General features: G+C 37.0%; 1 protein-coding gene across 1 annotated transcript; it reads left to right on the forward strand.

Annotated features, from left to right (window-relative positions):
• The first annotated feature begins 15554 nt into the window (after nucleotides 1–15554).
• Nucleotides 15555–52077, forward strand: APOB (apolipoprotein B). The gene is made up of 29 exons (XM_048935056.1): nucleotides 15555–15697; nucleotides 17351–17389; nucleotides 20151–20266; nucleotides 21062–21207; nucleotides 22237–22390; nucleotides 22575–22730; nucleotides 24057–24181; nucleotides 24367–24452; nucleotides 25156–25375; nucleotides 26384–26611; nucleotides 26800–26917; nucleotides 27021–27167; nucleotides 28123–28334; nucleotides 28716–28953; nucleotides 29510–29686; nucleotides 29975–30166; nucleotides 30768–30935; nucleotides 32105–32316; nucleotides 32860–33042; nucleotides 33267–33388; nucleotides 33907–34117; nucleotides 35397–35572; nucleotides 35722–35909; nucleotides 36170–36315; nucleotides 37378–37754; nucleotides 38684–46264; nucleotides 47043–47157; nucleotides 48069–48252; nucleotides 49341–52077. The coding sequence occupies exons 1-29, from the start codon at nucleotides 15640–15642 to the stop codon at nucleotides 51159–51161; spliced, it is 13896 nt and encodes a 4631-aa protein (XP_048791013.1). The 5' UTR covers nucleotides 15555–15639; the 3' UTR covers nucleotides 51162–52077.
• Nucleotides 52078–72089: the final 20012 nt, after the last annotated feature.

Below are 72089 nucleotides of genomic sequence, written 5' to 3' on the forward strand. Positions count from 1 at the left end.
TGATACAAGTGCAATTTCCCTTACACTGCTTTCTTTAAGGCATGGGTAAAGGATCCTGTTTCAGATTATAAAGGGCAGGTTTTACACATGTTTGTATATTATTCAATCCCCTAAGTAGTAAAATGTTTTATATTGGTTTAAAAAGAACTGAATTGTGATATAAAGATAGAAAGCATATATAAAAATAACTGAGATACCTATGGAACAGCACTTTAATCTCATCTTCCTTTCTTATAAGGAAGCAGAGTGATAAAACATGAGAGCATTTAACACCTACATGGTGAAATTCAGCTCAACTTACATAACCATAATCACATAATCACAGGAGTCAATTTTAAGTGACTTGTCAAAGTTAGGCCAGGATAGATGCACAAAGTTGGATTCAATAATTTGTAGGTAATTAAGGCATTTATAATCTTGTTTAACTTCATGAAGACTTAAGACTCCTAGAGGACATACTGTAAAAATTCTTAGACCCTAAAATGAGAAAACAAGCACCTTCAGAGATTTTATAAAATCTTTTTATTCTTTGGAATTTAGGAACATTCATCTAATAGGTATATAGTTTTTAGCATTAAAATTTGAATCAGCTGTCTAAGCTATCTTTATATTCAGTGTGAAGTATCTTGTTTAGCCCAACTCACTTCCTCAGGTTTGGATTTATCTGTAGGAGGAGATGAATACATCTCCTGGAGATGTGTTTTTCTCCCATTAGGTATTGGAGGAACCTAGGTTGTAACTAAAATACAGGTGTTTGTATTAGAGATGTTTGGTCAGCTGAATCTACATAGCCAGTTTAAGATTATGGATACCCAAAGTTACTAATCCCACTTTAAGTCCATACCTTCAGGTGACTGTCTTTAAAATGTTGCCTGAGGAGTAAATCAAGAGAAGAAATTCTTCACTTGCACATTTGGTTTCTATTTGTTCTATTCTGTGTGCTCATCTCAAGGGAGTTAATTGAAAATGGAGATCTTTGTTTTCTTCTGTATAAACTTCTAATAATTCAACATTTTTTATGGGCATAAGGTGCATAATGGGACTCCTGTGCTAGTAGTAACTGGTTATCTGTGGTTGAACTCTGACTATATTTGGTACTTTGGGGAGATATATTTTCACTCTGACCAGAAATCTGTGAGGACACATGACATTGAGGAAACAAAATGTTAAAAGTCAGAGAAGAATTACTTGTAATTCAAAAAAAAAAAAAAAGAAAAGAAAATTTGATGTAATGTAACTTACAAGTCTTACCCTAATAGAAGAGGCTTGCTAAGAAAATCTTCCATGGGATTTACTGAAGTGAATGAGTAAGAATTCTTTGTCTCCTTGCCAAGTTATTTTACTGTGTACCCAGTGCAGCCCTCCGAGTCACACTTAGTTCTGAAAAAAAGTCTGTATTCTTGAGGGAATTTTGTCTTGTTTGCTTGTTTGTTTTTGTTTACCTATCTTTGTTTTTCAATATGCAACTATTTGCTCATTCCTCAGCTCTGGAAACAAATCTGTATGCTTTGTTCAGCTGGGCTCCCAACCATAGAATCATCATGGAAGCAGCGGTCACATTTGTTGGCTTTGTTTTGTCCATGTCCACAGCTTATGCTTTTGTCTCATGACAGCGTTGCAATTCAGAAGAACAACAGTGTCCAGAGACTTAAGTAATTCTTGCAGTGCATGTGTACAGTGACAGAAATGTGTACAAAATGAACCATAATAAGACATTTAGTTAACCATTCTTTTTGAGATCACAAAGCATCCTTAACTGCTTTAATGAAAAGCACTGGTCCTGCCGTAAAATGCAGGAGGTGATTGAGACCGTGATACCTGTGATAGAGACTGTTGTGATATCACTTGAATTTTTTCCATCAAGTCTGGCTCTTTTTTATCTAGTAAAATAGATTCTGTCAATCACCATGTTCTGGCAGACTCCCTCATGTCAAAGTATTACTTGGTTTATTCTTTTTTGATACCTTCTTTATCTGTTAGGTTAACAGGTTTATGCTAAGTTTCTTTGCTTTGATCTTCTTTTTATCCCAGGTACTTTGCTCTTTGACCCCCTTCCTGAGTTGCAATGAGTTTAACTTGGCATATATCTATATATTAAGGACTGCAGAGCAACTCTGAACTTGGTAACAGGGATTCTGCTTGCAAGCAGAGCTTTCTGCTGTCTTACTGACCAACATTTCATCTAGTTTCTTTAGGGGGGTTTTGCTGCTTTCTGTCAGTTTTATTTTCATGACTGTACAAACTCGTTGGCCAGCTTCACCCTGTTTATTATTATGTATTGAATCTGTAGGCACAACTTTGAATGAGAATAATTCATCTCATAACGAAGCTAAAATTGCCTTTCTCTTTACCTATCATTAAAAAGCCAAATTGGTACTACAGTTATAAACAGTTGCTACAAATTTATTATTTTAAGCACTTCACTGAGGCAGAAATGATTGATGGAGTACATTTTCTTAATGTCTGTAATTGCAGAAATATATTGTACTAAAATAAATGTATCCTTCAAGACCAAGTATTTATGATGGTACTGATTACTTTCATGGTATTCCATGGTAGCAGCTACTGTTCTATCCCAGAAACTGTTGTTCTGAGCCTGTGCCTCTCCAGGGTTTCACAGGAATTCCCAGTCATGCTGAAGTCTGCTATGTAGTAGTAAACCAAGAATTACCTTTAAACAATTTCGGATACTTGAATAAATTTCAATAATGTGGCCAAGAACTCTGAGAACTAGTTTACAGAGAAGTTTTTCAAATGTAAGAGTGAACACAAATATGAGTGGGCACAAAGCGTCTCATTATTGCCTTTAAAAATCCACAGGAAAATAAAATATAAAAAGAATAAGTGTATCATTGAGTTTATGATTTGGCAGCAAGTTAGTAGTCTAACAATGCCAAACGATTTAAAAAATTTAGGCTCCCAAGTTTGTATTTAGTATCTGAAACAAGTAGCTTGATTTTATAGCAACTAACTAATGAACTTGTTAAACATTATGGAGACTTTGTTAAACATAATGGAGACTACTAGATTTTGGAAAAAAAAAAAAAATTACCCTGATGTTCATTTTAATTGGTTTAATATGCAGTCAGAATTAGCATAGTTAGCAAGTCCATCTTAATTACCATCATATTTAAAATTTGGCTCAGACCTTTCTTTTTCATTATTAACTTTTATTACTTTATATACAACTACAATAAATATGTAACTAGGAACCTCTCTCATTTAACTGTGCCCATGACATCACAAGTTTTGCACTTGAATTTATGCTTGTGGTAAGAAACACAAGGTATATATGGTCTACCTCCATCACTTGGAAATCATTCCTTGCCTGCTATAAGTAGGTAGCTGTAAACCAATGAAAATAAATTTTGAAATTATTTGGAAGAATTGTCATGGCTAATAACAGCATAAATGCAGTTTCCTGGATTCCCCTCACAAATATGAAAACAGTTGGCATGTTCTGTTAAGAAGGAAAGTTGGTTTACAGAGTAACTGCTTTATGAAGGTCTTTGCATGGCCACTACATTGCCAAAGTTATAACAGTAAATTAAAATTCTTGAAGAGCTTGATGTGTTCTACTCTCAGTCAGCAGTTTATTGAAATGCCTCCTATTCTTAGTAATTCTTTTCTTGTCACAGAATGGCAAATGTTCTATGATTAAATAGATCTAAAGTTCGCATATTTTTAATAAATAGCCCCAAACATTTTGGGAGAAAGGCCTATATTATGCAAAGTGAGACCTGACAGGAGGGTGTGGTGTAGATGTGTCTGTCCTTAGTGCTAAATTAAGATGGAATGATCCACACATGGCTTCTTGTGGTGTTACAGTGGAACACCATGGAACCATCCATGGAAAAGACAGCCCTTAAAGCCTACCCACCACTCCAGACATTATTGCGTAGTTTAGAGAAATTATTTTAAACTTAATTCCTCTACATTAGTTAATACTACATGTTTTTTAATAAGATTTGTGTTTTATGTAGACAGAGTTCTTGGAATCAGGCTGAGTAGCTTCTGTATAAGATAGGTCAGAAGAATAACTTTCACACTGAACTAGCCTCATTGTAAACCAGTGATTTCAACCAGTCATACAGGTAATACTTAATGTTTGATTGTTTATTTCATTATATCTATTTTTCAAATACGGTGTTTTGTTTTATTTTTTTTTAAATCTGAAGTGCAGCAAGGTCAACTTCTTAATTAGGCCAACATTTGAGTCTAAAGACTCACAGGGAAAGACTAGCCGAAGGTGGAGGGCATGAGTCAGCAATGTGCCCACGCCTCTAAGAAGGCTATCAGTATTCTTGGCTGCCTTAGATCAAGGGAGTGCTCTACTCAGCACTGATGTGGCCACACCTGGGTACTGTGTGCAGTATGAGAGAGACATGGACCATGTCCAATAAAGTGCCATGAAGATGATTAAGGGCCTGGTGCTCCTTTCCTATGAGGAAAGGCTAAGACAGCTGGGATTTGGCCTACAGAAGAGATCTCATCAGTATATATCAGTGCCTCAAAGGAGGGCGAAAAGAAAACAGAGCCAGGGTCTCTCTATTCAGCATTGCCAAACACCAGGACGGGAGGCAGTGACACGAACTGGAGCACAGTAGTTTTCCTTTGATCATCAGAAAGCACTTCTGTGCTGTGCACATGACAGAGCACTGTCACAGGTGGCCCAGAGAGGTTGTATGGAGTCTCCTTTTCTGCAGATCTTCAAAAATTACACAGAGATGGTCTTGGGCTGCTTGAGCAGAGGAGTGGGTTGGTCCTAATGGCCTCCAGAGGTCCCTTCCTGCTTCAACCATTCTATCATTCAGTAAAGGACACACCTAATTGTACAGCAGTTGTTCTGGCAGAACTCATAGTTTATTACTACGATTGCCTACAATTTTGAATATACTGATGAATTTATGTATGTCATTAATTACAGAAATTATGGAATAATATCCCTTACACCTAATTTACATTGATGAGCTGTTCTTGTTGCCTTTCAAAAATCTTGCTTTTGTCTTCCTCTCTGTGTATACATTCTCTGACATACTCACATTTAATAAGAAAACATTAAAAAGTGCAATACTGCACCTGAGTATTTCAGTGTCATAACATTTAAATAGTCTGTATTTTTCTGTGAAGTTGTCAGCCTTTGACACTAGACACAGTTCTTTTCTTATAAAAAACATTCCTGAAATTTTAAGGTGTTTCTTTAGTTTTTGTCTTTGTGCCTTTAAAAAACCCATTAGTGTTTGAGGAAAAATACCATCTGATGTTGCAATGAGGGGCTTCACCTTTCAGGATAATGTTTAACTTGAGGTGTAAATGTCCAAATTCAGAAAGGTCTTTCTGTAAGAGCTCTGCAGATTTAGGCTACTGATCTTGTCCAAGAAGTAACCACTGTATATTTTCATCATTCTCTTAATTCATTTCTGCTTAGTCAGTTTCTGCGCAGCTGCCCAAACTTCTGGAGCATGAAACTGGAAAGAGCTACTGAAGTCTGTAGGACCAGATTTCTGCCTGCTACCACAAGGAACTGTGTTTTGTTAGCCTAGTCATAAATGTATTAAACTAGGCTCTAAATGTGTTTGCTTTTGACCCATAGGATATTACTGTTCCTCTGCAAATGCTTGTATCCTGATACATAATTTCCAGTCTTTAGCCTGGATGTGCCTTTGACAGCTTTATTTTCGGGCCTATGAAAACACCAACCAGCTTAACTCTTCCAATAGATTTACGCCCATCATTCAAATTTATTTGGGATACACCAGTGTATGTCCCAAACTTTGTTACTGGTCGATGTCAGTTCAGCTTTAAAACTTAAGTTGAGCAGCATCTACTAGTTCCTTTCTTTCTAGCTTTTCTTTGTTTTCTTTCTTTTACAGCAGTCATACTTTCCCTCTACACATCCAACAGTTCTCCTGTAACCTGTATAAGATCTAACAGTTTTGCTGATCTACTCTTTTTTTTTTTTAATTCATCTTTAATGCTCTGCTTATTTTACTAGTATTTTCTGACATGATTATTAATTGAGTTAGGCTTGCAGTTCTCCCTTCCAATTTTTTTCCCCTTGTTTAATATGTAAGTTTCAAAGTGGTATTTCAGTAAAGAAGTTACATTCTTCCTCCACATACTTGAGATCATTCTCTTTGGTTGATTTTTTCCCCAAGAGCAGTTCTTTTTTCATAGATGCTTGTCACTAGCTGAATATTTCTCATTTTCCTAGACATATTAATTAGCAATCTACCTACTTTCCTTCCCTTGACAAATCTTTATCTTTCTCCTTTGGAAAAAAAAATAAATCTGAAATTCCTCTATGGAAATAAGTTCCTTTTCTTGAATGTTTTAATCTAGACCTGTTTTAGTATGAAGCCAGCAGAATAATTAGTCTCCAAGCATACCTAACAATAAATAGAGTTTTTACAATTCCTGAAACTGACATCTCATAGCCTTTCTTTTGGCAAATATCACATTCTGGTGTTCTCTGGATACAATATGATGACAAAATGCAATGGTCTTTGATGGCTTATAAAGTATTACTTAGTAAGACTCTTGCCAGGCATTTAGACCTGATCTCTTCTGGTTTTGAGAAGAATCTCAAAGCTTTTATTTCCTGCTTTTCTTCTGTCCTTGGGATATGGCATACCTTGTAATCATGCAGTTCTTCATTTGTTATCTTCATGTCTCCTTGGACTCTACTCTCTGAGGCTATACCTACACTACTAAGCCATAGAAAACCATGGCAATTAGACCTTACTTTTTCTTACAGCTAATAAGCACAGTCCATGACCCATTTTTACCCCAGCCACTTTCACAAGCATCACTTCAGTCAATAACCATTGCCAACATGTGTATTACATGTGAATACCTGGTTTGGTGATGTGAGAGTGTTTAATTTAATGAAAAAAAAAAACAAACTGTACCATGCCCCTTTGCCCTAAAGCCAGAAAGTGCTCCTTTGTCCATTTCATTTTTTTGTATGAACAAATAAAGTTTTCTCATCACCCCTTTCTCCTGGAGCTATTTCCTTCCTGTTTTTATAAAGGGTATCTTTTGTTCTCTCTTCATGGCGCTTGTTATCTGCAGTTCCGGGCATTTTGTTTAGGCACATAAATACTTGAGCAGGCCAATCACTTTCTTAACTTGTCAGTTCCATCCCAATCTCCTGTACACCTTTCCTTTCCTTAGATATATATTTCCCCTATATTCTTTTTTTTTTCTTTTTTTTTTTCTTTTTCAGTTAAATTATGCCTTCATTCTGGGATCTTCCAAAGACTATGCATTCTAGCTATTTGGACTTACTCTCTTCTAATCATCATTGTCTTCTTCCTCTGGACACTAATTTTAAAGAAATAGGGAAAAAATCCTAACCAAAATAGCTAATTTGCTGTCTATTTGACTGCTAACTATTTGTTGCTTCAGTCTAAATCTACCTGTTTCAAACTCTACCATCCATCACCAAGGAACACAAACCCACAAACTGTATCCTTCTTTACTCTGCATTCTACACTTTCACCTGGGTACATCAGAAGTCATTTTACTTAAGACACTGGGAAACGAATGTGTTAATGCTAAAAGTCCAGTGAGGGCAAATGTTATGTGAGAACATAATCGAATCATTGAAGTTCATTTTCTAACTCCAGTACAGTCATGCCCCATCAACTCATATTCAGAAGATGGATAATATAAAGTAGGCACACAGAAACAGCTACAAGCTTTCCCCGTCCATTCAAGGTTATTCACTTGAAATGCTATGATCTATCAGAAGGATTCTTAGCTTCTATCCTTTAATATGAGAATTTGGATCATTTCAAAATTATGCTTTAGGTGTCTGCACATAATCTGAATATCTGAGTTCCCATTACAGTCAGTAGAGAGCTACATGTTTAATCAGATCTTAATCACAGGCATGTGGTATGGTTTTCAGTTTTCTTATGCTACTGAAGTAATGACATCAATACTGCAGTATCTACAAGAAGTTCTTGCCCGCTTATAGAAGGAGGTGAAGACCAAACAAGCTAATGTAGATGATGAGTTAAGATGTCTAATTCATAAATTACATCTTTCTGTATCCTCACACTATTTCATTTGCAAGCTTCAGTTTCACTTGTTAGTATTAAGATCAGCAGATATAAGAAATATTCTTGTTTGCTGTTGTAAAACACTACTGTGATATGATCCTAGTACAGCTAGAATACGGTGTGCAGGATGTATGTTAAAGCAGGAGATACATGAATGAACAGACTTAAAACAGAAGTCCCCAAAGTTACGTGTGGATTGAATTTAATTCTTATTTTTATTTGTTTATTCATTTTAGGTTTTAAGCAAGATTAAATAGATGTAGGCATGTAGACAGTAGGTTGAAAATCTCTTGTAAGATCCTATCTCCAAGCTCCATGCAAGTATTCCTGATAGGCTAAAATCAAAATTCGATGGCTTTAGCAACTGGTTCCACACACGTGCATGCCTCAAATGTTTTCTTGCACGAGAAGAGGACACAGTGCTTTTCCTCTTTCTTTGTATTTCTAATTGTTTTGTGTGCATTTATCTTATCTCTTTTTATCTCTTATTCAAAGCAAACAATGACAGTCTCCTCAGACTGTTGGAATATTTTCCAAGGCTCTGACCTGCCTTTCTGATCCTTCTCAGTTTCCACTATGTGCTCTTTAAACTGGAACCACAGAAACTGAATAATAACTTTGTTTTCTTCTATCATTTTTGTTCCTGTTGAGAACATACCATTGCTTGTGTTACTCTAACATTGTTGTAACATTTGGGCACCATTCTCCGCTCTCCACTTCCGTTACATTACAGATTTACTTTTTTATTCACCTCTGTACATTGGCTACAATCCCAAAGTGCTTACAGCTTCATGGATATTATTTCCCACCCCCAAATCTTTACCAAATCTTTATATGTTCAGACATATCTCATTTGAACTCACCGTCTGCACTCTGCAGTCCTAACTTCTACACTGAATCTCAAAATGGTTCTAGAATAGAAAACAGTCTAAATATCTGCAGGGTGTAATGCCATTGCACAAATGTTGCATCATGAGCTTGGGAAATGGGCAGCGTGGCAATGCAGAAAGCCATGCAGTCAGCTACTCTGAGATTTAATGCAGCAGAAGTGGCTTTTTTGATGAGCAGAAGTAGTGTGTGATGAGAATTTGCCAGGTTGTTCTTGTGGAGGAATTCTGGATAGCATCGTGGATTACAAAGGCTTAGTGAACAGGAAGATAAAGAGATTTCTGTGATCTAACGTCAAAGCAAGGCTTAGCAAATTGCTAACTATGAGGAAATAAAAAGGTAACTGCTATAGTGTGGGGAATAAATGATGTGCTGAAACAGATAAAAATAATAGGAATTTAAAATGGAAGAGTAACACTGGTAAATTAATTTAAACTTAATTGTAGGAATGAAAAATGGAGAAACCAGATAGGAGGAGAAGCATGGTGAAAAGTCAAGGGATAGAAGGACAAATTCGTTAAACAAAGGCTGGTCTCATGTGAGTGATCAGTGTAAGAATCACAACATTGTTGACAGAAGAGAGAACTGATTACGTCATGCACATAAAGAACTGCATCTTCACCCAATCCCTAACATGAAGGAGTTTTATACAGGAGGTTGCTTTGTAAAACAGCAACCAATTATAACCAATCATTATCCAGAAAGAGACAAGTTTATCAAAGATGTCATGGACTGATTTTCAGGCCATGAAACCTCAATACAGATGCTGGATAAGGAAAGTAATTTATTCCCAATGAAGGAATCTGACCACATCCTTTGATGCTTAAGATTGGAATTACGATATGATGTCACTGTAGACCCTGGGACATCCTCTGTGTAGGCAGAGCCAGTAAGGATTAACATGCTGATTTCCATTGTCATTCTTTCTAGCTGTATGGTGGAGCTAATGAAAAAAGCAAGATTTTACTAAAGAAAAGGTACAAAATAGATTTTCACCAAGAATTTTGTTTATCACCGATAGAACTGTGCTGTTAAGCAGCAAAATATCAGGTGTATGGTTAATCTTAAACCATTGCAGTGATACACCACACATGCAAAGCCCCTTCTGAAATCCCTTGATCTATCTTAGAATTTAAAATCACAATCACTACAATAATGTTTCTAATTTTTAAAACATTTTTACCCTATGAAAGAAACAGAACCTACTTCTCATTAAGACTGTATTTATGAAGGTGATCAGAAAGTGAAAAGCCTTTGATGTCAGTCCCAATAACCTGAGTGACATGTCTCCTTCCTTTCTAACTTTTCAGAGCCTCAAGACTAACAGGTGTAGTTCATCATTCAGTAATGAAATTTATAACTCAGTCCGTATATGGATTAAAGTTCAGTCCCCACCTGACAGCCATATCTTCTATCACTCTTGTGGCCTCATATATTTTGCTATCATTTTTGGCAATGTCATGCAAATGGTACTGACTAATTTTTTTTTCTTCCTTGTATGGCATCAGCACTTTAGTAAAAAGGAAAAACAAAAAAAGATGTTCTTTCTCCTCAGATGAGGCATTAGGCAAACCTGAATGTTCCCTTTGCTATCACATGCAAGCTTAGTCCACAGAGCATCAAAGGATGCATATTCTACAGTATTAGCTTATCTAACCTTGGGAGGAAGGTTAGATGTGAGGGCTTCCTACACTATGTAGGGAGTGCTAGTGTGTTCTTTTGTGCTTCTGATCTCCCATTTTCCATCCCTGGAGGCACTCAAGGCCAGGCTGGATGTGGCTCTGGGCAGCCTGGTCTGGTGGTTGGTGACCCTGCACATAGCAGAGGGGGTTGATTATTATGGTCCTTTTCAACCCAGGCCTTTCTGTGATTCTATGATTCTATAGATAATGTGAAGACAGATTTTTTCCCTACCTGAGGGGAACTGTGCCTTGAAAATGCTCTGAAATGATCTAGTGAAATCACTGATGATTGAAATGAGATGTTCTGTAGCAATTCATGTTGTACAATACCACTCAGTTAAAATCACTGAATTGATGGATCAGTTCTGACACTGAGAGAAGCCAATCTGTCAGACTCTTTGACTTTGAGTTATTATTGAACAGCAAAAAGAAAAATGAACTGCTCAGAGTGGTGGAAAAATGAACTCTCAAAACAACTGGAAAAGATTTAAACATTACTCCTTGGTGTATTTTGTGAGCAGCAGAAGCCAGAAAGAAAGAAAAACAGTGGGAAAAACAGTAGTTCTGTAGCTGATAATTCTTACATTCAAAGCTTTCATTTAACTGAAGTGCAGAAGACTAAGTGTTGAACCATAGTGTGTATGTTTAAGGAACATGGTATTCTCTAGAAAATTAGCACACATGTTGGCTAAATATTTGAAAAGAAAGAATAAAAAAAGGAAAAAAGATGTTTCTAAGTTAATGAACCCAGCTTGTATGTCTGGAAAACAAATAGACTCTCTGAGAGGTGCCCAACTACAGAGGTGAGGAACAGTTTCATTGAAATCACAGAGGTAGTGTGAATTAATTTTGGAAAAGTGGAATTTTGTAAGCAGAGGTGGCATCATATGTATGGGAATGTCTATGGAGACAGCGTGAGGTCTGATGGACACAAGGGAAGGTTGAAGTGGTGAGAGAGCTAAAGGAAGAAATTGCAGAGAACTTTGAACTTTCTGCAGTTCTCAGAAAACCACGGTTCACTGAACCACTCATGTCATGCTGCTCTGGTGGAATATAATCTTTTGGTGGGACTGGCAACACTGGAACCTGGACAAAAGGATGAAAAAACCTGCCACTCGTTCACGAGCAGTTACTGGAACAGCAGCATGTAATTTTGCTACAGGAAATCCCTGGATTATCATTATGAAAGTAAATGTGTCTTAACTTTTTTGCAGATGCACTGAACAAGTTGTACCAGTAACACTTTTATTGCTGCTAAGAGAGACGGTAGGTGATCAAGCATGCGGTGGTGAGCTTAGAAGGGAACATCTGAATGGAGAGTGTAGATAGCGGAAACTGGGGGACAAAATGAAGGAAAGAAGTGGCAAAAGTGCTATTTTAGAAATACATTCAGCACTTCACCATGTCCCTTTGCTGGTGAGAGAGAATAAAGTCAAGGTTTGCAGGACTCTTTTGGCAGAATCAAAACTGAACTTGGAGAGCCCAACTTACCACAATTCAAAAATACATTTCTTTACCTTGGTACCACAAAAAATGAAGTAACGAAGGAGATTTAATACTTTGAAAGGAAAGTGTGAATAAAAGCTTCAACAGAATTGGTACATTTTCTTGTTAGTGCAGAAAAAAAGGCAGACCCTTTGCCCAGGAATATACTCAAAATAACTAAATAAATATGTAAAAAGGAAACATTTTCCACTACCTACAAGGAGAGAAATTCTGGAGCAGATGACTTATGCCAAATATTTTTCTACTCTTGATGCCTCAGCAGGCTTCTGGCATCTGTTCTTAGACAAACAGAGTGTATGTTTATGCACCTCCAACACCTCCTTTGGGAGACACGGTTTCCTCCTAGTGCCATTGGGTTATAGTTAGCACCATAGGTGTTTCGCCAGAAAATACAACCATTTTTCTCTGATGAAGGACATGCTAAGACCTAAACAGATGACACTGATCTGGGAAACACAGTAGAAGACTAAGACCAATGTTTCCAAAGAGCTCCCAAAGAACCTGAAGTGCTGGCCTTGACCTGAATGAATAACAATAAAGAAATGTGCACACCATCTAGTGGGTATATTTGTTAGAAAAGAGAAAAGGAAAAAGAAGGAAAAAAGGAAGAAAAAATGGAGAAAGGATGCAAAAAAGAGAAGAGAAGGGAGAGGGGGAGGAAAAGGAAGGTTCACAAGAATTCTTTGGAACTAAGAAACTTAGTACCTTGGTGCAATTGCTTCTATCAGCTGTCTGCATTTCTGCCTTGGAAGAATCACTGAGTGAAAATAAGATTTAAAACTTCATGAAGAATCTATGTGAGTTGACTAAAGTGGCCCCTGTCTTATAGCAGTGCAGTGATAAACACAAGATGAAATTGATAGCGGATGTATCCAGTCAGTGTATTACCACATCCCTCTCTGTCAGAGCATTTGATCAATCTGTGACATAAAAAGGAAATGTCAGTATCATCAAGCAGAATAAAAGGCTGTGGTCATTATCTGTCTGTTCATTATCAGTATATTAAAAGCACTGTCATTCTTCTACAATTCGTAAGACCATCAGCTATATACACAGTGAGGCTGATGAATGTATGAGTGTATGACCTGATTCATCCATGTCCGTGTGATTTGCTCAGTCTGTCACATGTTCTTTACATTCACAGACTTTTTTGTTATTCCATCAGCATTAATAAATGCCCTACATTTTCTTAAATTAACTATAAAATTTCATCTATTTCAAAATTTCATTTGATCATTAATTAGCAGACACCGATATTTTTTTTAACCTCGTTTCGGCACCAGTCCTTTTGTAGGGTCTCCTAGGAAAAATGAAATGAAAAACAAAGAATTAGTTTCTTTCTAAATATAATTTTATCCATTTTTAATCATTTTTAATTTTAGTATTAATTTTTTTTTTGAAGGGAATGCTAAACAAACTTGCTGGTCTCTGGCGTTACCTTGTGCTTCAGCAACACAGCCTCACCATGGTGACCTCCAACACCAAAACTGCCTCTTTCTAAGTAACATAAAATAACATAAAAATAACAACTCTTAGGGGAAAACAACCAGTGAACACAGCATTCACCACAGACGGCTTGATCCAAGGACAGCTGGAGAAAGACCATTGAGGTAACTGTCTTTTAGATTGGAGGTGTACAACATATACTGAAGATTGGAGCTACTGCCAGTCTGTAACAGTTGGGAATAAATAATTTCACAGAAGTGGCTTTGTGTTTACTTCCATTTGAATGCTGATTTCTTCCAATGATGATTCCTTGGTGACTAGAAGCATTGTGTGACATTTTGTGCTATCAGCTGTGAAAAAAACCACTGCTCCTTGCCTAGGTAATACAGGAATATAAACCTGTCACGGTAGAATGGGGTTACCTACACATTTGTCATGCTATGAGATGAGTCATGACTTCTGTAATCTATTACATCCAGTGTCTTGCTAATTCAATCAGTCAGCCTCAGTTTGAGCCCAAAGAAATGCTGGAAGGCAGTGAGGAGGCACAGGAAAATACAGATACAGCTAACAAACCAGAACACTGGGCACTCCAGAGCTCTATCAGTTTGCAGTGCTGAAGTGAATAAATACACAGATTTGAAATAATAGTGAAGATCTCTTAATATTTGGATGCAGAAAAAGGATCAAATGATAAAATCATGTTACAAAGTAAAATCACTGTCATGTATCACAACACATACAGAGACATCTGTGGACATTAAAGTGAACAAAAAACCTCTGTTGCTGGTGTTCACAGACAAAATTTTAACTATGTCTTCTTTATTGAATAGGATGCCTCATGCTTACCATTTGGTTGAACTGATGCTAGGACCTATGTGCTCATAGTGCATCCTGGGAAAGGTAACTTAACCATGAAGGCCAAGAGAGAAAGGGTATGAGGAAATAAGAGGCTTTGAAGATAACTGCTGTGTTGGTAACATTTCAAGGGAAAAGAAATTACTAAACTTTAATTGTTGATTCAGTAAGCTAAGAGGAAGTATTTTGATTTGGGAATGTCAAAACATTTCATTTTCATAAGAGATCTGAAAATTAGATTTACTGAACAAAATGGCCTCAACTATTTCCATAGTGTTTGTACTATTGCAGTTAGCTTCAATAGATATGAATTGAGTGAGAATTCAAATGAGTGGGATTTCTCATGACAGAAAACCAAACTTTTTACCAATGTGCATATTCATAAACAATCTTTTCATTTCTCTGAATTTAGTTTTTCTTCAGAGTTTTATCTTCTTCATTCAAATGAATGTTATCAACTCATCCTCATATCTTCGCTACATTAACGAATGAAAGAAATGGAATCTAAAAACAAGAAAGGAAAAGAATTATGCAGAGCTCACTTTCAACAGGAACACATTCTGATTGCCAGAATACTGCAAGGAAATTCAACTTTGTTTTTAGAAAAGCATATTAAAAATTATGTAGAAAAAAGAAAAAAAAATTGTAGAAAAAAGAAGAAGCTTTTCATTCTTCTGCCTGTAAAGGGAAGATGCCTAAATCATACAATCATCTCTGATGTTCTGAAGTACTCTCAACATCTATGCCGAAAACATGCTGCAGGGATCCTCATTTCTTCCAGCTCTGATTTATGCATTTTAAGCCTTCCCGTGTAAACACGGGAAATGTCTTTGAAAATGCTTCAAAATGCTGCAGCTTGTGATGTTGTTTTCCAAATTCTGTGAAAAAAAAACTAACCCAACAACTGGGATAGTAACTTATTTCTAGTATATACTCGGTCTTCTGCCTTCAGGGACTCCCAGCAACCAATGCAGAGCAGTGTTTGGAACACAGTGAGGATCTAGATCTCTCACCTTTGGACCTTTGGCAATTTGCTCTGAGCTTTCTAAACCGTTTGCCTCAGCTGCTTGCTACAGATTATATAAATGAAGGTCCAAGTCAGAAGGCTCATTCTCCCTCTGAGGTGGTGGTGAAGAGGTGAAGAGGGAGGGAAGGAAAAGAAAGAGGACCAAGAGCATCCAGGGCTCACCATGGGCCCTGTGCAGCTCTTGCTGCTCTTGCTGCTGCTCAGCAGTGGTGTTTTCACACGTAAGTACCATCTTTTATGTCAGCATTTTTTGCTGCTTTATTTGTGAACTTGTTAAAATAAGAAGAAAGTGAAAATCCACAGGACTGTGGCTTATAGAATTAGAGATGGAAAGAGTGATAAAGAGATCATCTCTTCCCCTTCTTGGGCTGGGCAACAAGAGGATCCCAATGCAGGAAAAGTCGCAAATGTTGTCTTTTGACTGTTTTTTGATCAAATTCAATGGATTTTTTTTTTTTTTTTTTTTTTTTTTTTTTTTTTTTTTTTTTTCAATTTATGAGAAGTTGATACAGTTTACTTTGTCCTGATTGTTTTTCTGTAATGTTGTTCCGTACTCACCTCCATGGAAGTGCTGTCACTTACAATATAGACTTACTCCAGCTGTTGCTAGCCCTTTTTGTGTGTGTATGTGAAAAAACTGGAAGTGATAAAGTAGAATGTATTTGGCAGGTAGCACTTACATTTGAAATACAGTTTTCTATTGAAGGAAGACAGCCATCAGTAGTAGTAATAAGAGAACTAGGTTAGTGAAGTTCTCTTTCTAAATCAGAAAAGACAGCTAGGGTCAATACGATGCTGCATATTGTGAGCAACCTCTTTGCTTCCCATGAAATGGCTTTTTAGAATATGACTATGTAGTGTTAAGATTTCAGGAATCTTAGGGAAGAGGGTGAGTCTGGCACCAGGGTTTATATGCAGATTCAGGGTTTATATGCAGATACAATTCAGCATCACATTCTGATGCTGACTGGAGTTTTGAAGGATGCTTATTATTAATGTAATTACTATAACTGCTATACTACTGTACAGCAATCAACCTTCTGTTATGGAAGCTTGGAAAGTCCACAGGGACTATTCTGAAAAGTTCTGGCATTCATATGTGAAAGTCCAAAGAATGATATATCAACACAGGAGTGCAGCAAACGTAACTACAGTACGCTTTATTCTATTTAAAATAGAGTGATATGGGATGTATCTAAGATATATTGGAGAAAATAATCCTTCTTAAATTGAATGGACTTCCAGTAAGTGTTCTTTTCCTCCAAATTATGAACTCTGAATATTCACCTATATTTTCTACACACACACACACACACACACACACACACACAAATTGTTGGAAAAGTTTTGGTTATAGAAAATTACAGTGTTACTATCAAAGTTGGCATTTTTTCAGTGTACAAAATGCAAATTACAGCATTCATCCATTCTGCAGTTTGTCTGTACTCCAAATTGACTAAAATTTTACAGTAAGCAAACTGCATTACGTGTGTTGCATTTCATCTGTCTGCCTATAAATTTTGTGCCCACTTTTAAAAAATTTCAAATAACACAGAGCCTTTAAAAATACTGGTCAACCTAGAAGATGATCCTGAGGTTTAAATCAAAGCAATTCAATGTAGTGAACTGAAGATCCTACTTTCAGCTCATCGTTCACAATGTCAGACAATTCATGTAATACTCTTTAAACTTGACTCTGTGTCATCAATGTTAAGCATATTTGTTATTTATGTCAGTGCAAAACTACAGCAATTTTGATATTCATTAGAAAGATCTTGCAATGAAAACTATTTCCATTTTTGTTTGCATAAGCCTTGCTCTAAGGCTACAAAACTGCTTGTGCACTTTTAATTCTTGTTTTTTACTATTTACAGAGGAAGAAACACCTGAAAACGGAAACCCAGGATGTTCAAGTAAATGATTTCTTGCATCTGCTTTTGCTGTCTTACATTGCTGTATTAGCTGAATACAATCTTCAGAGTTTTTCCTATTCTGTAAATTTCTTCCTCTGAAATAACTAAAACAAAACTGATGATATTCCAAAGTATTTATTGTCATTTATTTTAGGTAATTAATTATCCATAAAGCTTAGCCCTAAGAATATCAGAAGTTTCATAAGATCATAGAAGATGAGGTGGTGTTTCTAAACTTTTTAAAGTCCCCTTTTAAGAAACTTTACTTTGTTCATTGTTTTGTTGATTTCTTAATTGTCACATGCAAATTTCTTACTCTGGAAATCTGTTTTTATCAAATCTTAAGCTTTATTAATGAGGTTATGTACGTTACAATTACATGGGCTGAATCTCACTTCTTACATACCCATCACATTGTCTGCTTAGCCCACAGAATTGCACTTGGATATCTAACTAAATACCTGTAGAATAAATCATCAACTCTATCAGCAGGAACAGCAATTCCTAAAAACAAGTCCAGACTCAGGAAATGCTGACTTTATGCCCTATCTAACCTGGCCCTGACTGCCTGGTTAGACACGTAATGTTCCACTGAAGGGTCAAAGTATCAAATGGGTTGTTTTCTTCATTGTCCCTTTTAATCTTCAGGCTTTTTTTCTCTGCTTGGATACTTCAGCACCATCTCCAGGCAACTGAAGTTTTTTTCAGATGCCCCAAACGAAGACTTTTCTGGGCTTCATCGCCAATTTCTTGTGTATTTTTTATATAATAAATTCTTTGTTGTTTCCATTTCTCATCTTGTCATTTCCACATTCCTTTTCCATTTATTGCTGTTTAAAACAGGAAATGAATCAATAATTGTCCTTTTGGCTTCAGTGTAGTACATAGTGACATTGCGAAAATTTCTGAGCATGTACAGTTAAGCAGTGGTAAAGTCCAGGACTGCAGAAAGTAACAGGGATAGTGGTAAATTTAAGGTTAATTAGATTACTTAATTGACTTTTCAAATGTTTGCAAGATGCTGAGTGCTAGATGATACTTATTTTTAATTACATTATTTCTTTGTAGCAATTTCATTAAATTCAGTTAAAGCTTATAAAAATGGTACCCCAAGGAGGAAATACAAAGTGTCATAGTAATATATTATTCTCTTTTCTAAGTATGCGAATCTGTGACATAAATAGCAAGATCTCATTGCTATTGCCTTGTGACATAATAAATATTTTATAACAGAGGAGGACTATGCTACATTCATGGCAAGTGCTGGAAAGTAAAGCCATAGAGATTTGATGGTGGGTGTGTGGGTTTACAGCAAGATAACTTTACCTTTTGCTTCTGTAAAAATAGATCAAATACATTTTGATAGTCACAAATGACCACATAGGAGCAATTTAGGAAACTGCTTTTCACTCAGCATCACAGTAACATCACAACCCTGTGAGATGCTCAGTCCAAACCGAGGGAATGATAAGGTTCTGCTTCAGGTACAACTAAATTGCTTTGACGCTGTCACCTAACATGCCCAATCATATGGTTAGTTTAAAATGATAGCTGTAAATATGGTGGGGATTAACTGTACCTGAGGACATTATGTGGCCTGCATTCCACATTCCAAACATCAAAAGCACATTATATCCCCGAATTTGACAGTGAACAATTTTTTTTTTTTTTTTTAGTGTCTGTTACAATATTCATAGAATCATAAAATCACCAAGGTTGGAAAAAACCTCTAAGGTCATCCAGTCCAACCGTCCACGTATCACCAATATTTCCCACTAAACCATGTCCCTCTGTACAACATCCGAATGTTGGTGCCTCCACCACCTCTCTGGGCAGCCCATTCCAGCGCCTGACCACTCTCTCAGGGAAGCATCCCCTAACATTCAATCATTCCTGCCTGTGGGATTCAAAATTATAGACAAATTGCCTCTGAAAACAACAGGCACATGTTTAATGCTGATTAAATCCATTCCTTTGAGGAAGCACATTATGTTTTGTGGTTTCCTTTGGTATTAAGAGAAACACCTTCATAAATCCTTCCTCCTGCCTCATCCTCACTCAAAAACTTGGTGGTTTTGTCTTGCACTGAATGATCTTTACATAGCTAAAATCTAATTACAAGAAAAATAGTCTGCTCTAAGGAAATTCCTTGACTTAATATGTGAATTGATTACAGCGGATCAGTGGTTTTAGGAAGATGTTCTGTAGACTCAGGTGAAATGGTAATGAGGAATGCTAGATTTGGTGTCCTATTCTTTTCCATGTTTATTTACTTTCAGTCCTTTTCATGTTATATGGAGCTTCTTGCATCTTCTTTGAACTATTATGTGGAAATCTTAGGTGAAATAAATCATTGTATCAGCAATTTTAAAACTTCCATTTTATTAGTTTAAATAGAACAAATTGAGTCATTTTTAAAACAGTTCTACATCTTAAGTTTTCTGGTGGTTCTGTCATTATCTTTAATGGAATGTGATCTCATGGCCAGATGGGGTCATATTGTCAGCACTCATAATATAGAGCTGTGGAACCAAAAACTTAAAATTTCCAACTAAAAAAAATTGTCTAAGCTATAGTTTCTTTAGAACTTATCAAGCTATTCTTTGTCTATGAACTCCTCTATAGCAAATGTACAAGAAAGTAGTGGGACAGTTTGCATGTTTCCTTCATGAGTGCTATACATTTTAGTTACACATTGATATGGATCTAGATATGTATATCCTACCAAGTGATGAAAACACTTTTGTTTTCCTAATTGCAGAAGATGCAGCCCGATTTAAAAGCCTTAGAAAATATGTTTACTTATACGAAGCGGAAACATCAAGTGGGATCATGGGAACAACAGATTCTCGAAGCGGTTCAAAGATCACCTGTAAAGTAAGGAAACAGGAGTAAACACAACTCACTGGACTGTGTATCAACTAATATACTTGACAGCTGGGTAAAATTATTATTTTGAAAGGCACTCATTGAGAGTCCTGAAGAGTAACTCTCCCTATTCTAGGCAGAATATTCCTTCATACCACTGTATCAGAGCTTTTTGTCCTGTATTTTTAAGGGAGAGGATGAAGACCTGGTAACTGAGCTTTCCTTGGCTACCAGGTTGAGTGTACATCAAATAATTCTACAAGTCAAACTAAAACAACTCACTGATGCCATCATAACCAATTGGTGGTAACCATCAAGCCAGGATCCATACTGTAGGGATAAAAGGCCCCACTGGGCATTAAACTAATGTCTGTCCCAAACCCCCTTCTAGCTTCTCCAAAACATTCCTTTCACTAGTTGTTTTTTTTCCTGCAATTAAATAATTGATTTTTATTTTTGGCTTACAGTATTCTGACGTGCAACAGTAATCATTACAATGACACAAGTTTTCAAACAATTATTCTAGTACTGTAAATTTTCAACACCTAAAGTTGCTTTTTTAATATGCGTATAGGACACTTTGTGCCATTAGTCAAACCGATACTTGTTCTCAAGTCTTCTTCCTCAAGCTACCTTAAGCTGTTGAGAGCACTTTGACATCTTTCACAAGAGCAGCTGTCAGCATGATTCTGACACTTTGCCCAACGCAAGGAACACTGTGTTTTCAAGACTGGAGCTAGGTGATAGGGGAACTTGTAATGAAAAAAAAAACCAAACAGATAAACACATAGTTTGTATTTTCAGGTTGAGCTGGAGGTACCACAGCTGTGCCAGTTCATCCTGAGGACAATGCATTGCTCCCTAAGGGAGACATTCGGTGTTGACAGTGAAAGAAGAGCCATGCTGAAGAAGTCAAAGAACTCTGAAGACTTTGCAAATGCCATGTCCAAGTAAGAAATATCAGTTATCAGTAACTAATTCATCAATACCTCTAGTTTTAGCACTGAATGGCTGGTAACGTAACAGCCCTGACTATACTTTTCCAGGTTTAGGACATGCTGATGATAATATGGCAGGTTTATATTCTGGTTCCATAGCAATTCTCTCCCCATTATGTTTGAGGCCAATGCAGTTCTACCAGGGAAGCTTTTTTTTCTAACTAGAATTTTCACCTAGAATGTCTTTGTAATTTTTTATATCATTTACATCATGAAACTGTTGGTTAGTTCCCTAAAAGATTGTTGTAAGTGGAATATTTGTTCTCGTACACAAATTCTCACATGACTGTCTGCAGCCATTTTCCATTGCTGATACGGTACAAAGACTGTGCAATAGAAAGGCATTTGAGACTGAAGTCCGGATTTCCTACCATGATCTTTACTGACCTATGCAACTTATCTTTTCCTTGCTTATCTACTTTTGAAGCTTACTATTACTCCCTCCACCCAATTAGTGCCCAGTGCCTGGTAGTGTATGCATTATTTGTACTTCTTTTTGCTTATTGCAGTGTCTCACACTACACTCCCTCGTGTCTCCCAACCCATAGATCTTAAAAAACTTGGGAGAGTGTTAAAATATATTTTTCACAGTGGAGTTTTTATTTAAAAGCCACAAGTAGTGGCTTTTAGTCTTTCCCATCATTCTGTAGATAACTGCAGTAGTTAATAATTAGCTCAGTCTAAAAATTTGCTCATCTACTATCTGAATTGTTGCAATTCCAACTTCCAGCCATTGCTCCTGATATTTACTTGTCCTTACATGACGTAGTCTGGTGATACCAGAATGTCCTTGGTTAGAATTTTGCTGGGAAGGACCTACTTTAATAATATATATTTTTTAATAGTAGTAATAACAAATATTAAATAACAATAGACCAAGAGAAAACATGCTGCTTTAGGTATAGCCTGTTAGTTTAAAACCACGCCTTCCTGGGTGGTTTTAACATGATTTCATACTAATGTCGGGGATTTTTTTGGCAGACATGAGCTAAAATTCAGCACTCAGGATGGAACAAAAGTCAAACTGTATCCAGAGAAGGATGAACCTCTGAATGTCCTCAATCTCAAGAGAGGAATCATCTCAGCTCTCCTTGCACCAACGGAAACAGAGGAAAACATAAAAACAATTTCCATGGTAAGAGTTTTGAAAAGCATTCACTTTGTTTTCTTAATAAGTGGAATAAATCTCACCTAGTAGAGTTATTCTTGATATAATTTTCGGAAGACCTGGAAATTCAGATAACAGTGTGTGCATTTCTGCCAGAATAGAAAGTGTCTGATGACATCCTTAAAGACACTGATTCCTTTCCTCCTTCTAGGATACCGTTTATGGAAAGTGTGACAGTGAGGTTGAGTTCAAATCCAGAAGAGGAAGTGTTGCAGAAGATATTTCAATTAACAGGAACCTGAAAGCCTGTGACAACTTCAGTCCAATCAGAGATTATGTCAGCCCTGTTGCCATTGTTAAAGGACTAGTAAGTATACCACTAAAAAGTCTGTAATATAACATTCTTCTACATCGCTTAAAAAGATAAGCAACTACTAATTTTGTATTGACCTTATAAAAGGTTTTCTGAGCCCCAATGTAAGAGCAGCCTGTGGGTTTGTTGGCAGTTAGTAATGAAGAACAGATGCAGAGAAAAATAATGTAACTATCTTTGATGTTTCTCTCATGAATTCTTGGAGGAAACCTTGTAATAGTTGGAGTTGGTACTGTTGACTGCACAATGATCTATCAGATTATATACAAAATTTTTATTTTGTGGGTCAATATTCTCAACATTCCCACTTCATGTAAACCATATAATCCTTCAACACTCAGATATGTCTGTGATATGCAGGAGAGAGCTCTAAATCTCCTGAAATGGGAGATTCATGATGGGAGCCCTTCAAAAGGGCTGACGACAGCAGGACTAGGGGAAATGGTTTTAAGTTGAAGGAGGGAAGATTTAGGTTAGATGTTAGGGGGAAGTTCTTTACTAGGAGAGTGGTTAGGCCCTGGAACGGGCTGCCCAGGGAGGTTGTGGATGCCCCGTCCTTGGACGTGTTTAAGGCCAGGTTGGACGGGGTCCTGGGCAACCTGATCTGAATATGTATGTTGGTGGCCCTGCTAGGCAGGGGGGTTGGAACTACATGATCCTTGGGGTCCCTTCCAACCCGGGTGATTCTGTGATTCTGTGATTCTGTGATTCTGTGATTCTGTGAAATGAATGTTTTGACATGCTGTTCAGGCTACTTACAAATCCCTTACAATCAGATGCAGTTGCTTGCATGAATATTTGCAGATTTCTTCCTGATACCACGGCATCTGTGCTATTCAGTGTTTTTCCTAAGAAAAAAAAATAAAAAGAAGAATTCATATCATTCTGAAAAGCACATTTTATAACTTCTGCTACTTCTACACCTAGCTATAGAAAACTTCAAAATGTGTGTAAGAGTGAAATTAGAAGGAACATCAGTTGTGGTGAGGGTCCTGAACTACTCTAAAAATTACAAGCTAGTTTATATGAACTAGTCCTATATTCTATATAATAATATATATATTACATATAAGAATATCATGAAATAACTACTATGCCAAACAGCACAGTGATGCCTGAGGAAAAATATCTGTGGGATTTTTGCTTGTAGAGAGACTTACGTTTGCTAGTGGCACAATTTCCTTTTTGCATGAGAATGATTACAAGTTATGCACCATCCAATACACTATAAGATTTAAGGTTTCAGGAAAACTAGCAAACTATGAAACTGTTTCCTATACTATTCAATAAAATAACTGCCAATTTTTTTTCATTTTACAGAACATCCCACTATCTACCCTTCTTAGTAGCACTCAATCCTGTCACTACAATATTGATGCAAAGAAAAAACATATAAGAGATGTTGTCTGCAGTGAAAAACACCTGTTTCTGCCTTCCTCATACAAGTATGTTGATCACTATTTATAATTACCATTTTAAAATAAATATTCATTTTAGATGCTAATATATCAAATTCTGCCTTGACTTTATCCCTAAATCTGCACTTTGTTTGCAAGGATGCAAGAAGTGTAGGAAGATCCCTCAAAGAATTTTACTCAACTAAAGCACTGAATTTTTGTTTGTTTGCTAGAAATCAGTATGGTATGATGACAGAAGTCAACCAGACACTGAAGCTTGAAGATAATCAGAGGATGAGTAACAGAAATTTTGATGGAGGTACAGCTGCAATTCTAAATAAATGTCAAATAGATGAACTAATTTTTTTTTTTTTTTCAAACACTGAATTTGTTGAAAATGTATTTGGGAACACAAATGATAATTTTGAATGAATCTCCATTGACTTAGACAGAAAAAAGATTTGGAGACAAATGTGAAAAAAAAAGTTTAAAAATACCTTGTAATTCTACACAATCTTTGTCTTTTTAATTTTGAAATTAATCTTTATGATTAAAACATTCTGTATAATCTAAATAATGGAAAGTAATTCTAATCTTTTTGAACATGACTTTAACAAGACTTTTTAAATTAAGCGTAATTTCTTTTGTAGCTTCAGTTGCATCAATTAATATACGTTCGGTTCTGAAATGCCCTTCTTTACTATGCAATTGTTATTGCATTTTCAGAGCATGATTTTTCCTAAGATATACTCACTCATTAAAAGTTAGAAAGGTGAACTCTGCTAGTATACAAGGTGCCAAGGAAATGTCTTAATAAAATTTTCAGATGCTTTATGCAAATAAGTATCATTATTCTACTTTGGGGAGAATTGCATTTAAATTCCATTTATTTTTACAAAATGTTCAGTTGTTGAACTTCAACAATTGCAGTATAAGGCAATCTAAGCAGTTGATATTAATTATATTCAGTGTAGAGAGCTCCTTGATCAAGTAACGAAGAGTGTTATTGCTTTAATTCCTAGATGAACTGGAAGAGAAAGGGCTTGCACTGGAAAGCACAGATGCTAAATTTTCCAGGCAGGGTGATGCTGTTTTGAAAATTCTTCAGGAACTGCAGAAACTCACCGCCTCCCAGCAGAACCAGCAGAGAGCAAAACTCTTTTACAGATTTGTTTCTGGACTTAGAAGTTTACACAACAGCACTCTTGGCTCTCTTGTACCAAAGATGATGGAAACTTCAAGGTATGTTGCAGCAGTTCCAGCATGTGTCGATGCCATACCAAAATAATTCCAAGGTTGATGATTCACTGCACATTCTCTCAAAATGTAGTTTAAATAGATATCAAGATTGTCCCTCGGAAAGATAGGTTTCATATTAATAATCTAGAGAGAGAAGTAAGAGAGCAAGACCTATGAATATTTTTCCATCAGAAGTGCTCAGATGCTAATAACTTGAATATTGAATAAATGAAAACAGTTTAAGAATTTAAATAGACGTGAAAGTTCCAGACATCTATGAAGTACTAATATTGCTTGATCATTACCTGATCAAATCTTCTCATTTTAATGAAGAAGCGGAACTATAAATTAAATTGAGTTGAATATAAGAGTGTAGGGTTTTCCTCCCCACCACCAAGCCAAGTGTATATGCCTGATGCAATCCAGTAAACATGTTATTATGGCCAAATATCTTTGATCTAGTTTTGCTTAAGGACAATGAATTCCAAGAACACAGTTTTGAAAATGAGATTTTTAGAGCCACGTAAGGTCACAAACCTTTGGTTTGACATTGACCTCCACTCCCAAATCCTACTATTCCTGTCTTGGCTGGATTTCAGGGAGTTTATGCATACTTTATGTCCTCAGTCTCTAGAGACAGAGATTCAATGTATTGAATTTGTATCAATAAATCAATGATTTATAATTCATTGAATTGAATTCAATGTATTATAATACTGAAAGCATGGAAAATCTCAAAGTCATGAAAAAAAATAGATATGTCTGTGTAATTGTAGTACTGTTAATATTTTTCATATTGTTTTTATCTAGTCATGTATTGTCATAATTTGCAAAATTAAGCATCTTCTTCCTGATTAGCAATTGTGTGTTTTACTTCTGGCCATACATTTACCAGACATTTATATTAACAGACCTAAGCAAACATGTCAAATGTTTCTTTCAATCATGAAGCATACAGGAATAACTGCAAACAAAAAATTCATTAATTAAAGCCATTGCTTTTCCTTTCAGTTCCATCACGATTCAGGCCCTGATTCAGTGTGGGACTCCAGAGTGTTACAGTGCAGTCCTTCAGATACTGAGAACTGGGAACGTGAATCCACTTGTGGTTGACCTGGTCACGTATACCCTGGGACTCTTGCCTTCTCCAACTCCAAAGAGAATCCGGGAAATGCTTAACATGGCCCAGTATCAGCCAAGTAGAGCTTCCTTTTATGGCTTGAGTCATGCTGTTACCAAGTAAGTAATGGCAGCATGTGATTTTACAAAATAGCATCAAGAGAACATTGCGGTGTGTAAACTATAAGACTAGTCCTCCTGGAGAGCTTTTTTTTTGCTATTCTCTTGAATTTGTTCTGCTGAAATAAGAGAATAAATAGACATTTCCCATTTTAACCATTTGTTTCTAATGCATTTTTTTGCTTCAGGTTTTATAATGAGAAGATGATTGTGACAGAGGAAATAACAGATGTTGCTGACTTCATGGTATCACTGCTTGGCACTGAGTGTTCTGGAGATGCTGAACTCACATATCTCACACTTCGGGTATTTTTATTTGCTTCTTTCCTTACCATAGCACATATATTACCTTGCTTCTGTTGGTGGAGAAAAGAAATTAATCATCTTTCTTTGTTTTCATCACTGACAGGCTATTGGAAACATGGGTGCAGTAATGGAGAAAGCTAAACCCAGCCTGAAGGCTTCTCTTAAAACATGTATCAGAAATCAAGCTGCATCACTTTCGGTTCAAAAAGCAGCCATACAGGCATTCCGGAAGATGACCATTACAGAAGAGGTAACGCACAAGAACTAGCATAGCATGTGTTCAGTTCACCTTCACTGTTCACAGAAATAATTGAATAAAATAGGACACTCCTATCAATTCACAATTTTGCTACCTTCCTTTTAGCTTCCTGCTCTAATAGAACTTCTTTAGTTAGTTTACCTCTTATCCAGATGTCTGAGAAATTTGTCTGATTCAGTGAATGTTACTTCTTTGAGGAGAAGCTGCTTTACATGGACACTTTGAGTTTAAATGGGAAATTTCCTGCAAGTGATTTAAATGGAATTCTGCTTATTTGAAGCTGGGTTTAAATAAGGAATTAATTCAAATCTAAATTAATTTACTATGAAAAATCAGGTTGCTATTTCATACTGGCACATTGTTATCGTTGTTGTTCACAGTGTTGCTTAGATTTATGTTTACATTACAATGGCATGACAATTTCAACATCAATAAGTTCATCTCACCTAAAAGGTTAGATCTTGTTAAGACGAGGCTTAAGGAGCCTGGGAACCCAAAACTGTGTGAAGCCCACATCCTCAGACTTACTTCCATTTAAGGCATTCAATTTTTTATTATTGTTACTATTTATTTTCAACCTATGTTTTCAGTTTTCCTACAGCTGGGCATTTGATCACCTTCTTTTCCTAAACTGAATGACAAAAATTTTAAGTTTTTTCTGCAGACCAGAACACTTCAGATTCCCCTGCAAGAAAATCATTTTTAGAAAAAAACAAATTAATCTGCCAGATACAGAGTAAGAAAATCTATTTTAATAAAAACATAATTTCTGTGAAAAGATCTAAGAAACTGTATCAGAATATTATCAATGACAAGACTTTGACAAGTTTTAGAAAAAAAAAAAAGATACTATGTAATTATGCACTCTTAAAGAAATTACATACTTGAAATGATCTCATGCTGTCTATTCCCAAAGGAGTATGACAACCTTGTTATGTTTATGTAGGATCGTTCAGCACTTATGAAAGAATTCCAGGAAGGAGATGCACCTACAGATAAACGTCTAGCAACCTATCTGCTACTGATGAAGAATCCTTCCCCAAGTGATCTCACAAAGATTATGAGAATCCTCACAAGGGAAAGGAACGAGCAAGTGAAAAGCTTTGTCGCTTCACACATTGCCAACATCCTAGACTCTGACGAAGTAGGCATTGAAGAGTAAGTAAAATTTTGTTATCTACTGGTCTCCAAAGAAGAACGAAGTTTTTCCATAACTTCTACTTCATAACTTCCATAATAATTAGTTTGATTTAGTTTAGTAGTGTGAGTTTTGTATGGGTTTTCTCTTATGATTGATTGTTTGTTTGCTGGTTTGTTTTCTTTGTTTGAAGAACATCAACTGAGTAGATCTGCAGCTTTTTTAGGGCAAAGCTGCTCTTGCCCTTAGACTTACTGTCAGTGTGTGCAGAGAGCTAGCCATCTATTCAATCACCTCAGTTGTATGAACGTCTGCAAATGACTCAAGATATCTCTCACTTAGGGATAAAGATTTTTTGCAATTCATGCTGATCATATTTGCATTGCTGTCCTTTTTCCTAGTCTAAAAAGCCACGTTGAAGAAGCACTGAAAGGAAACGAGGTTCCAACAGCCAAAGATTTCAGAAAATTCTCACAAAATTATCAAGTTTCCAAAAGAGTTTCTGTACCTGGCCTCGATCCCATCTCTGCCAAAGTAGAAGGAAATGTGATATTTGATCCAAACAGATATGTTCCTAAAGAAACTATGCTGAAAACCACCCTGAATGTGTACGGTTTTGGCCCAAGTGATATCTTTGAGGTACAATTATCAAAAGCCTTTGCTAGCATTCATCTGTTTTCTTTCTCACTTCTGTTTGCTTATAACAACTTTCCATGAATAATGTATTGTTTTTACAAGCTTTGAGAGAAACCTAAAGATCACTGTGCTTACAAGGAGACTTTCATTTGATCTCAATGGGCTTTAGAGCAAGCCATCCGTTATGTGATGTCACTTGCCATTGCCTGGATGGACGACCCTGTTGGAGTTATTAAAGGCCACAGCTAGGGTAAAATGAACCCATCTGTAACAAATGGACTTCACGCTAATGAGTCATTACTGGCACACTGAAGTACTCATAGTAGATTCTAAGCGAGATGCAGCCTATGTGTAGGTTTTATGTTGGATGTGTCGCCGACGAGAGAAAATTAATCATAGTATCTAGTATTCTCTTAGCTTGCATATTTTCCCTTAAGAATCATAGACTTGTAGGATATACTGTAAATGCATTTTTTGTTCCCCAGAAAGTCTGTTGGTTGTAAAGGTACAAAGAAGTGGAGAACGTCTCTTAGTTATGGCATTGTTCTGTTCGTTTCAGCTTGGCTTGGATGGAAAGGGATTTGAACCAACACTGGAAGCTTTGTTCGGAGAGAAGGGATTTTTCCCAGATACAGCAAGCAAGGCCCTGTACTGGGTTGATGGCAAAGTGCCAGAGCAGGTTTCCAAGGCTCTCTTTGACTACTTTGGTTACTCCCACGATGGCAAGCAGGATCAGGTATAGTTTGAAAGCATTCTCTGTGCAGCACAGCAATCCTATATTTACATAGTAATTACAGCGCTTATATGTTTATTGTATATGAACTTTCTCCTTTTCTAATATGCTAAAATGGAAGTCCTTAATGCTGTTTAACAGTGTTCTTTCTTCATGGCTTGTGGGATGGGCCTTTGTCTGGAGGAAGAAAAAATGGCAACGCTAACTGATATTCAGTGTGTTATTATTCTAGATACATGACCTTACGGAGTTCTCTAAATCTATTTAACTACTTTCTGACTGAATTTTCAGGACATCACTAAAGCAATAATTCTTAACCTTGAAAAACTGATAAAAGAATTGAGCAAGAAGGAAGCCCCTGAAGGAAGAGCATTTCTGCGAATTCTGGGAGAAGAGCTTGGGTACATGAAACTCAATGATTTCAAACTGCTGGGAAGCGTGGTTCTAGAGTGCTTTAAAACTCTTCAAAGAATTCCTGAAATGGTATGTTTCTAATTTTTCAGCATGTATTATTCACCACTATTTCTTTTTCTGCCAGTTGTTTATAAAGTTCTGATTTCATTGATATATTATATGAAGAATGTACATTTGATGACTACTCTGGTCACTTAAAATAAAAATACTTAAAATGAAATATCTAAATTTAGTCTGAAGAACTCTAAGGAACCCATGAATACCTATCAATAACTAAGTAGAATGCTTCTTGTAGATGGGTGAAGGAAAGGAAAAAAAGGAGGGTTCAAATATTATTGCAGAATTGTGATATATTGTGGAACAATTCCTAAAACCTCAGTGCTAGCCAGTATGGTATATTACTGATTTTTTAATTGTGAGATATATATATCAATATTAATTAATATTACATCATATTAAAAAGAAAATAGAATGTAGTACAGTTCAGAAATATGTAGTAAAACACTGCTTTTGATGAAGTCAAAAAGACATTTTGCTTTGACTTTGGGGAAGCCAGAATGTTACATATTATCTAAATCAATTCACATTCAGTTGTGGATATCAAAGCAGGTGATAAAATCTAGTATCCAGCATTGATTAGTTAATATTTGTTTCCTTGTTTGATTCACAGATTGCACAAGCCATCTCAAGAGGTGTTGACAAGGACTTATTTGTCCACTATATGTTTATGGACAACGAGTTTGAACTCCCAACTGGAGCAGGTTTGCAACTGAAGTTTGCCTTGTCTGGAATAGTGACGCCTGGGGCCAAAGTAGCTGTGAAACTTCATCAAAAAAGTGTAAGTCTCAACAGCTCTCTTTATTTTGTCTTCTCTTACTACTCAGCAACCTCATTTAGGGATTAAACTGTTTACACCAAAAGAATTTTTAAAACTATAAAATACTCCTGAAATAAAAAATAACTTACTCATTAGAGGCCTTCAGTTAATTCATGGATAAAGTTTACAATCAAATGAGAAGTAATGTATAAAGTAAGTCAAGTATGTGATATAATGATATTTATGAATTAAATGCATTTTAATAATCCATTACAGCCAATTCTTCTGCCTGCGTATTTCTCTCTCCATGATCTCAAATGAGAATAGTGCAAAAAGCTGCAGCATGTGAATTTGGTGTTCAAACAAAACAGTTAATAAAAATTTTTGATGTAACTAAATTAAAGTGAAAATTTTGCTTTCCAATTAAAAGAGATATTAGAAAATGAGCTAAGTGAAACTTTTCTACAAGAAATATTTTAAAATTTAAAAATTTAAAAAATTACAGTGAGTGTGGCACAAAATACCATTCTCCAGTTAAAATTTTAAATGAAATATTTGGAATCTTTTTTTCAGTTTTTGTAATTATTTTGTTCTATTTTAGACAATATTTTATATAAAGTCTTCAGTAGTTTCAGTTCACTAAACTTTTTATTTGGGAATGTGTGCAGTATTTAAGTAAATTTTTTTGAAGGCCTTTAAGGTTGTTCTTGGCTGCCATTACATTATTTGTGGAATGTTTTCCAGAACTTTGCATCCTGTCCCTTCTTGCTGTAATGGTGAAACCAAAAGCTTGAAAAGAAGCTGTTTTCTGCTTAGAGAAATTGAAATCTTTGATCCAAAGTTTTCAAACACTTTACTCATTGTTTTGGAGAATTGCTATATTTTCTCTACAGTGGAAAACTGGTTCTTGTTTTCAGACTTAAAGATACGCGCAAGTAACTTCATGTACAATATCTTTCTGCAGAATGACTACTTCTGTGTAAGGTTTCCCAATGCTATAATCTTGCTGTATTTGCTGCATGACAGCTGTCACTTACTTGCTCCGTCAGCTGATTTGATTTGGGAATCAACTTTTTGAATAGCAAAATAAATTATACAAAATCTACCTCTAGATTATCAAGATTGAGGACATTGTGTTCTAAAAAGTATTTTGGGAAAATGAAATACATTATTTTGCTTTTATTAAATAGATGCAAGCAGAACTCATGGCTAAACCTTCAGTAGCAGTTGAGTTTGTAACACATCTGGGAATAAATATGCCTGAATTTGCTAGAAGTGGCGTGGAAATGAATTCCAATATATTCCATGAGTCTGGAATTGAAGCACACGTTAGCATGAAGGCTGGACAGCTGAAATTCAGCATTCCTGCCCCAAAGACACCAACAAAGCTCCTCAGTATCAGGTAATGGGAAGTGAATGAGAATTTTGAGATGTGTTCTTCCCTTTTCTTGATTTTTCACTGTGATAGAATTTGAGAGATTAGGGCAGATACAGGGAAATTTTCAGTTTAGAAAAATCTCAGGCACTGTAAAACTGGGATAACTTTTCTTGTAAGATAAGTAAATATTTTAGGAGCCAGGCCTTGAAGATTCTTTTATTTGTCACTATTTTCTGTGACTTCCAATAAGATACTTACCATTTCTATTGCTTTGATTTCTCTCACATGAATTTATTGTATTAGCAGTGCCTGGTTTTAAGTGGAATTTAAATGAACGGCTTACATTAACTGGAAAGGATATGTGGCTCAACACATGAAATTATAATTATCGCTAATAATGCTTGTAATAATAGTAATAATACACTACTTGATCATTTAACCACCAGATGTCATTTCATTAAGCCCCTACCTCAGTTATTTTTATTCAGAGCGTAACGTTACTAATAGAGCAACTTATGTGCAAATATCTGAACTCCTGGGAAAAAATGAGTTGTTTTTCTTTTCCAGCAACACACTACATTTGGTGTCTCCAGCCAAAACTGAAGAGATTCCACCTCTGATTGAGAACCGAGAATTCTCAACTTCGTGCAAGCCTTTCATTTCCGGTCTAAATTTCTGCACTAAATTACTGTACTCTAATGCCAGTTCCATGGAGGCAGCTCCATATTATCCCTTGACTGGAGAAACCAGGTAAGTTAGGAAAGCTTTGACTGTCTATTTTGGGTTAACTAACCTTCCCTCTTGGGGCTTATTATTGCATTACCCTTTTAGCTAAAACTTACCTTTAAAAATATTGAAATGCAGACAAGCTTGAGCAGCTCAGAAAGAGAGCTATTAAGAATTGTCTGGTTCCTCCTGTTTGTGGTCATAGCAAAATCAGTTATTTACAAGACGTTTGTTTACTCCTCCTTCAGATTTGAAGTTGAAATAGTGTCCACAGGGGAAGTGAAAGAATACTCTGCAAGTGCAAACTATGATCTGCAGAGAGAGGGAAATGATCTGGTAGACACATTAAAGTTTGCAGTACAAGCAGAAGGTAAGAGTCTGAAAAAGAAATATGGTTTAGCTCTGTTTTGATCCGTATGTCACTGAACTGAAAAAAAGATTTTTATGAATAATACACAGTAGAGCTATTTATGAAATAATACATTCTTTTGACACCCAATCACTCTAATTTTTTTTCGTATTTGCATCCACATTACAAATTTTTCATAATTTTGTATCTCTAAAAATTTCTTCATGAGATTTAAATTAAATTTGGATGTCAATGAATGAAAGAATGGAAAAGGAGAAATTAATGATTTCTACATAAACAATAGGAAAATCACAGTTCTGATGAAATATGAAAGTAAAGTATACAAATGGAGAAAAACTGCATAAAACACAAGATGTGTTTTTTTTTGTTTTTTTTTTTTTTTTAATGAGAGACCCATTCAGGCTTTCTTTAGATTTTCAGAATGGTATAATTTCCAACTGATTCTATTTTTTCTCCTTCTTAGAGAAATCCAAAATGTTCCATGGTCGTGAATAACAAGACTATATTATATTTTCCAGGTGTAAAGCAGCATGAAGCCACACTGACCTTTAAGTACAATAGAGACAGGAAGATTCTGACCAGTGACGTCTCCATTCCAGATGTTGATGTTGACTTTGGTACTAAATTCAGAATCACTGATGAATCTGTTTCTGGGAAGAAAGCATATACCTTTGTAATAGACTTTAATAACAAGAAGATTTCTGAAGTTACTCTTACTGGACAAATAAGGTAACTCAGAAGACCACTTTTTCAGACTTTTTCAGATATCTTTGGATACAACTGAAGTTTTTATTGAAGGTATAAATTTTTGGAAAATAATAGCCCAATTTGGATATATTGCTCATATATATACAGATAGACGTATAATATTGTCATTCAACTCCCCTTTGAAAATCCTTGAAATATTTTATTTGTAATCTATCGCATATACATAAATACACCTAATATACCAAGTGATCCTTTCTACCACGTTTTTGTGTAATTTGTATTGCAAGTTTTGAGAGGTGGTTCTTCCATGTTTCAAACATAACTACAAGGATGACATTTTGCTAGAGTTGTTGCAGGTGTGATGTTCCAAGGATATAAGCAAGGCAAAGTTTGTACAGAGAGGTATTAGCTTTTACTAGGTGTATTCAGCTCTAACAAAGTTATTGCATCTCCCCATGAAGGGTCCTAACAGCACTCAATAAGCAACAAAACCAAAAATAGCTGAGAGCTTCCTGTAAAAATTCCCACGCTTCACGATGAGAATATTTCCGGGAACATCTACAGGGGAGCTAACAAAAATGTTCAGCCTGCCAGGGTTTCTAAAATTGTCTGCCTCACAAACCCATGGTGAAATGAGCTGATCACATTCTTTAATAAACCTCAATCTTCCATGGAATTCTGTGATCTTGATGGTGCCCCAGGGAGTCTTTGTCTTTGCTGTTCATGCAGAATTGCCTCTGATATCAGTGGGAGTTTTGGACAGATGTCAGGGACCTCAATTCCCTTTCATTTGCACTAACATAATATTAGAATTTTGCTCAAGTCAACAAAGTTACAAGATATAAAATAAATGTGGGTAAAGGAAAATGAAGCCCAGTGGCATAATATATCTTGTCAACTGTTTTGTTTTTATCTTATTCATGGTCACACTCAGTATCCTTAGCAGAGAATTCAGCTTGAGTAAGGAGTTCAGAATTTGGTTCAGATAGAATATTACCAGACAGGTAGATATTTCCTTCAGTTTCACTATTATGGAATTATACTGAGCATATTAAGGAATTAATATTTTGTGCATCCACACAGTCATATTTTAACAATTTTCCTTAAATTCCCAAAGTAACCAATTGGAGCTGAAGACAGTCACTGACTCAGAAAGAACTTCACAAGTTTGATTAGTTCTGTGTCTATAAAACCTATTCTGCTTTTTACACTCTTTTTAAATGCTGAAATTGCTCCTGAAACATAAGTAAAAGAGTAGAATGAAATGTTGTATATTCACATTTACATTTCACTTTCACAGATATGCTGGAATGGAAGAAGCAATGCTAAGAGGCACCGTTTCTATTCCATGTCTGCAAACTGAACTTAGAACTGAAGCACTGATTAATTATTCCCCCACCAAAGGATACCTTCAGATGAGCTCAGCTGTAGAAACTCATGGGAACACAATTTCAAAAAGAGTACTTCTCAGATATGGTATGGGCAAAAACATAATTCATGTGTACAGACTTTAAATGTAAACACCTTGTTACCTTTGTTTATATTATATCCCTAAATAGAACATAAATATTACCAATTTTACCTTTTTTTTTTTTTTTTTTTTTTTTTTAATCCATTATTTTCAGATTCTGAAAAAGCTGAGCTAGAGTGGAATTCAGGTGCCACTGCTGCTGTGGGCAGAATGTCTTCCAGCTTCCAAGTTGACTTTTCAGACTACTCAAAGACTTTAGAGAAATATGCCAACGAACTGCTGGATCGGAAAGTCGCTCTTACAGATATGACAATGCGACATATTGTATCGCAATTTGTTGTGGTATGTTTCAGTCTACAGTTACAATTACAGTATCAGCATGTAGTCCTCATTAATTTTTGTGTCCCCAAGGGAACCAAAACTGGGACAGTTTTGTAAAAGCATTCAATTTGAATAAGTTTTACTTTTTCAACTTTGGTCAAGCCAAACAATTTATCAAATGCCTAGTGCTATATGAATAGTTACACTGGATTTCAAATAATTTATATAACTTGTGAAAGGTTAGGAAATCCTAAAACATGTCATTTACTTTGTACCAACAGGCAACCAACACCTGGCTGCAAAAGACATCAAAAGATGTCCCCTATGCCCAGACTCTACAAGCCAAACTAAGTGGACTCCAGGAACTGAACATTCAGAAGATTAAACTGCCTATTATCTCCATTCCTGAGGAACTTTTCCTGAAAAGGTAGCTAGAGAAATTGTGATAAGCAATGAGCAACAAAAAGAGAGACTGACAGGCAGATAAATAGAATATTTCTTCTGTCACTACAAAATTAAACCATAAACCAGCCAACACAATCTAGACATTAAAATGCTCATGTACAGTTGATTTCACTGCAGTTTCTAGAATATATTGTTCTTGCCAATTAGTGTTCACATTGCTTCACTTCCTATGCATAAGGATTCAAGGAACAGTTTTGCTTGGAAATATTTAAATTGGTATGCCCACAACTACTGCTGAGATAAACTGAAGCATAGTTGTACAGCTTGCTTATGAGCCAGGAAAACACTGATGGAAAAAATAAATGTAAAGTTTAAGATTGCATTATAAAAACAGATGAGGAGCAGCATTGCTTGTTATCTCTCTTTGTACTGCTTTTCCATGTAGTTTTACAGTGGTAATATGAAATGTTATATCTCTATTGGTTTCACTGTGTTCATAAGCGAAGTATTAAGAAGGAAAATATTTTTTCTCCTAAATTCTCATCAGCAGTGCACACTAGAAATTTTCTGAATGTCTTCAATTTTTGTTCAAATTCCTTCATTTTGAGGATCCTTTTCATGCTTCTGCATCTTTTCATGAATGTGCATAAGGCAGATTTAGATTCGGATTCTTAGAGTAGAAAATCAAATGCAAGATTGAAAGCAATTTCATATTTGACCGCTTGAATGGCACTCTGTACCTGTGAGCTTAGGTTAGTTAATCTCTGAACAAGACCTAGGAATGCTTGAATTCTAATCCTAGGTCCTATGGAAATAATGTAATTCTGGACTGCTCAATCTCTCAATTTTATTTTATCTCTCTGATAAAATAAAAGGGAAAACATTGACAGAATTCACCATTGTCAAAAATGCTTTGAAGATAAGTGCTGTAAAAATGTTGGTAGATTGTCATTACACTTCTCTCTAAATCTAAAGTAAGGATACAACCATTTAAGTAAGCCTAGTATTCTGGGATTAGTAGAAATCATTTCTGTGTATGTCATGGAGTTGCAAAATTTTTAACAGAATCACTTTTACTTTCTAGTGAAGGCCGGATCAAATACAGCTTCAATAAAAACAGTTTTCTAATTAATATTCCATTACCATTTGGTGGAAGATCATCCCATGACATAAGAGTGCCACAGACTGTTAAAACACCTCGTCTGGTAATAGAGTCTATGGGAATAAACATACCATCTCAGGAATACAGAATGCCAACATTTACAGTTCCAGAATCCTATCCTCTTCTTGTGCCTTTATTTGGTGCTTTAGAGGTCTCCACTAGTGTGCACAGCAACTATTACAACTGGACAGCAGAGTACACTTTGGGAAATAGCAGCACGGAGAAAACATCCAGAATAGAAACTACTTACACTGTGAATGCTGATTCTGTTTTTGAGCTACTATCCTATAACATGAAAGGTAAGAATATGTTCTGATTCTATAATACTGCCTAAACTATTTTGATGATATGTACCTTTTTTTTTTTTTTTTATGCATCCTGTATCACACCTTCATTTTCACATTGCTTATTTAAAGAAAGAGATCCTGTAATCTCTTTGTTTTTAAAGATGTTATGTGAATTTGTTATTTAGGAACTAAAGGTGAAGTCAAATAATCCATTCATAACGGATTTATAATAATCCATCTTAAGGTGTATATTTTCCAATATATTTCATACTGAAGTACAGTTCTTCACAACTGAAGGCTTGATCAGATAAATAGTTGTATATTTGACTAGTTAAGTGTTTTCAAAATCAGGCAGGTGTGTAGCTGCCAGTTTCTTCTCTCTATGTGTAGATATGTATATAAAATATTTTTTATCATTTGTGTAAGTCCACATACTGACATTACCATATAGAGTTAGTCCAGATCCAGACTAGTCAAGAGTTAAAATAAGGGTTTTTTTAAGATATTTCTTCTCAAATTGCAATTTGTGTTCTCAAAATGCAAAAGTTCTGGCTAACTTTAGTTTCTTCTAAATTCTTCATCATATATGAAGTATGATAAAGGCAACATTAAATAAAAGGGAATGTCAGCTATGCTCTAGTTTCAGCTATTCTTGTTAATTTTAAATAATAACATAACTTTGCATCATCTTGTGATTATATTTAATAAAGTAATGTAGATATTTATTTATAGTTTGAATTTTTAGCCCTGAATACCAAAATAGAAAGAATTTTTTTAGAAAAATTTTGAACCAACATTTTTGCCTTTAAAGAGAATTATTATAACATTAACTACAGTTTAAGCAGCCACATGAAAGCTTAATGGCACTGGAGAAAATGGCATCTTAAAGTAAAAAGGGATATATTACATTGTTATCTTTTGTCTCCTTTTTCCTATTTCAGGTTCTGGAGAAGCATCTTATAGTAGAAATGGATTCACTTGTGCATATGAAAATCATCTGAAGCACAGACTCTTAACTTCGGATTTTAAAATGTCTAGGACAAAGAGTTACGAACCTACATCAGTTTCAAACTTTACCATATTTCTAATGGCATCCAGTGCTCTGGGTCCTCAGCTTTCATTTTCCAGTGATATTGTTTCTGAAAAGACAAATAACATGAATATTAATAATGTCAAGATAGAAGGGCAACTGGAAGTGGCTTCTGTGTTTGCAAGAAGCATTTACACTATGTCAAGCTCATACAATGAAAAGAGACGAGTTTTAGAAGGGAAGTCAAATCTGAGGTTGGATTCTTCTTACCTTCAAGCTACCAATCATCTATCTGGTAGATACACTGATGGTGTACTTTCCATTACTTCAGCTTCTGATGTACAAAATGGATTATTAAAGAACACAGCTTCACTGAAGTATGAAAATAGCCAGCTGAAAATAACATCTGAAACAAATGGAAGGTATCTACATCTTGCAGCTGTCAATAAACTCGAATTCCTTTTGTCAAAGAAGATGGCAGCACTTCGCTCTGAGTACCAAGCCACTTACAAGCAAATCCAATGCTATGCCTTGTTCGCAGGTTCTCTCAATTCCCAGGATCTTGTTTTCAACACTGATTTCTCTCTGACTGATCAAAGGAATCGAGCTGCACATAAGTCATCACTCAATATTAATCAGTATGGTTTAGCCAGCAGTGCAACTACAAATGTGCAGTTTAGTCCATTGACAGTGCAAAGTGAAATGAATGCCAAACTTGATACTTCTGGAGGCTCTATGTCACTGTCATCATCTGGGCGCTATGGAAAAAACAATGCAAAATTCAATCTAGGTGGAAGAGTGAGTTTAACAGAAATAACGCTGGGAAGTGAATATCAGAGTACAGTTCTGAGTATGGACAATAAACATGTCTTAAACTTCAGAATTAATAGAGAAGGACTCAAATTTTCAAATAATTTGCAAGGGTCATTCAAAGAGATTAAGCTGGAGTACACAAATGACTTGAATATTCCTGGCTTATCCCTGACATTTGTTTCAAAGTTAGACAACAGCTTCAGCTTTGACAAGTTCCACAAGCATGTTTTTGACCTTCAGCTGCAGCCCAGATCACTTACAGTTAAGCTGAACAATAATATTAAATACACCAAGACTGAAGTTTCCAACAAAGCAGAACTTCTCCTTGAGCTTCTGAAGCTGAACTTGGGTGGCAATATGAGAGCAGCCTATGGAACAGATGAAGTAAGGCATACCTACACCATTACATATGCTGATCTAACTGCAAACTTTAAAACAGACACAGTTGCAAATGTCCAAGGTGCAGCAGTGAGTCACAGAGTTAATCTGAATGTGGCAGGACTGGCTTCCTCCATTACTATGAATACAAACTGTGATTCCAAATCTCTCCGTTTCAGCAATGCTCTGCGTTCCACTATGGCCCCATTCACTATCACTGTTGATGTCCACACCAACGGTAATGGAAAGCTGATTGCTCTGGGTGAACACACAGGAGACCTTTATAGCAAAATTCTGTTCAAAGCAGAGCCTCTTGCTTTCACCTTCTCCCATGATTACAGAGGATCTACCAGTCATAGCTTCAAATCTATGAGAAGATACACTACACAGCTTGATAACAAATTTCATACTCTTTTTACTCCATCGGAGCAGTCGAGTGCTTGGAAATTGAAAAGTCAGCTAAACAATAACATATATTCACAAGATATCAATGCTTACAATGATGCAGAAAAGATTGGTGTGGAACTTAGTGGAAGAGCTTTAGCAGATCTCTCTGTGATGGATACAGCAATCCAACTACCATTCACATCTGAACAAGTTAATGTAATTGATGTATTAGGCCTCAGGGACAGTATTTCAGAGCCTCAAGAATTCAGCATCTCTGGCTCAGTGAAGTATGACAAAAATAAAGATATGCATGTTATTAACCTACCATTCCTGGAACACTTGCCAGTCTACTTCGAACAAATCAGAGGTGCCATTCTATCCACGCTGCAGGCTGTACAGAATTACCTGAAAAACATTGACATAGATCAATATATGAAAAAATACAAGGCAACTTTAGATGAATTACCACAAAACCTTAATGATTACATGGACAAATTAGATCTGAAAGGCAGAGTTAGCACCATAAAAACTAATTTGATTGCTTTCACAAAGGACTATAAAATAACATCTGATGATCTCGAAATTGTTCTGGAAAAAGCCCTGGCTAATCTTCAAGAAATACTGCTCCAGTTTCAAGTCTATCTGGTACAAATAGAGCAGTACATCAAAGAGAATTATGATCAGTTTGACATTAATGCACTTATTGCGCAACTTCTTGACAAAATAGTTGAAAAAATGACAGCTATAGATGAAAAATATAAGATAAGAATGACTGTAGTTGACACTATTCAGAAGTTACAATTTTTTTTTAATCAATATTACCCCAGCAACATTGGAAGCAGCACTATGGCTTGGATTAAAAATGTAGATGATGAGTACAGGATCACAAGTAGGATACAGGAGAACCTAGAACAGCTCAAGATTCAAATTCAGAACATTGATATCAGAAGCTTTGCAGAAAATTTGAAACGGAAGATTAAAATGATTGATGTTAAACAGGTATTAGAAAAATTGAAGCGTTCATTACCAATTAAAAAAATGAAAGAAGTTCTTGAGCAAATCAAAGACTTCATTCTGAATTGGATGGAGGAGTACGAAGTGTCTGAGAAGATCAGTGCTTTCCGAGGTCATATGCATAAACTGATTGTAAAATATGAAATTGATAAGCACGTGTATTTTTTACTGGACAGAATGATAGAACTGCTTAACCAATACAGAATAAAAGAAACTGTCAGGAAAATGATGACCTACCTAAGAAAATTTGATGTGAAGACATACTTTGATAAAATTGTGGCTCTTATTGACGATGCTGTCAAGAAATTGCAAACCTTTGATTATGAAATGATGATAAAGAAACTCAACAAATTCCTTGACATGATTATAAAAAAACTCAAATCTTTTGACTATAACCAGTTTGTTGATGACACAAATAACAAAATCCAAGAAATGACACAGAAAATAAATGAGGAACTCAGAAACCTCGAACTTCCACAGAAAGCAGAAGCATTGAAACAGTATATAAGAGATTTTAGTATTGTAGTTTCAAAATACATAGAACAACTAAGGGACACCAAGCTTGTTGCTATAATTAACTGGCTCAAGGAGCTCATCGACTCAACAACATTTATTAATCTGAAAGCCAAAGTAAATGAGCATCTGGAAGATCTGCGAGAGAGGATTTCTGACATGGATATCTCCAAGGAATTCGAATGGTATCTTCAAAAGATAAGCCAGTTCTACAATTCAATTGTCATGTACATTTCTGAACAATGGAACACAGCTTTTAAAAAAATTGTTACTTTGGCTGAAAAGTATGATCTAAAAAATTGGGCTGAAAATTTAAACCAGTTTATTGAAACAGGATTTAAAGTCCCTGAAATAAGAACATTTGTAGTCACTATACCTGCCTTTGAATTCAGTCTTCGAAGTCTTCGGGAAGCAACTTTCCGAACACCGGACTTCATTGTTCCACTGACTGATCTGAAAATTCCCTCCTATGAGATAAATATTAAGAGACTAAAGGACATTAAAATCCCAGCAAAATTTACAACTCCAGAATTTACCATTCTGAATACCTTTAAAGTTCCTTCTTATACAATTGACCTAAATGAGATTAAATTTCAGATTGTGAGAATGATAGACAAACTCATGTCTGGTGAATTTCAGCTGCCAGCAATTGATTTATATTTTAAAGATCTGAAGATGAGAGATATGCCTTTTTCTGAGATTTCTTTTCCAGAATTACAAATGCCTCAGTTGGAAATTCCAGAATTATTGATTCCAAAACTAAATCTAAATGAGTTCCAGATTCCTGACTTGAAGATACCAGAGTTCCAGCTTCCACGTATCCCACATACAGTGACTGCTCCTACATTTGGCAAATTGTCTGGTGCTTTTAGAGTTGCCTCTCCATTCTTTACACTGTCTACTCAAGCTGAAGTTCATAATACTACAACATCTGCAAACAGTCCAGAATTTGTGACCTCTCTTTCAGCTCAAGCAACATCCAAATTAGATTTCTTAGTTTTCAGTGTTATTGCAGATTCACATATCTTGGCTCCTGAAATGAAACAGCTGAAGCTTAAAAACTCCATGAAGGTCAGCCACAAGTTCCTTAAAGTGGACCATACCAATGAAGTAGTATTTTTAGGGACTTCTGTGTCAGGTGAAGCTGAAACTAGGGCAAAATTCTCTGCAACAAAAAATACAGTAGAACTTCAGAATAATTTAATGGTCAACCTGCAAAGAAAAATTCAGATGCAGAGTGGAACAGCATATTATCACAGACTGAATATTCCACAAGCTGACTTTTCCAGCCAGGCTGATCTGGTCAATAACATGACAACAGAGGTAGAGGCAGGACGCATCTCATTTACCTCCAATGGCAAAGGAAACTGGAAGTGGACTTCTCCTAACTTCTCTGATGAAGGCACTCACAATTCACATGCCACCTTCAGGATTGACGGCCCTATTCTTATATTTTTTGCTGATTACAGAATAAATGACAGGTACCTGAAAGTCAGCCAATCTATGAGATATGAATGTGGTTTCCTAAATTACGCAACGCTTCAGGTTCAGTCTGAAATTGAGTCACAGCGTGTGGGGCGTAGCATTCTCAACATAAAAGGCACAGGACAGCTTGGAGGAATGAAAGTAGAATTAACGGGCTCTCACAATGCTCGTCTCAATGGACGGATTACTGGAACTGTAAATAATGAGTTTGTCTTCTTGGCACAGCCTTTTGAAATTCGCCTGTTAACCAACAATGATGGAAATGTGAAAATCAGCTTCCCAATGAAACTGACTGGCAAGATTGACTTCCTGAATAATTATGGTCTTTCACTCAGTTCTTCTGTTCAGCAGGTCAACTGGGAAGCTGCTGGCAGGTTCAATCAGTACAGGTATTCCCATAACATGTCTGCTGGCAATAATGATGACAGAATTGAAGCTCGTGTCGAAATGAGTGGAGATGCTAATTTAGACTTCCTAAATATTCCTCTAACAATTCCTCAGCTTCACATTCCCTATACTGGAATTCAGACACCTCAGCTAAAAGATTATTCACTGTGGGAACAGGCAGGCCTGAGGGATTTATTGAAGACTACAAGACAATCTTTCGATTTAAATTTGAATGCTCAGTATGAGAAAAACAAAGATATGCATGTAATCCCACTTCCTTTAGCCACAGTGCATGAAGCACTTAACAAATACATAATTTTCTTCAACAAATATTTTGAGAGAGGAAGAAACACAGCTTTAGATTTTCTCACAAAGTCATATAATGAAGCCAAAACAAAATTTGACAAATACAAAATACAGACATCACTGAACAAACTGCCACGGACCTTCAGGATTCCAGGATACACTATTCCAATTGTGAATATAGAGGTTTCTCCTTTTACTGCTGAGATGCCAGCCTTTGGTTACATACTCCCAAAAGAAATAAGCACAACAGGATTCACAGTTCCATTTATTGGCTTTTCAGTACCATCTTACACACTAGTATTACCTTCTCTGGAACTTCCAGTTCTTCATGTTCCACAGGACCTACGCACTCTAAAGCTTCCTAGATTCAGAATTAACAGCCCGTCAAACCAGATCTTAATTCCTGCCATGGGAAACATTACTTATGACTTCTCATTTAAATCCAGCGTGATCACTTTGACTGCAAATGCTGGGCTGTTTAATCAGTCAGATATTGCTGGGCACCTTAGTGTCTCATCTTCATCTGTCATTGATGCACTACAATTTAAGCTGGATGGCTCAACCAGTTTGACAAGAAAAAGAGGATTGAAGCTGGCCACAGCACTGTCCCTGAATAATAACAAATTTCTAGGAGGAAGTCATGACCACAGTGTCAGTCTCACAAAGAGGAACCTGGAAGCTTCAATGATCACAAATGCAAAAATAAACACACCAGTTTTTAAAATGAATTTCAGCCAAGAGCTTTCTGGAAATACTAAATCTAAACCCACTATTTCTTCAGGGCTAAAAGTAACATATGACTTTACTACTCCTAAGAATGGCATCAGTTCTAAGGGAGGAGTTGCTCATAAACTTGCTTTAGAAACTCTTACGTCTTACCTGTCAGTAGAAACATCAACAAAAGGGAATATCGATGGAGCATTTTACACTGGATATTCATTTTCAGGAGCTCTAGACCATGAAGCAAACACCTATCTGCATGCTAATGGAGTTCGGTCATCTGTCAAGCTTGAGGCCAACTCCAAAGTAGATGGACTCTGGAACAGTGAAATGAAAGAAATACTTGCAGTTGAAGCATCTACCAGTCGTGTTTATGCAGTCTGGGAGCACAATGGGAAAAACTATGCACGATACACACCTCTCTTCACAACAACAGGATCTCAGAAATGCAAAGCAACCCTGGAGCTGGCTTCTTGGACAGTGTCAGCAGATCTTCAGATTCAAGCCACTCAGCCAAATTCCTTCCTGGACACCGCTTCAGTTAATCAGGTTGTCTTAATGAAAATCAGTCCTACAGACCAGAAAGTTGGCTGGAAGGGTGAAGGCCAAATTCAGTCATTATCTCTGAGACATGATATGCAATTATCAAATGAAAAGTCAGATGCAAAGTTTGATATTTCCGGATCTTTGGAAGGATACATGGACTTCCTGAAAAGAATTAATTGTCCTATTTCTAAGAAGAGCTTCTGGGATATCTTGAAGTTGGATGTCACTACTGTTGCTGACAGAAAGCAGTACTTAAATGCTTCAGCATCCTTCATATACAAAAAGAGTGATGATGGTTACTTTTTCCCTATGCCTGTGATTAGGTTGAGTGATGGCTTCACATTCAGCATTCCAGAGTTACACCTAAAGGCTCCAAGTCCTGTTCTCAGCACTCCAGAGTTCAGAGTTCCATTCTCTACTCTCCAGGTCCCAGCGTACACCATTGACTTGCGTAACATAAAAATTCCACAAACGCTAAACATAATGCCATTTGATGTAAATTTACCTACACTGCCAAAACTAAGATTCCCCAGAGTGGATGTAGGAGCCAATTATATTACATTAGAAGAATACAAAATACCATATTTTGAGGTGACAGTACCAGAATACCAGATAACTGTGTCTCAATTCACTCTTCCAAAGAGTATTTCTCTTGGCAGTTTCCATGTGGATCTGGATGAAGTAGCTAATAAGATTGCAGATTTTGATCTGCCTACCATTACGATTCCTGAACAGAAAATTGAGATCCCCCCTCTCAAGGTGTCATTGCCTGCTGGAATTTACATTCCATCATTTGGTGCCTTGACTGGATCTTTGAAAGTTGCCTCACCTCTGTATAATGTTACCTGGAGAACAGATTTAACAAATAAAAAGGAATCCTTTGAAGTGTCCATAGACTCAACCTGCAGCTCAACATTACAATTCCTGGAATATGACTTGAACGGTAAGACATTAAAATTCAGTAAGCCCAATTCTGGGAGAAATTGTACATAATGTTTTTCACATTTATTTTCTGTGACGTTGCTTATGAATTGGTTGCTATCTGTTAAACAGATCTCTTTTCATCTCTATCAGATTAGTCAGAGATCCTGAAGACTGATGACAAAATGTGTGGATAACTAATAGCATGCTCTGCTAAAAAAAGAAAATGGAAAATATCTCTTTATTATATAGCTGCTTCTTACTTTAAAATGCATACATCATGACATTCCTCCATTACTTATAATAATACATGTAAAGGAGAGAAAGTAGGCTGACTTTTTATGTTATTCAGTTCAAATAAGGAAATATTTACCCCGTTCCTTATGAACTGATTATATTTGATTTTGAAAATTACTCCAATTCAGAAAGCTCAGATGTCCCTTATTGCTTTTAGTTCTGGATTCTAGAATAATAATAATAAATACATCAGAATAAAACTATAAACTCTCAAGAAATTAGAATCCCTATTTATGGCCTGCATAAATGCAAAATGTTATACCTCTGTCATTGTAAGCATAGGGTAAAGTGGAATTTTTAAATACTATGGTTGAACAAGCATTTTTATGTATTTTTATTTGAGGCATTATTGAAGTTCAGGGTTTTTGGGTTTTTTTATAGTGCATAATTTTAATACTCTGAAAACACTCAACAATTGGCCTTCTAGTGGATAGCTTGTCATATATTTTGTGTTGCTTGCTGGTAAATTCTGCTAATGCACACATCTGAAATCTGTTTCACAGTTGTTTCAAACTGCAAATATGAAGAAGACAAGTTTGTAATGAAGACCACAGGCAGCTTTGCTCATCGTGACTTGAGTGCAAACTATGTGGAAGATCTCGCTGTTCAGGGATTTAGGTAAAGATTTATTCTGATAATATAATTTACAATAGACAAAAGTGCCAATTATGTGCATGTTGCTTTGAAAACCAATGCCCAAGAGTGCTTTGCTATAATTAGTAGAATCTATGTAACTATTCTGTCATTATTGGTGGTAACACTTTCAATCTTGAGATAGCTGGAATGCTATTCTCCCTGGGCATATCCATCACACTTTTTCTGAGCAGTCCTATTTCATATCATTGCTGAACTATAAACACAGCATTTTATAATCAGAGCAGTTCTAGATCTGGCCAACAGCACATTTTTTCGCTGAAGGCCTCTGTAAACACAGACCATTAAAGAGTAATTTTTATTCACAAGTACCAGTACTGCAGATTACAGAGCTGACCTTCTAACTGCCTTTTTTGTCTGCAAGTGTTGTGTTTCACAGAATCACAGAAACAAACACCAAGGTTGGAAAAGACCTACAAGATCATCCAGTCCAACCATCCACCTATCACCAATAGTACTCATTAAACCATGCTCCTCAACAGAAAATCCAAAAATTCCTTGAATACCTCCAGGGTCGGTGACTGCACCACCTCCCTGGGCAGCCCATTCCAGTGCCTGACCACTCATAAAGCTTATAATGGTGTAGCTGCATGTTTTGATTTGCTCTCATGATTTAATGAAAATTCTTAATACAGCTTAAAATATTATCTAAAAAAAAAGGAAAAACTGAAATAGCATGAACTTTTGAATGTGTTAGACTAAATCCTAAGAAATATGGATAACAAAGCCCTCCTTTTGTTACAAATTTATTGTTTATGTAGATATATATAATACAATAGTGGTATTATATTTATGCATATTGCATTGTGTACTTCCTCAGGGCCTGTGCTATCTTAGTGTATTCCTTCATACCTATATACTCATTGTTGTTACAGAACTGTGGAGAACACTGCATCACTAGACATCATCAGCCCAACATTTGCTGACGTTCACGTGCGTTATCAAATGACTGACAGCATGATATCCTCCTCAGTATCCTCTCCTTCTGCTGGGATCTTGGGCTTTCTTGTTCAAATAGAAACTGACACCCTCAAGGAGAAATTTTACTACAGAACTCTGGTAAGCTTAATATGACAAAAAAAAGAAAAAAAAACTGAGTATTGTCAGATAAAAAACCCCTTTTTAAGTTTGTGTGTGTTGATGCTAAGACGTAAATTAACCACTCTTCGTCGAAACAAAAAGTGTATTATGAGTAATTACAGTTTTTGTTGCCTACACTAGTCTTGCAAATTCTAAAAGTGGCATCTATGAGAAGAGACCATTTCAGCTTTGCACAATTAATTTTGCCCTGTTCTGTGATCAAGAAAATATAACTGCTGAAAATGATGAAATTAAAGAACTAGTTTTTTTTATAAGCCACTGATTGGGTTTGGCATGTACACATTAGGCTATTTACACGTACCTCAGAAGTGGTCTCTATTGTGATCACTACATTGAAAGACATCAGATCATCCATAGAGTATCTTCTTTTTGAATCCATTAATATGGATTTTTGCTAACAAGATGTGCTACTACAATTGACATACTGCAGTATTAAAACTATACATTCCAGGATGATACACTATATAAAGAATCATAATTAACACATAATTCACTATTTACTATTGAAAACTGGATTTTTTTCAAATGTAAATAGATTATTTTATGAGGATCCTCAATTTCTCTGAGTAGCTTTCATTCTAAATTGTACCATAGATCTAAATGATTGCAACATTAAATTCTCTTATGTATTCATGATAATGAAAGGCAATTTGAATTAACTTTGAATAATTTCAAGAACTACTGGAAGGCTCATTTTCTTAAATAATTCACATGCTTTCTAAGAAATTGTGGGCATTTAGTAGAAAGGAAGGAAAAATCTTACTTAGAGTCCGATTTAAGCAAACAAACAAAAAACAGATTAAATTATGCCATAATACTCCTGTATAAAGAAGCACAGAGTAGTCTGGTACAATAAATTGTTCCAAAATAACCTCTCAAGATGACAGCAAGCATACAGAAGATAAAAATATGTAGTTTTTGTGTCCTAGTATATAATAAAGTTGAAAGGATGCAGAATAAGAATATTGAAATACGTTCATTATAAATAGCATTGGATTCATTTTGTTTACAAAATCCCTTACACTTATCTTGTTTTATGCTTTCAGTCTGCTCCTCAGAAGGACATTGATATATTCAAAAGTGAAATATCCTTCAGGAATTCTGACATGATTCAAATAAAATTCAACTGGAAAGAGGATGCTGCCAAAGACTTGCTGTTGGGTTTGAAAGAAAAAGTACCTAAAATGACGAGTGCAGTCTATAAGTGTGTTAATCGGTACTATAAGGAGCATATGGGACTGGATATAAGTGATGCCACTGTCATAATGAAGAATATGATGCAGAATAATGCTGACAAAGCTTACATGTTTGCTGTCAGACAAATAGATGAACTGGATGTTCAGCTTCGCACAGCTGCCAATGAAGCTTCTGACAAATATCAGGAGATGAAGGTGAAAGCTAGACAGCTATATAAAAGAGCAGCAGATCAAGCTCAAAAGATTGACTACGAAAGAATAAAAGCAAAGCTTTTGGATGCTACAGTTGACCTAATGGAAGAATATCACAAGAAAATAAAACACCTAATTGACTCAGTCATTGAATTCCTGAAGACCACAAAATTCCAGGTTCCTGGACTGTCTGAGAAATATACGGGTGAAGAATTATACCTTATGACTACAGAGAAGGCTGCAAAAACTGCAGACATATGCCTTTCAAAACTTCAGGAGTACTTTGATGCCTTGATTGCAGCTATCAATGAATTGGAAGTCAGAGTTCCTGCTTCTGAAACCATCCTCAGAGGTCGTAATGTACTTGATCAAATTAAAGAAATGCTGAAACATTTGCAGGAGAAAATCAGGCAGACCTTTGTTACTCTCCAAGAAGCTGACTTTGCAGGAAAGCTTAACCAACTGAAGCAAGTGGTGCAAAAAACTTTTCAGAAGGCAGGAAATATGGTTAGAAGCTTGCAGTCCAAAAATTTTGAGGACATCAAAGGCCAAATGCAACAGCTGTACAAAGATGCAATGGCTTCAGACTACGTAGAGAAACTTAGATCCTTGGCAGAAAATGTTCAAAAGTACATTTCTCAGATGAAAAATTTTAGCCAGAAGACATTACAGAAGCTTTCAGAAAAACTGCACCAGCTGCTCCTCTATATAAAGGCATTGCGGGAGGAATACTTTGATCCTACTACACTTGGATGGTCAGTGAAATACTATGAAGTAGAAGACAAGGTACTAGGATTGCTGAAGAATCTAATAGATACAGTAGTCGTTTGGTACAATGAATACGTTAGAGATCTTTCTGACTTGGTTACACGCCTCGCAGACCAAGTAAGAGAACTGGTAGAAAACTACAGCCAGGAATATTATGACCTTATAACTGATGTTGAAGGAAAAGGGAGACAGAAGGTTATGGAGCTCTCATCTGCTGCTCAAGAAAAAGTCCGATATTGGTCTGCAGTCGCTAAAAGGAAAATCAATGAGCTTAACAGGCAAATTAAAGCAAAACTCCAGGAGATCAATGGGCAGCTTAGTGATTCTCAAGAAAAGCTAATCAATGTGGCCAAAATGTTAATTGATCTAACTATAGAAAAGTACTCTACATTCATGAAGTACATCTTTGAGCTTCTTCGTTGGTTTGAGCAAGCAACAGCTAACAGCATAAAACCATACATAGCCATTCGTGAAGGAGAGCTTAGAATAGATGTGCCATTTGATTGGGAGTACATTAACCAAATACCCCAGAAAAGCAGAGAGGCACTTAGAAATAAAGTGGAACTAACACGTGCGTTAATTCAGCAAGGTGTTGAGCAAGGCACCAGGAAATGGGAAGAAATGCAAACATTCATTGATGAACAACTTGCCACTGAGCAGCTGAGCCTTCAGCAGATTGTGGAAAATATACAGAAGCGCATTAAGACCTGAATGAACACGGAGAAGAGGAGAAATAATACGTTTGTACCACAATGTATTTAAAAGTAACAGCAATTAACATACTGGAACTTCAGGTAGATACTGTTTGAATCTGAATTTGTAACTGAAAACTAAATAATCTACAGTAGGTTATTTTAATAAGTTTAGTAACCCAATAAATGAGTTCTTTATTACATTTTTGTGTCGTTCATTGAAGCTAGTTTTACTTGGGCCATAGGGCTGAATCCAACAATTGTCAAGGTCAATGGAAGTCTTTGCATTGTTTTCTGTGTATGTTGGATCAAGCAAATAATATGCAATACATATTGTAAATATTCACAAAAACTATGGAATACATAGAAAAAGTGGATTTTAAAATAAAGGTCACATTTGTAAGACAGACAAAAAATAACTTGGAAGTACATCTATTTCCCAGTGCAGAAATACCATCGTAGATAAGTTTGGGAGAAGAAGAGAAGCACATACAAAAAAAAAAAAGGAAATGTTTTATTAAGAAAAAATAAATCTATGCATGTATCAGTTTTCATAAAAATAGGCCAAGAATTTTTTTTTCTCAGTGGCTAATTTATGATTCAGAAATACTTGTTTTTCTTACCTGTTTCCCCATGATATCTCTTGCTTGACATCACATTGTCTAACTTCTACTTTTCATGAGTTTGACTGTCAATGTTTCACTGATATCACTGAATAGAATGAGAGTGAAAATGTTTTCCTCTCCATCCTCTAGGCTGACCTCATTTAAATAATATTGAAGAATTCATTCACAATATGGGACTGCTTTTGAGTGGAAAATGGGGCCTGCTTTGGTTTGTTTTCATCTGTTGGAATACTATATATAGTGCTCGAAAAAGGATTGCTTAGGCTGAAAAAATATTATCTCTTTGAGAATAAACTTTAACAAACAAGACTAGAAATTTTGTATGCATGTTTGTTTGATGTCATCAGTCTACTCTGTAATATGATTTTTGCAGTTTCATTAATGAGAAACCAGAGGTTGTTTTAGCCATTTGTTTGCAGGCATGACCTTTTGGAGTCTGGTTTCCACACGTGGCATGGCAGGTTACATACAGGAAGAAATGGAGCACCAGTTTACCCTGTTTTCATCCTGAAGAGTTACAATCTGTGTATGTCACTCTTCCCAGAAGAACCAGAGATATAAAACTCTGTTGTGTGTTCTATGAAGTCTCATACTAAATGAAGACACCGGCTGCAGAGCCTTTTCACCTTCATTCACAAGGAAACTGAAGCCTGATGTCAGATTACACAACTCATTTCCCTGAATTTCACAAATGTTTAAGCACAACCACATTTCTCAAACATTGCCTGATTCTCATTTCCCTCCATCATGACAAATAGCACTGTGAAACAAAGGACAGTAGAAAGAATTGTAAAAGCTATGGGAGAGGAAAGATTTAAAGATTCGTCTTCATGGCTATTTACTTCTGTTCATTATCCATAGTTCTTGAGAGGGTTATAAATTCTGAAGAAGGATTTACTTACAAAGAATGGGTTAACTGAATAATAAATATTCCAAATAGCATAAATACTGGTTCTCTTTGGCAAGAGCGAAGCTTCCCAAGAGCAAACACAATAGTTTGCACACTGAACTGTGGTTAGAGGTTAGAAGAGATTTCCAAGTCTCAAAGTGTGCTGCCGCCAATTGGATTAGAACTCTTCATCCTGTCATCAATCTGACAGTCATCTTCCAGTCATTCCACAGTTGTTTTGGGGAGGGCCTGGAAGCAGAACATCAATCTCAAAAATCAGATCTTGGTGGAAGTTAGCTGTAGTACAAATTTGTATCCGCATACCACAGATGGTACCTTAAGCACCTCTTCAAAACTCTTAACATGTTTTAACACAGAAAGGAGTGCGTTTGCACGTGTGCGCAGGTATGACCCACAAGCATGTACAACCACATGTAACTTCAATTTCTTTTCCTGCTTGGTTTTCTTCCTTTTTTTTTTCTTTTTTTTTTTTTCCTTTCAGGTTCTAGCAGATTTCAGCCTTTTTTTTTCCACATAAAGTATTACAGAAACATAGACAAAACCACAAGTGTTCAAATAGTAGTTCAATTGACTCCACTTACAAAACTTCTGTGATACAATAATTTGAAATGTTTTTAGTTCCATTTTGGCCTCTTTTTCAGCCTTGTTTTATAATAAGAAATAATATATTTCATTAAATTGAATTGTGTGGGAGATAACGGGGAACGAACAACTATCTGGGGCTCACTGACATTGTTTCTTTTTTTCCTATAGTCTTCATCGTCTGAATTCTCATAAATGCCAGAGGGGCTTTTCTTTATAATTTACAGCAAGTATCAGACATAGAGCAGAACTGGTTGTAAAAGTTTAATTAAGTGAAACATTTTAACAAGAAATTCAGAGAACAATATGCCCTGCTCTAACTAAGTGATTGTAGAAATTGCATTGACAAGAAACGTGTGTGTTCCTAAATGAAAAACTTTTGCAGATGTAGGACAGCAAAAATGTTCCAGAATTTTAGATTATGCAACTCATTGGAGTTGGTCTTTTATTAAATGATTTAAAAATACATGTATGCATTTGCTATGTATACATAGATTCTACACGCATTCCACATCCATGCTTATCGTACTATGCATTATCCAGCTCCAGCTTTATTCTATGATATTAGATTGAGATATTTGCAGAGCAACTGTCATTATGGCCTATCAATACCTTAAAAAAAATTAAATTGAAATATTTAGTTGCTCAGTGACATCAAATTTTGTAGTCATCTTCTGCTGGCAGATTTATTGCTCAGGTGGGAAACCAGAATTTATTAAAGACCATACAGACATACAGAATTGCTTGCATTCTGTTTCAGCACGGCCAAATCCTGGCCCAGATCAATGGCAAAATGTCTATTGGCCTCAGCAGGAGTAGGCTATAGTTATGAGTATAACTTGAGAAGTACTTTGGGATCATGCAGGACAAAAAGTTATATTATTCCCTATAAAAATCTACACCAAATATATCTGAAAAAGCATGCAGTCAGGAAAATAAAGTACTAACAAATTCAAGACAGACTGCCTGCACAATGTTAACCAGAGTCTCTTTCTGTATGTACCTTTATCCAGTTCTACCTAATATCACAGAGAAAGTCTGCCATGGCCAAGAATCCTGGGTTCTGGTCTCGTGCCTTAAACGTGGAAATATCCTTGTTTGCATCACCCACTCCCTCTTTTCATTATCCATCCAAGGCACTGAGGAAAACTGAGGCCTTACAGAACAAAAGCAGATGTTGGAAGGTTACAAGGCCTGACCAGGCAAAGCCCTGAGCAACCCAGCATGTGTTCAAGGTTGTCCCTGCTTGGAGTGGTAAGGTGCATTACAGATACTGCAATGGGCCTTCTGGCCTGAGTTATTTCATCATTCATTTTTTGTGACTAAAGTGGCATGGCTTCATGTTACTGAACTTAACAACATAATTACCCTTTGTTAAGTAATATATAAGAAATAGACTTTGTCATAATTCTAAGGCATCATTATACAGAAATATAGAAGTTGTGCCATAAAGCATTGCCATTCTGATTTCACAGGCTCTGATACTAAACTGAGGTGCAACCACCAAGCTCAATACTTTCTATCACTAGTCTACTACTGTTGTGCCAGCATCTATCAACATAATTATGGATAACAGCATATTTCTGATAAAACTTTTATGTCTTATAATTCCATGATTCTGTTGGAATACCGGAAGATTTGAATGCTGTTAACTGGTATGATTAAGGCATGTTTCAATAGCAGGAATTTAATTAGCAAAGTCAAGGTGAGCAGGTTCTTGTCTGTCCATCCACTATCTCTAGTTTGAGCAACCTGATACACTATCATGGCTGTATTAAGGGGAAAAAGGTATCAGAGCAAACTTGATAAGAGGTTTGGAACTTCTATCTTTAGATTAATAGTAGGATGTCATAACAGCTCTTCAACCGTCTTTCTCTTCAAATTGTTTTCTCTCCAGAAAATAACTTTGTCCTGAGCTGCACATAACACATGCCCTAGGAATCTACACAGTTCCCAAGGTATTACCTGCCAAATATCTGACATATTATTCTTTGGTATAATCCATCATTTCTTTCAACCTTCAGTTCAGTGCCTGTGAAACTGACTTCTATCAACCTGGACCACCTACTGGAGAAGTCTTTTTCAATTTCTCTTCTATATTTCTGGGTTCCAGGCCCAGCAGAATTTGTGAGCCAGAGGATTTCAAACCCATTTTCACCCACACTGTTGGAAACCTTTTCTTTAACCTGCTCTTCCACAAGAACAAGGCCTTGCTGTTTCTCTTACTGATGCGAATCACTCTGCAGTGTGGATGGGCAAAAGCATACACTATCCTCCTTTAAGCATTCACTTTAAGCTTGCCATGAGTTTGGATACATGTGTCCATAACCAGTCAGTCATTCCTATAATACTAGGAATATACCTACATAAGAACAAGTTTGCAAAATCAAATGGATAGTATAGGTAACATAGTATGACAAATTTTTCATGGCTAATGCCATCCTCACAGCTGCATCCCATAATCTTTATCAGTCCTGTATTCACTATAAGAGCATCTTGAATCCCCCTGATGCCTTCTGTCAGTTTAAATTTGCCCAGTCATTTCTTCATTGTTCCTCTTCATGACACTTTAGATAGAAGCACAGCTGCCTGACCAAAGGCTTCCCCAGCATGCAGAAACCGACCAAAAATTACACTATGATTTGTATCCATCTACACAGGCAGCAGAGGGGCAGTCTGACAGAATGGTGTCTGACATGGAAGTGCAGATAAAGCAAAGGTGTGAATTCCTCCATGGCACCCATTGATGTTCATCAACACTTGATGAACATTCTTGGAGACCAAACAGTGGCTGTGAGCACAGTGAGGCAGTGAGTGGCACATTTCAGCAGTGACAACAGTGACTCACCTCCGCTGGTGCAAGTTTTTATAAGTGCAGCATGCAGGCTTCTGTTCATCCATGGTGAAAATGCACAGTTAATGATGGTGATTATACTGAAGAACAGTGTTCTATAATTGATAATTTGCTCTATCAAATAATGATATTGTGTTCTTTCTGTCTGTTGTAGTTTCCACGGAAATAAATAGAAGACATTACTTTTGGAGTGACCTAAATACTTTTCCTCACTTTGTCATTACTTCCGTAAGGCTTGATTTTGTTTTTATTCAGAATCACTTTGTTCAAAAGTGATATATGGATGCCCTTCTATCCAGCTACCATTGTTCTGGAAGTGCTGGCAATTATAATTCTTTTGATAGGTTTATTGTATAGAAGCTTTATATGCTGGAATCCCAGAAATCACTCTGTTAAAATGCTATTTTGTCAGTAATGTCACAAACAGTCAACCCTGGCACATAACAATGAACCTGATATGCCTTTTTCTTTTTTCTTTTTTTTTTCTTTTTTTTTTCTTTTTTCTTTTTTCTTTTTTCTTTTTTCTTTTTCCTTTTTTCATTTTTCTTTTTCCTTTTTTGTCTTCTAAAGCTTTTAATATTCTTAAAATTTTCAGACTGGAAGGCAGTTAAGATCCAAAGCCAGTTGAAAACAGCTTTCAGACTTCTACGCTAAGGCAACTGAATCAGACCTGTATTTAGCCAGAAAATCCCCATTTTCTGTGTGTATGCACCTCCCACTCCCACTGAACCTTCATCACACTGTTATAAAGAAAGAAAAATGGAGAATTGGAATGACTGACTTTGACTTTCTCCATAGGTGTTAACTGTGTTTCTGCTCCTAATTAAAATTATTTCAGAATCACTATCTTTAAATATTCCCAGAGTCATCAATAAAAAAAACATCTTACCAAGCACCTACCACGTTTATCTTCCCTGACACTACAAGCAGGCATTTCACATTAACAGACTATTTGTCTCGCCATAATGTTCTTGGTCCTTATTATATTTGTTTCTTCAATAAGCCTTTGTTTTTGTCCATGGTAATGACTTGCTTAGGACTACTTACAAACAATACAGAAAGTTACGCAGCAGCGTTTAATTTAAAAGTTGCAGAACAGAAAACCAGCCAAACTCTAAGGAACACTCATCCCTCACACATAGCCCATCCATGCAAAGCTATGAAGTCAAGTGCATTGTGGCAGTACAAACACCACCTTGTCTCTCTCTCAGACACATCTGTCTATAGGCACATACAACCGTACAAACATGCACACACGTACAATGTGCATTACTGTCAAGTTAAATGCCTGAAGTTAATCCTTAATCCTTAGGTCATCCCCTTCATTTCAACACATTGAGCCAGCCAAGTCTTCCCAAGATGACTGTCAGCAGCTAGCTGAGGTAACCCTTCCCACTCAGCTCCCATTAATTCAGCAGCTGCATCAATGGTGTTCCACTGTTTGTCATCTAAAGCTTCAATTTTTGCTTAAACAAAACAAAGGATCAGACAACTAAGTTTGTAAAATGTTTCAGTGAGTCATTTTTACTCAATTCTTTCTCTCCTTTTAGCTTAAACACCCTAATGAAAAGTTTTGTTAAATGATACAGTTGATCTTATTCAACCTTTCACAGTTCCTCCCCAAAACATTCAAAATGAATTATTCAAATCTTTTTAGAAACAAAATTTAGTATCAATATTTACCAGTGGGAGATGATCTCAGCAGCTGGTGACTTCTCTTTGGCCATAGACATGTGTATGTCATTTTGATCTTTATGTCCTCCCTCTTAAGCTTTTTAATGACTGTCCCTAACTTTCTGCTTTTTGTAAATCTTAATAAATATTCCATGATTGATTACCCTTACAACATTTTACCCATTATAAAGTCAGAATCAAGTCTTAATAGTTCATGTTCTGGATTGGAGTTCAGTTCTTAGGCCAATTCTGGATTCACTGTGTGATTTGGTCACCTTCTTTCCTTATATGTTAATTTCCCTGTAGTAAAATGGGAATTATACCTCTCTGTTTTTCAGCAGAGTTCTCAGGACAGAACTATTTCATGACTTGCAGATAATTTAATAAGTCTAACAATTCCATAAAGTAGATAGGAACATTGTAATGGCAATAATAAATCAAGATGCATGTATTGACTTTTCTCTTCCATCATAATGTTTATTGTTTTAGAAACTTGGAGTTGATTTCATTGCTAAATATCTCAGAAACACTCCAGTCCACCCCAAAATCATCATACATACCAGGCATCAAACATATAACACTCTCACACAGATAAATGATCCAAGGAACGGACTCAACGGCTGTTAGCAGTTAATTTATATCGTGGTTTTGACATAAACTTTTAACTTTGGAAATAATCTGCCACCCGTTTCAATTTTTGGCTGCCACATAATGCACCTTTGTGAAGTCACTTTTCTGCCTAATAGAGATGTTTCTTTTTATGGTGAACATTTCTTTTTAAAATAACAAACAGTTATCTCGTTTACCATTCACAAAAAGTATGCCACTTAACCGTATGTAACCAAGCCTCATTTCATCTGGTTTAATGTTTAGCAAGGCATGCATACTAGTAGATATTACAGGGAGAAGATGATTTATTTAATAAAATTACATTACTTTTTTCCCACTAAAAAAAAACCCACACAAATAATTGCAACAAAAATTTGTTCAAAGTAGAAAAGCATAGCCTGCAAAGATTGATACCAAAAAGTCAGCACATACTGGAAAGTCTGATGCAAACTCAGCTGCTGCTTCACACCATCTCCACTTCTGCTCTGTATCTGGTTGCAGCCAGTCTCCATTTTTGAAGTAAGTACTCCCATAGAGATTACTGATTTAGTTAGCACATAGCCCATTTGTTTCTCTGTGGATAAGGTTGCAAGAGAACTTTTTCAAAAACATTTTTTTTTAGTGCGTAGGGTAAAGATTTGATTGTATATAATACATAATGTGTAATATACACATTTAGAGTCATTGAATCATTGAGGTTGGAAAAGATGTTCAAGATCGAGTCCTACCATCAACCTGACCTACCTTGTCCCACCACTGAACTATGTCACATCCACTCATCTCTTCAACACTTTCATGGATGGTGAATCCACCGCCTCCCCATGCAGCCTGTTCTGATGCTTGACTACCATTTGATTTATCAGGTTATCTTCAAGTTATGAACTAGTTCCGTTCTGAGAACTCTGATGAAATTTGTGAATAAATTCTCCCGAATGTCCAGTCTAAATATCCCCCAGCACAGGTTGAGGCCATTTCTTTGTGCCCTATCACTTTCACTGAGAAAAGAGAACACCACACTCCTTGCTGCAGCCTCTTTTCAAGTAGTTGTGGAGAGCAAAGAGGCCTTCCCTCAGCCTCCTCTTCTCCACACTAAACAACTTCAGTCCCTCCTTGTGTGTCTTGTTTTCTAGTCCCTTTGCTAACTTCACTGCTCTTCTCTGCACACACTTCAGCAACTCAACATATTCCTTGTAGTGAGGGCCCAAAACAGTGTTCAAGGTATGGTCTAACCAATGACATCTACAAATGGAAAATCCCTCCTCTAGTCCTGCTGGCCACACTATTTCTGATGCAGGCCAGGATACTGTTGGCCTTCTTTGCCCCCTGGGTATCTAGTTAGTAATATTTATATATTATATCTGCCTGTCTGTATTCTGCCAATAGACAAGAAGTTAAATACAAGTCAATAACATGGTCTTTTGTTCAAGAAGGAAAACTGCACACCAGGCAGATATAGTTAGTGGGTCAGGGGAAGAGATTGTTCTATGTTTGGAATTTGTGAGACCACATCTGGATTGCTATTTCCAGTTCAGGGGTCCCCATTGCAAGAGGAGATTGTGGAATCTCCTTCTTTGGAAATACTCAGAACTGAAATGGACACAGTTCAGAGCAGCTTCATCTGACTTCAAGGTTGAATTCAGCGACAAATTTGCCTCTTCTTTGTGTAGGGTGCTGTATCTTTGACCTCAAATTGATCAATTTCATGATAAGACATGGACACTGTAAGCACCCCAAAGAAGTGATCGGCTGTTGAGTTAATGCATGTTTAATGCTAGAGATTCTCCAACGTAAAGCTTAATTATGATTGCCCCAGCCACAAGAAAGTCTTTCTGCGGAACTCCTGGTCGACCATGGAACACAAATATGTATTAAACCTCACTTTGGCACTTTTTATGCTCTCTAATGTATTTAATACAGTGTACGTGAAGGAACCTCACATGTTCCCCATTCACATTGGAAACCACAGAAAAGTGCTCTAGATGACATTTTATGTTCATCAACACCCCCATTTGCTGCTGTTGTTTATTTTCAACACATGTAGAATCTGTTTTCAGGAAAAGATAGGCCAATAAATGTGATATTTTGTTTTGACATATTGCATTCCTCTTACTCATTAGATGCCTTTTTGAGATTAATCTAAGAATGTTGCTCTTTCAGCCAACCAGATAAGGCATCTTTTTTCTTTTGGGAAAGGAGAAGTGAGATGTCCACAATTTTTTTGGCTAGAGCAACATCGAATCTTTTTGCAGTTGAGTCTTTGTTCCTAAAATAAACACATCAACTTGGCTTAAAATAAGAAGTAGTAGAATTTGTTATGAGAACACACTTGTGATTAGCAGGACCACTAAACAGCAGCTGTCCTTATACACTGGGTGAGATGACCACACTTTCCCCACATACTTTGGAGGACAAGAATGACAAGTGCTATGAGGCTAAGGATGTCAGAAATGTTGAGGATGCCTTTTAAATTACACTTACTGCTCTGTGTTTCTCCAACAAAACAGATACTCTAAGAAAGCAAGGAAATTGAGCAAGACAAACAGACTACGTCCAGTAAATTTTATCTCCGAGATTGTTCTCCAAAACCAGGCTGTGAAGCATGTGCCCTCAAAGGAAAAACAAAACAGAAAACACACAAAAAAGGCATTCATGCATTCATGCATGGCTTTCTAGGAGAGTCCCTAACAATACACTAGAGGGCGGGAAGAAAAGCTACATTTGTGACATTTTGAGCTTTCTTCTCTCATGGCAACAAATGAGGATTTTAAAAATACGTATTTTTTCAAAATAAATATCCAGTTTGGCTAAAATGATCGGATTAATAGGGAGTAACTTAGGAATCTATTGAAAGCTAATAAATTTAGAGTCTTATGTGACCTAAGATCTACTGGTAATGCCTCTAAAATGTTAATATTAGGCATGTTGGGAGTTTATCATTACAGCCTGTCACATTGCTAGGACTTCATGCCTTCTGTCACTAAAGAACAGCTTAAAAGAGTTTTTTTATTATTATTTTACATTTTTAATCTCTATGATGTTTAATATTTGTATTTAAGCACCTAGAGAACTAAATGTGCCATGAAACAGTTCTGTGTTTAGCCTTAAGACTTTTCACAACAAATCTGCATGGGACAACTGAGCATACACTAAACTGTTTAAAGCTCATTTGACTCTAAAAGCAAGTGTGATTGTAATTGGGGAAAAAATACATATATAATTTCCATATAGTTTTTAGTGTGTAGAACTGTTTTGCAATACCAGATTCAAGGCAAAGCAGCATTGTCCATGGAAACCAAATAGTAGCTTTGAGGGATGTTATCCAAAAGGTGACTCATAATTAAGAGCATTCTGTGATAAAGAATGAGACAGCAACAGCTCCAGTGACAGCTCTGACCTTAGCTAAGGCCTTGTAAATGTATGGATGTAATGGGAGGAGAAAGAATTTTCTTACACTGTTCTGTTCTCCGTATTCAGTAAATGCACAGACCTCATATCATGGCTTGACCTTTACTGGTCTAAAACACTTGAAGCACATTACTTTTGGCAGCTCTACAGTGGGGTCAGCAACCTCCAGCAAGAGCCAATAACAAAAAGCTCAGGTGCAGTAGCATCTTAAATCACCACAGCTGCTGGTTTGGTGTATGTGAGTCCAAGTGGCTGAGTATAAAAACCTAAAATTTACATCTGTGTTAGTAAACTAAACAGGGTCAGGGCCACCAAGCCATCTGAAAGAATCTGATTGCATCAATAACATTAAACTCTCAATCTCTAGAAAAGGACAGCCACCTCTGTGTTGCCTGTGTTGCCTACTGGCAATGGTCCGTGGCCTGTACTAACTCACAAACCATACCTAGAAATTGTCTGGCAGATTGTTAGTGGCTCAGGGTCAAAATAACGCCAAGGACTGTTCTAGCAATTGAATAGAGCAGATGAGTACGTTCAGCATATGTACCCATGCCCTGACACTATTTAATTTAGTAGAATGCATGTAGTCATAGCTTTACAAGTGTGTCACTAATCCATTTGATTTGCCTATGCATTTTGGTCTCTGAATTTAGATATTTAAAACATATGCAGCCTGACAGTACTTCTTTACACACTCATAATCAGTGTACTGGCATGCTGCACGCAAGCTTTCCTCCAGAAATATATATTTTTGATGACTGCAAACGAGTACATCTCAGCTTGGAATACAAAAACCCACATGTTTTGTCAAGCCAAACATACTCTCAGAACTGGAGCAGTTTGGAATGCACATCTGGAATGTGTGACAGTGTTAAGGGATCCTGAGTACCAAAAGAGCAACAAGCTGGGCTTCTGAAGCACACCACAGCTATATTGGCTGTGCATGCTTTGATTATCTCTTGTTGTCAGCTCCCTAAGGTCACTAATCTGATGTGAAGTATCTTGTGCTTTTAACTCATAAAAACTTGGTAAAATTCAGTAAAATTTCTCTTTCTGATTGCACAAGTATATTTTAAAGATACCCTTCTCATACAGCACCTACCTTGGAAACACAATGCCTTTCCTTAAGCCACTCTTATTGTAAGGTCATTCTTAGAAACTTCTGAAAATGTACACCTGAGTAGGCTGCATGTGCACAGTCCTGCTCAGGCACATCAGCATCCTCTTGAAAGGCACACAGGTTTGTATACAGGTTTGTATAGCCAGTCCCTCCTGTGACAACAGTTGTTGCCCATACAAAGAAGGCAACAGGTCTTTACACCCTCTCTGCTCCCAGCAGGTTACTGAGGGTCTCGAGCACAGAAAAGGTTGTGGCTATCAAAATTCTTCCTTCCTCCCCTGAATTCCAGAAGTACCATGTAGGAAATACCATCAGGATTAGACTTTTTCCAGACTCAAGGGAGTTCCTGAAGTTCCTGAAAATTGTGTATGATCATAGGAAAAGGGAATTCATCTTCTCATGTTAAGATTTTTGTAGGTAATCAAAATAAAATGGAAGAAGTGTTTTGCCCAAAGATTTTCGCATTTATTATCCCAAACAGCACAGCTTTGACCTGTTCTACCCCTCACTACTTCTACCTTCTCTGTGTAGATGAGCACTGGGATTTATAACTTAAGGGCAGAAAATGTGGAAACTGAGAATTCACAAAATGTTACTTTTCCACTTTAAGTTGTTGGCTTCTTTACTTTAGCCTGCTTTCCTTCCAAACGCAATGTCCTTTTTTTTTGGAACATTAATGCTCAACATGCTTTGTTATCATCTAGTTAATTAATTCTCATTACGGATCTCTAAGTAGATCTTGATTCTTTGTAAATGAAAAAATCATGTTTCATAGGAAAGTCACAAGCCATAGATTGCTCCTTACCATCCGCAAAGGCAAATTTTAGTAGGACAATTCTACTTGCTTCAAAAGCTTTCTTTGCATTTAACAACTATTTTTATTGTGGTATCAATAAATACAAACATGTTTGGCTTGAATGAGCAATAAAAAATTGAGAAATAACCTTTCTCCTAAACACATTCCATAAAAAAAGAATTGTGTTATACTCACTAGTAATTGTGAAATGACCCTATAAGTTATTGTCCAGTGATTCATATTATTCTATAAACTTTAGGTCATACACTTCATTTCAAGCTGAAAGTACTGTAAAGGATTTATTAGACTCTAGAGGAAACAGGAGGGAGTACCGTGTACACTCCGTATTGGTATCATGGGAGACCAGGCTGTGAGAAAGCACTTTCCAACAAAATGCACTAAAATTACTGCATTGAACCTGAGCTGAAGAAGCAACTAGACTGTGTGTTTCCTTACTGACTTGAGAGTGGGGGGTCCTCAGCTTGTCAGCAGGAGCAATGACAAGAATTAAATCTCCATAAGTTCTTTGTTCAGTGCTAGACAGAAGAATAAGCATAATAAAACCAATGTGGTTTTGCTTCACAACATGATTTATGACGACACTGTACAATAAGAATGGGCATGTCAATCTTACATAATATTTTCTTCACCTCCAAGCACTTTCTGCAGGAGACAAACCTTAATCTTAGAGGTAAGAAACCAGTATGAGTAGCTGAAAGAGAACAAAGTGTCCCATAGCTGCTTATAAGCCCCAGAATACAACTGGGAGCGTGTGGATGAAGGCACAACCCACAGCCTTCTGATTTCACTTCTCTGAGTAAATCTGCGTCAGAGAAATCAGCACATGACTGTCCTGAAGGAATCCAGACAAACTCTGGACAAACAACTTAGCTCTAACAAAAAAAAAATGAAAGCTGGCAGGGGGAGGAAGACAATCCTTCACAAAACAGGGAAATCCAGGCAATGGGCACAAACTATAGTGCAGGAGATTCCTCCTGAACACCAAGAGTACTCTGTGAGAGGTTACCATACTCAATCATTCCATTTAAAATCAGGAATATGGGTAGAGAAGGGATGGTGACATGGCTACAAGTGTTTTTCTCCTCTATGGAAAATTTGAGCAATACTACAATAGCATGGGCATTTTTTATTTACTTGAGATTTTTGCTGAAGTTTAGAGACTAGATTCTGTAATACCTCTCATAAAAGCCTTGTCTGAATGGATGCACCTCAACATGGGAATTTGGTGCAGCAAGAGTTGAATGACCTGCCACTAATATCGTATACGTTAGTATAATCAGACTGTCTCAGACTCTACAAGATAATCACAACCCCATGTTGCTCATTGGGAATAGTCCTTGGGCTGTATTATCTTTAGTGCTGTGCCCAGAAATTGCATGGAGTGTGGTTGTTGTTTAGGCCAAAAACACGCCAGAGAATATTCTAAAAATGTGATATTGCAAAAGTTTGAATCACGGTGCCTGAATCTCTGGTCTGGCTTTGTTTATTATAACCATATAGATATATCCAGGAAAACCACACAATTAGTAAATGTACCAAAATCCCACAGGCTTGCCATATTGTGAACAGCCACAAGTCTTAGGAGTGCTGCCTTGCCAATGGCTTCCCAATAAACAAAAGTCAATTTCACCTTTTAGGAAACATTCTCAGTATTGTGGTCTTTTTCTTCTTATTTTTCTTTTTCTTCTTATTTTTCTTTTTCTTTTCCTTTTCCTTTTCCTTTTCCTTTTCCTTTTCCTTTTCCTTTTCCTTTTCCTTTTCCTTTTTCTTTTTCTTTTTCTTTTTCTTTTTCTTTTTCTTTTTCTTTTTCTTTTTATTTTCTTTTTCTTTTTCTTTCTCTTTTTCTTTCTCTTTTTCTTTTTCTTTTTCTTTCTCTTTTTCTTTTTTTCCTTTTCCTTTTCCTTTTCCTTTTCCTTTTCCTTTTCCTTTTCCTTTTCCTTTTCCTTTTCCTTTTCCTTTTCCTTTTCCTTTTCCTCTTCCTTTTCTTTCTTTCTCTTTTCCCTCCCCTCCCCGCCCCTCTCCCCCCCCTCCCCTCCCCCTTCCCTTCCCTTCCCTTCCCTTCCCTTCCCTTCCCTTCCCTTCCCTTCCCTTCCCTTCCCTTCCCTTCCCTTCCCTTCCCTTCCCTTCCCTTCCCTTCCCTTCCCTTCCCTTCCCTTCCCTTCCCTTCCCTTCCCTTCCCTTCCCTTCCCTTCCCTTCCCTTCCCTTCTCTTCCCTTCCCTTCCCTTCCCTTCCCTTCCCTGCCCTTCCCTTCCCTTCCCTGCCCTGCCCTGCCCTGCCCTGCCCTGCCCTGCCCTGCCCTGCCCCATCCCATTCCTGTCTCTGTCCCTGTCCCTTGCCTTTTTTTTTTCTCTTCCCTTTTTTTCTTCTCCATTTCTCTCCTTTCCCCTTCTTCTTTTCTCTTGCATCATTATTATTATTATTGCTCTTGTTATGATGTTCAACATAAGACCTCAGGTTATGCCAGTCCTGTGTGAATGACTCCATTATTGGGCTGCCCAGACACTGCAGCAAGCCATTGGTTGTGAATCATATTAGTGGCTCTGACAGCATCAGTTTCTCACTGCTGGTGTCCTCCAGGCTACATTACACCTGATAAAACCCCACCAAACGCTGATCTCCAATATATGGCAGGGAAAGTCATCCTCACAAGCTTTACTCTGCTTCCCATCCCACAGATCACAGAGCTCAGGAGAGGTAAGTTGTAATATCTTCCCTGCAACAGTATCCTGCTTCCTGAGATTTATTGGGACAAACAGATGTTTAACTGCTTCCATAGGAGCCAGTGCCACCACCAGATTTGGGTGCAGAGCCCTACAATATGGGTACTGTCACCAGTGAGTATCTTCTCACTGATGACAGGTGACAGGATGAGGGAAAATGGCCTCAAATCACTCTAGTGGAGGTTTAGGTTGGATATCAAGAAAAACTTCTTGACAGAAAGGGCTTTTAAGCACTGCAAGAGGCTTCCCAAGGAGGTGGTTGAGTCACCATCCCTGGATATGTTTAAAAACCATTTGGATGCAGTGCTCAGGGACGTAATTTAGTGGAAGGTTGTTAGAGTTTGGGTAGTATGGTTGGGTTGTGGTTGGACTCAATGATCTTTGAGGTCTTTTCCAACCTGAGCAGTTCTGTGATTCTGTGATTCTATGGAAGAACTTTTGCAATGCCTGGAGGAGTGCTCTTTCAGCAGCATATTATACCAGTCTATTTACATACTATCCATCAAAATTATTTGGTGTGATCATCTCTGATCATCTCCACTTCTAATCTAGTAGACAATGAACAGAGGATTTTTGCCTGTGGTCCTGCCTACAGGACTGTAGGGGGCTGTGGGACATTTCATGCCTGTGCCTTCCCAAAGATCCTGTATTTTCCATCAGTTGCTCTTCAGAAACAAGATGCCACATGACTGTAATACAATTGCTTATATTCCAGTATAATAGTGTAGGATACAAGATAAAGAGAAACATAATTTACTGTTCCCTCTCCAAAGGTCAGATAGTGCTGGGCAGGTGTGAGAAAGAGCTGCTGCACAAAACAGCCTGGGGTTGCATGGTGCACCTTTTAGTGGGTGGTCCCACCAAATATTTTTGCATGTGGCCTTCATGTTGGCCCTAAAATGGTTTCTAAAACAAGGTCAAAAAATATATTGGAAACTACTGCTTCATTCAGGGAGCAAACAGCATCAAAACATTAAAACTGTGGAATAAAATGTACCATATGTTGTTGATGTAACCATGTCCAGCTCTACCTCAGCTGCTTTGTAGCTGCAAAAGGCAAAAATCCTGCAAAATGCCTTGGCCAAACTGTGCCGGCCGGTCAGATGATGGCACTACAGACCCAGCTCCACCAGCTGTGTCCTGTGCTCATTAAAACGCCCCTTGGGCCGTTCATTATTCTGGTTTCATTCTCAATCCCAGCTTTCCCCTGGTTACCTGGTTGGAAACTGTACCCCCTGATAACTCATCCACCCTCACAGGCAGCCCATAGCAAAGGTTGCTAAGAGAGGGACTGCCACCTGTTAAGAATCCATGGTTCGGGGATGCAGTGAAGTGTGCTCCTTTCCCACACTAGTATTTTAAAAGGTTATAGATCATGTGTGCATAATAGGCAGAACATTAGGTCGCTTGTCTCACTTACAACAATAATCCATTTTGATATGGGTCAGGTTGACACAAAGAGTCCACCCATACCAGATCTATTGACGAAACTGATCCCTTTCCCCCAAACTAATGAAATTTTCAACTAATGGGTACTTAAGTTAATAAAGTGTGCCACACATCTGCTAGAAGCCATTTGTAAAATAAAGCGCTGGAGTTCAATTTTGAGATCATTGACATAATGTTTGAGTGGCATCCCACAGGGACCCAGCGTGGCACCAAATTAAGGAGAGTAACACAATAAACGTGTGAGAAATAGCATTGGTATATAAACAGTAAGTAGGAGCTTCTCTTTCTTTAAAGGAAGCGTAATACTACTCGGGGTTCATACCATCACTAATGAATTGAGCAGGACAAATCCTGATCTCCCCTTGCAGCCAATGGGCATTTGGACAATGACTTCAATAGGGCCAGGATTTAACCTTGGGTATTATTTTGACGGAAATTGACAACAAGCTGGTTCTTATAGCTAAAAAGTATCTTTTCACCGAACATATGCATGTCTAAAAGTCTCCTCTCTACACTATTTTGTCCCTTCTTTTGTGGAGAAAAATGGAGGGGGAAAAAAAAGGCTTCAACAGATGCCAAGAGATTTATTTTTTAATTCCTGAAGTTACCTAGCTTGATGGAACTCAATCTAAACGTCTCTTAACATTAACAAAGCTCTCCTTTTCTAAAGCGTTTGGGGATTAGACACAGGAATCATTCTGCAATATCAGCTGAATTGAAGCAGTCTGCTTTCCTGTGCCACATACAGCAGACCCAGGAGCAGCCTGGAGTATCAACCACTGCTTCACCATCTCCTGTGGCATTTTTTGCATGGAAAGCATTTTCCATTTTAAAATGACATTGAAGAAATAGAAATCATAGAAAAAGTTTTGATGATAATATTTGTAAATGTTTTCTTTTTAAAAAAGCAAACTATTTTAAAAATAAAAGAAAAAGCCAAAAGATTTTTTTAACAATGAAAAATAATAATACCTATAGGCTACTCCTGTTCATGGAATCATAGAATGGCCTGGGTTTAAAAGGACCATGGTGATCATCTAGTTTCAACCCCCCTGCTATGTGCAGGGTCCCCAACAACTAGACCAGGCTCAGAGTCTATACAGAGGAGAGATGTGACAGTTTTATAAGTTATATCTTTAAATTTCTTCCTTAACGTATTCCTAAAGCAGCTCTCCAATGAGCTAGGCAGATGCCAGAAGACATGGGAAGGCCACAGTGCAGCATCAGCAGAGGTTATACTTTGTCTTTGCTGCAGATCAGTGTTCACCACCCAGCTGCAGATGATGAAGCCCAGTAGCAGATGAAAGCTCCAGACCTGCCTTTGCACTGCATATCTCACAGAACAGAATCCCTCGAACTGCTGGTAAACTGTCATGGCATTTACAGGAAATACTGAAAATTATTTATTTTTCCTAATAAATCCCCACCATTTTTAACCTGCTTCATTCATACCCAACACAGATAAACATTGTAAACCTTCTCCTTTCCCTCTTTTCCAGCAGTTGTCCTGTTTAGCTTTAGCTTTGGAAAATAGGAAGAAAACACCCATCCAAGTTCCTGGGCTGAGCCTAAATCTGGCCTTAATCTACACGTGGTTGAAGCCCCCTTAACCACCCCATGCTGGCACACGTCCCCTCTCATCCCTCAACACATACATGTGCTGTTCCAAGAATAATGTTTCTCACAATATTTCTCAGCTTTCAACACTGATCCCAATTGTCTTTTGCAGTACATAAATGTGTGCATGTGGGGGGGTGGGGGTTAGAAATAGCTGGGGATATGCAGAGGAAGATCCCACTCAATCTTCACTGCTGTGAGGCTGTTTTTTCCAAGCTGGTTCACTCCAGGATACTTTCATACTTTCACAACCCCATTTCCCAAAGCAGATCATTTGCCTGTTCATAATCTTATATCACGCAAATATATGGGAGCCTCCTGGCTGGTTGCAGTGGGGTTTGACCCACATCCTGTTTTTTTTTCCATTAAAATTAACTCTACTAGAGTGGACTCAGGTGCCTTTTCTACCTGCAGTTGTTGCCCACAGTTACGGGTGAATGGACATGAGGTGAAGTTTGGGTTCAATCAGGACAACATCCACCCTCACATGGGTCACCAAGCTGACAGCATTAACGCACACTTTCACTGGCCGTACAGGCACATGGACTTTCATAGAATCATAGAATGGCTTGGGTTGGAAGGGACTCCAAAGATCATCAAGTTCCAATCCCCCTGCCACAGGTGGGACCACCAACCTCCAGATCTGGTACTAGACCAGTTTGCCAGTGCCCCATACAACAGGGTCTTGACCATCCTCAGGGATGGGGCATCCACAGCCTCTCTGGGCAAGACTCTGGGCAGCCCTCTGACCAAGAGTCAGATTCCAAATGCTGGCATGACCCCCCTGCATGCACAAATGCAACTAATGGAGTCCCTCACCCAGTAAAAAATTTGGAAATGGAACTTAATGAGAAGACAGGACACACTGAGCTGATGAGGAGCCAGGTAGGGCCAGACTGGGATACCCATCAGTAAATAATCTACAGGTAGCCAGCTCTTTTAACCTTCTTTTTTTTTTCCCCCATAATCATTCTTCCTCAAATCTCCTAAATCCCTTTGTTATCTTTTTGTTTCTCCTCTAAATATTACATCATAAATCTGGCACAATCACCAAAGGCTCTTTCCCTGTTTCAGACATCCCACACCCCTATGGTCTACACCCAAGTCGAAAAGCTGCCCTCAATGCTGGCTTGTTGTGACAGGTTCCACACTTGCACACTGAAGCCGAGAGTCTCCTGGGAGAGCCTAGTTATTATATTCCTTCTGCTTAGCCCTTCATTTGGGTTCCCAACTGTCTATGTGCCTCTGGACTTCTGGCTTCTAGAGATAGACCTTCAATGGGCTTTTGACTCCTAGGATGGGCTGATAGACATTGGAGCAGGGTGTTGTTCAGGCTTACCTCCCACAGTCGCTTCTTTGGTCCTTTGAGAGTATGCAGATAAGCTTTAATTGAATAAACTACCAAGAACGTGTGCAGACTTAATGGGTTCAAGTGTACTATTCTAAATGACAATGAATAATAAAGTATAGGATGTTTAGTACAGGAGGTTTGGGAATCTCAGAAGCTCGGTGTTATTTTCAATTATAACTCTTGGATTAAAAAACTGTATGCTACCTCTATAAACCCTGCTACAATTACCCTGCTGCAGAATGCCTCGGTTGTAGAGTTCAAATTTCAGAGCAGTTTGAGTATCACAGAGTTTTGTAGAAGAAACAGAACGACAGAGAAGTGCTAACCTCACCTACAGAGCAGGTCAACAATAGAGCCAGGAATGCATTCCCTCTTTTCCAGGTCCCAGGAACCAACATATATCGTACATCTCATATTTGACCTCTTCTGATTTTTTCCCTGTTTGTTTTCAGCCAGCAAGACTCTCTTGCTTTTCAATCTGATTAAACTAAGCCATTTTGATGCCAGGTGAAAGCTGATGTACTTCTCCTGGATTGTAGGCTTAGTTATTGGTTTGTTTGTTTTCTCCGCAGATGGATTGTCTGTCATTTTTTCATAAGCACATTGGCAATACTCCCCTGCTTGGACTCACCATTAAAGTGAAAAGAGAAAAAAAAAGAGAGAGAATGAAAGAAAAGAAAAAAAAAAAAGAATCCAACTTGATTTGTGACTTGTTCATGGGACTTAAACGTTGGGTTAAATTCAATACATCACTTTTCTTTTTTTTTTTTTTTTTTGGTTGGTTGAGATACTAAGTGATTTCATTACATGAAAAGAAAAGAAGGAAGAAATTAAAAAATCATGTAAATTGAAGAAATCTCTCTCTCCTTCCAAGCCAGCTACTTACTCACCCCCCATTTGGTGAGATGTAAGAGGAGACTGGTCTCGATTTCAGCTGTGCTAACAGGCAGAGAGGAGAGTGGCAGGCACGCAGGGTCGAGGAAAGGACAAGGGTGGGAGAGGGAATGCGGCAGGTTCAGGAGTTGGATAATACTTGTGAGGTGAGAAACAACAGCCCTGGTGCTGGTTATAATTTTGGGGTGGGTTTGAGGGGGAGTCTGTGCAGATTGGCTTTGCTCCAGCATGTCTTTCTGGAGCGGCAAGCCCAATTGTAACCCAAACACATGCATGTATATCCTCACCGTCTTGGGATTTATGCCTGAACAGCACTGT

The sequence above is a fragment of the Lagopus muta genome, chromosome 2, assembly GCF_023343835.1.
Source record: "Lagopus muta isolate bLagMut1 chromosome 2, bLagMut1 primary, whole genome shotgun sequence".
Classification (NCBI taxonomy): Eukaryota; Metazoa; Chordata; class Aves; order Galliformes; family Phasianidae; genus Lagopus; species Lagopus muta.

Excerpts from the sequence above, each read along its gene's own strand:
- APOB (XM_048935056.1), top strand. The coding sequence starts at position 15,640 with ATGGGCCCTGTGCAGCTCTTGCTGCTCTTGCTGCTGCTCAGCAGTGGT. Across the intron at positions 22,731-24,056 it reads TTGCCATTGTTAAAGGACTA|AACATCCCACTATCTACCCT; the intron begins GTAAGTATACCA and ends TTCATTTTACAG. Across the intron at positions 33,043-33,266 it reads CCCTTGACTGGAGAAACCAG|ATTTGAAGTTGAAATAGTGT; the intron begins GTAAGTTAGGAA and ends CTCCTCCTTCAG.